Source organism: Triticum aestivum, chromosome 2B, assembly GCF_018294505.1.
Source record: "Triticum aestivum cultivar Chinese Spring chromosome 2B, IWGSC CS RefSeq v2.1, whole genome shotgun sequence".
Classification (NCBI taxonomy): Eukaryota; Viridiplantae; Streptophyta; class Magnoliopsida; order Poales; family Poaceae; genus Triticum; species Triticum aestivum.
In genome coordinates this window covers 695,248,359-695,320,447 of record NC_057798.1, presented here as the reverse complement: position 1 = coordinate 695,320,447, position 72,089 = coordinate 695,248,359, and the positions used below count along the sequence as shown (strand labels likewise).

The window sequence follows — 72,089 nt, the reverse complement described above, 5'->3', positions numbered from 1 at the left end:
TTATCAGACCAGTATAGGAAAATCTTCCTTACTAGTAGACAAATCCTTGATGCAGAAATCCAGTAGTACTAAATATTATACAAGGTTGAGCCGAGGCTGCTCAACAATTTATTACAAGCACGTCGATATTATACATAAAGGCGGATATGACACAAGAGGTATGGTGGCATAACTACTGACTCGTAATAAAAGTGGTGGTGGATATGTCACAGTGACGTGGGTGACATGACTCCTAAATCTTACAACTCATCAAGCGCCGGAGTGAGGCTCGATGATTTTATTTGGGTAGCAGAAGCGTATATGATACAAGTGCTCAATTCCAGGATCGCACGAGACTGACTGGGACTCCTCTAGGCGTCGGACTCGCTATCGTACTCTTCATCCATAAGATCGCCTTCGTCAATATCTTGCCAAATCAACAAGCCAGATGAGTACTTTGAATGTACTCGCAAGACAGATTGGACATAAGATATAACAAATGCAAACATGGTGCACATGAGCAGATTAGTAATGCACACTCAGATAATAAATTTGCACGGCCTGTTAAATAAAAAGGAAGTCAGGCGGTAGTCCTCCCGAAATCCCAATAAAATAACTGAAGACCGATCGAGTGTCTGAAGCGACGCCTCGAAAGGTAAAAGTAAATTTAACATGCCACAGTCGAGCGTCAGAGCGACACCACATAAAGGGCTTATATTGAAATATAAATGACAGTGCGTGCCACAGTCGTACGTCTAAGCGACATCTCGAAAAGGGCTTATAAAGAAAGTAAATACCATGGATGCCACAGTCAGACGTCTGAGCGACATCACATAAAGGGCTTATATCAAAAGTAAATAACGAGAATGCCACAATCGGACGTCTGAGCGACATCACATAAAGGGCTTATATTTCACCATTCGAATTCAAGTAGCTCATGAATTTAAATCATCCCAAGGAAATACTCATTACATAATAATAAACGGGTTAGTCCATCCACAGGAATAACATTCAGCCAGGTTTACCACTCATGTTTATTCATCGGAGATTGTCACTGAAACTGACACTAAGACTGACGATGAGACGGACATTGAGACTGACACTGACACTGACATTGATATGTTGATCACAGTCCTTGACCGTGGACACTGTTACTCAAATGGTTTTAACTCTGCAGAGTTTGTACTCTTTACCCACAGCCAACGGATTTCCGTAGTCACAAAGGACTAGTCTGTTTACGGTATTTTAGAAGAAACTCATCTAACCAGTACACACCCATTCCACATTCCGCTGCCACAGGAATCACCCTAGGCAACAGTCAAGAAAAACTTTAAGATGGGGAGGCCATAACCTCGAGTAGCATGGGATCAAATTTATATCACGCGCTCTAAGGGGTGCCCCACTCTCGGTCCCAACCGGAAACACCCATGCCCCCTGACCGGACGATGGGCTTTAATCCAGGGCCATGGAACCCTCATCACGGCCCCTCTATTTGGTGTGTACAAGGAAAGAGGTTTGCAACTGACTAGACCGCATTCTTTGCAGAAGACATGTGGTAGCACGAAAAAGGGGACGAACGGGAACATGACTTGATCCACGTTAATACTGGAGTTAAAAGGTTGACATAAGCATGGCATGCTTCAACAATACCAGCTTACAGCCTATCATTCCACCACATGATCAGGTTATCTCACCGTCATATGGACACATCAAATTTCGAAGCTCACTTGTAGCTTACCTTGCACGCAATATAAATTTCACTAATGCATATAAAGTCATGCCATGAGAACACTACTCAAGAAACATGCAAAACACTCATCATATCAAAGGTTCAAACATGCTTACCTGGTTCGGAGTAGTCGGAGTCTAGCTCGGTGAAGTTTGCGGCTCCGTCACCTCCTTCGGTATCTACGTTATAAAAAAATCGGATACTAACGTAAATACCATGCGTGCATAAAAGTTGTTCCAAATAATTTTCAAATAAATATGATAAAAACTAGATAGAAAAATAAAGATGATAGAAAAAAATCAACTCAAAATCATCTTTTGTTTAAAAGGTATAAGGGTTTTAGTCCAGGGACTAATCTGTAATGAAACAAAAACTTTCCAGGCGCTAGTTTAGAAAAAGACAGAAAACGTTTCAGTTAGAAAACGTATTTTGCCCGAAGGCGTTTTCAGAAAATGCTTTATAAAAAGAAAAAGCTGACGAGGGGGTCCCACCCGTCAGGTTTGAAAACCAAAACAGAGTCTCGCCGGCGCCCGAGGCTTGCTGTGGTCGCCGGCGTCGATCCACGGCGAGGCAGGGGGAGTGGAGGGTACCTATGGACTCACGGAGCTCTCCCGCGTCTCTGGGTGGTGGAGTTGGTCATCGGCGAGCACCACGTCGACGACGGCCTCTTCTCCAGCGGACGACGGTTCGGTCTAGTATGGATCTTACCGGGGAGGGCTGCAGACGCCAAATTGAAGCGCGGGTTTGAGGAGTAGGTGCACAAGGAGGCTACTGACACCGTTTGGGAGGCGGGGGTGCTCTCAACAGAGAGGATCTTGCCGGAGCCCGAGGCGGATCGGGGCGGCCGGAGTCGAGGAAGAAGGCCTCCTCGAGGTCCTCCTAGTGGCTGGGCGCAGTTCTGGAGAGGTGGAGGGGTAGTGCTGGGTCGAGAACGAGCTCGAGGCCTCTTTTTATAGCCGGTCGAGGTGGTTTCCGAGAATGGGGTATCTCCGGCGAGCGATTACGGCGAGGCAGAGGTTGGACGGGAGGTTTAGGTGACTTGGCAGCTGCGGATTGGTCTACTGGTTCCATCCCGAGGCTAATCTTGGTTCATCTTGGGCGATACTCCAGGCCTTCAACGGAACGGCCTCACGGGCACGTCGGCGGCAGAGAGCGCGCTCTGCGCCTCTCAGGCCACGGCAACAGTTCTGCAGCACGAACGGGGAATGGGACGGCCACGCGGCCGCTCTTGGTGGTGTGGGCGGTGCTGCACGGCGCCGTATGGCAGGGCTGGCCCCTGTTGGCCGCCACGGGTGGTTCTGCCACCACGGAAGACACCGGTGTTGGCGAGACACGTCGCGACCGATGCCCGCGCCCGTCCAAACAACCATGCGGCGCGATGGATAAGAAGGAGGATCGGGGAGCAAGAGGCCAGAGCGAGCACTAGCGAGATTGACGCCGCGGCTCTGAAGAAAACGACACTGACGATAGAACTTGAACACTGAAATCTAAACTTTGACAGAAACAGTGCACGCCAGCTGTTCGACGAAATGTTTTGGGCACGTGGAAAAATTTTCTTGAGCTGATCCTTGCTGAGGTGACCTCTTGATGCATCTAGAGGCTGTGTGGTTTGTCTCAGATTTTTAGGAGAATAAAAAGAATGAATTTCACCAAAATTGGCAAATTTGGTTCAAACTTGCAGCAAGCATATTTTGAAAATTTTGAACTGTGGACCAGTGGATCTTGATGGATTTTGGTTGAGGGTACTAAGGACTAGCTAGGGTAATTTGCTTGGGCTCGGAAGCTTAAAGGATCTGGTACTTCCTTTGTAAATACCAATAGTCCAAATTAAATGACAAAAAAAGATTTGAGGATAAAATAAATAGAAAGGAAATCTAAAAGAGGTTGAAACTTGCTGTAATTGGGTGCTTGACTTGACCCAAAGTAGGGAGAGGATTTGGAAGGAAGTTTTCAACATAGGTCATGGCAAGAGAAAAAAATTTTGAGTGGGAAGGAATAAACCCATAATTTATAGAGACTCTTTTTAATAAAAGAAATATTAAAACAACCCAAGATAATTTGTGTTGACCCAACACATGTTGAAGAACCCTCAAGACCAAAAATCAACATTGAGAAGAACTCCAAAAAAAATATTTGTCATAAAAATGGTTTGAGAAGGAGAGCCCCTCTTTTAGCAAAATTTCAAATAACCCCCTTTAAATAAAATAAAGAATTTAATAAAAAACCAAATCAAAATTTTTGGAGTGTTAAACACCTACCCCCTTAGGAAAAATCTCATCCCCGAGATTTCAGCTGATCCTCAAATAGGTGTGGGTGCTCTGTCCGAAGGAAATCCTCTATTTCCCATGTTGTTTCATCCTCGGTGTGATTGCTCCACTAAACCTTGAAAAACTTAATTGTTTTCTGACGGGTCTTCCGTTCAGACTCCTCCAATATTTTTATTGGACGCTCCCTCTATGTGAGGTCTGGTTGCACGTCAATGCTCTCATGAGACACATGCTTCTCCGGGTTGCTTACACATTTCCTCAATTGTGAGATGTGGAACACATCGTGGAAATCTCACACTTCTTTGGGTAGATCTAGCTGGTAGGCTACTGTGCCGCTTCGTGCAGTCACACAGAAGGGTCTAATAAACCATGGAGCTAGCTTTCCTTTAAATTTGAATCCTTGCAGGCCCCTCATAGGAGATACTCGTAGGTACACATATTCACCGGGTTCAAAGCTGACTTCGCGATGTTTTTGATCGTAATAACTCTTCTGTCGGCTCTAGGCTATCTTGAGTCGATCCCTGATTAGTCTAACTTTCTCCTCAACATCCTTGAGTATGTCGGGGCTGAAGATACGAATGTCTCCTGTTTCTGACCAATTTAATGGGGTACGACATCTTCGCCCGTACAAGGCTTCAAAAGGTGCCATTTGCAGACTGGCTTGGTAACTGTTGTTGTATGCGAACTCGGCATACGGCAAGATTTCTTCACAACTGGTTCCATAGGTGAGAACACATGCTCTCAGCATGTCCTCTAGAATTTGGTTCACACGTTCAGTCTGTCCTCCAGTCTGGGGGTGGTATGATGTACTGAATACTAGTTGAGTTCCCAGAGCTTGTTGTAAATGATCCCAAAATCTAGAGACGAATTGAGTGCCTCTTTCGGATATTATAGTCTTTGGAATCCCATGCAGACAAACTATACGGGAGAGATAAAGCTTGGCAAGCTTCTAAGTGGTGTGGGTTGTCTTTACTGGGATGAAATGTGCCACCTTAGTTAATCTGTCTGTGATGACCCATATGGCATCATTTCCGTGTTGTGACCGAGGTAGTCCGACAATAAAGTCCATTCCAATTTCGTCCCATTTCCACTCGGGTATCTTGTTTGGCTCTAATAGTCCTGCTGGTTTTTGGTTCTCGGCTTTAACGCGCTGACATAAATCACAACATGCAATGAATGTGGCTATATCCCGTTTCATATCATGCCACCAAAATTTTTCCTGAATGTCCTCGTACATTTTGGTCCCTCCAGGATGGATTGAATATGGAGCGGTGTGACCTTCGGCTAGAATTTGCTGTTTGAGGTCCTCTATATTTGGTACGCAAAGTCTGTCTCTGTACCATAATATTCCCGTATCGTCTATGATGAATTCTGAGGCCTTGCCCAGACTCACTTTTCTTATTATGCCTTCGATGCTGGGGTGTCCAGGTTGAGCCTTCTTAATCTGTTCCATTAGGGTGGGCCGTATTTCCAAATTTGACACGTTGCCTTCAGTGACCATCACTAAGTTGAGTTTGGCGAACTCCTGCTGAAATTCAGGTCTCAAGTTCTGTAGACTGTCGTTGCCCGAGCTGGGGTTTCGACTAAGAGCATCTGCCACTACATTCGCCTTTCCTGCATGGTAGTGAATGCCAACATCATAATCTTTCACCAATTCCAACCAGCGCTGTTGTCGTAAATTGAGTTCTGGTTTTGTGAAAATATATTTGAGGCTTTTATGGTTCATATATATTTCACAACAATTTCCAAGCAAAAATTGCCTCCACTCTTTGAGTGCATGAATGACTGCTGCCAACTCCAAGTCATGAGTAGGATAATTTTCTTCATGCTTTCGTAGTTGCCTGGAAGCGTATGCGACTACTTTGCCTTCTTGCATTAATACGCATCCGAGCCCCTTGTCGGTGTCAAAACCGGCCGATATCGGGTAGGGGGTCCCGAACTGTGCGTCTAGGCGGATGGTAACAGGAGACAAGGGACACGATGTTTTACCCAGGTTCGGGCCCTCTTGATGGAGGTAAACCCTACGTCCTGCTTGATTGATATTGATAATGTGGGTATTACAAGAGTAGATCTACCACGATATCAAGGAGGCTAAACCCTAGAAGCTAGCCTATGGTATGATTGTTGTAATGGTTGTTGTGTCCTACGGACTAAAGCCATCCGGTTTATATAGACAACGGAGAGGGCTAGGGTTACACAGAGTCAGTTACAATGGTAGGAGATCTACATATCTGTATCGCCAAGCTTGCCTTCCACGCCAAGGAAAGTCCCATCCGGACACGGGACGAAGTCTTCAATCTTGTATCTTCATAGTCTTGGAGTCCGGCTGACGATGATAGTCCGGCTGATGATGATAGTCCGGCTATCCGGACACCCCCTAATCCAGGACTCCCTCAGTAGCCCCTGAACCAGGCTTCAATGACGATGAGTCCGGCGCGCATATTGTTCAGCATTGCAAGGCGGGTTCCTCCTCCGAATAATTCATAGAAGATTGTGAACACCAGGATAGTGTCCGGCTCTGCAAAATAAATTCCACATCCCATCGTAGAGAGAATAATATACACAAGTTCAATCTGCTGACGTTTTTTGTGGCATGACGTCACACCACTACCAAGCCCTTACTTGAATCGTTTTTACTTTACCACCTCAGCGTGTTTAGCGAAGCGGTTTCCTTGGCACGTCTTGTCGAAGCAGAGATCGTGTTCCCCTTATTTCGGGATTCTCATCAATAGGAACGTGGGTAACCCAACCGCGCCCGTCGTCGCGCCCCCTCTATCGAGGGCGAGTTCCGAACGGTCACGGATATCGGCCGTGAAGTTTAGGCTTCCAAACCTGACCTGGCGGCCAAGGGCGTAGCTTTCGATCTGCTCCAGATGGCCAAGCGAATTGTCCCGCAATGCGAAGCCGCCGAATACGAAAATCTGTCCGGGGAGAAAAGTCTCGCCCAGGACTGTGTCGTTGTTGATTGGAGAGGCCATCAAGCCTATCGGTGACGACACAGAGGAACTCTCAATGAAAGCACCAATGTCGGTGTCAAAACCGGCGGATCTCGGGTAGGGGGTCCCGAACTGTGCGTCTAGGCGGATGGTAACAGGAGACAAGGGACACGATGTTTTACCCAGGTTCGGGCCCTCTTGATCGAGGTAAAGCCTACGTCCTGCTTGATTGATATTGATAATGTGGGTATTACAAGAGTAGATCTACCACGAGATCAAGGAGGCTAAACCCTAGAAGCTAGCCTATGGTATGATTGTTGTAATGGTTGTTGTGTCCTACGGACTAAAGCCATCTGGTTTATATAGACACCGGAGAGGGCTAGGGTTACATAGAGTCGGTTACAATGGTAGGAGATCTACATATCCGTATCGCCAAGCTTGCCTTCCATGCCAAGGAAAGTCCCATCCGGACACGGGACGAAGTCTTTAATCTTGTATCTTCATAGTCTTGGAGTCCGGCTGACGATGATAGTCCGGCTGATGATGATAGTCCAGCTATCCGGACACCCCCTAATCCAGGACTCCCTCACCCCTTCCAGGATGCGTCACAATACACTTCAAAACTTTTGTGTATGTCTGGCACAACCAATACCGATGTTGTTGTTAATTTCCTTTTGAGTTCTTGGAAACTTTTCTCGCAAGCTTCAGTCCATACAAATTTATTATCCTTCTTGGGTAACTGTGTCATTGGTTTTGCTATGGTGGAGCACCCCTCAATAAACCTTCGGTAATATCCAGTCATTCCCAGGAAACTTCGTACATCTGTTATATTTGCTGGTGGTTTCCAGCCAAGTACGGCCTTGACTTTTTCTGGGTCTACGGCAACACCTTCTTGGGTCAATACATGGCCTAGAAAACGAACCTGTCTTAACCAAAATTCACATTTGCTGAATTTGGCGTATAACTGATGTTTCCTTAATTCTCCCAGTACAATCCTAAGATGTTCAGCATGCTCTTCTGGTGTCTTGGAGTATACCAGGATATCATCAATGAACACCATAACAAATTTGTCCATAAATTTCATAAACACTTTGTTCATGAGGTGGACAAAATATGCGGGGGCATTCGTCAGTCCAAACGGCATTACTGTAAACTCATATAGTCCGTATCTGGAGGTGAATGCTGTCTTGGGGATATCTTCTGTCCGCACTTTTAATTGATGATACCCCGACCTTAAACCAATTTTTGAGAAAACCTTAGCTTGCGCGAGCTGGTCAAATAAATCATTTATCTGTGGCATCGGATATTTGTTTTTGATGGTAACCATGTTGAGTGCTCGATAGTCGATACATAATCTCAGTGTCCCATCCTTTTTCTTGGCAAATAATACTGGTGAACCCCAAGGTGAGGAGCTGGCTCGTATAAATCCTTTGTCCAGTAATTCTTTTATTTGCTTCTTTAATTCTACCAACTCGGAGGGTGCCATTCTATAGGGTTTCTTGTAAATGGGGGTGGTTCTAGGTGCTAGTTCAATGATGAACTCTATTTCCCGGTCTGGTGGCATGCCTGGTAGTTCTTCGGGAAATACGTCGGGGAACTCACACACCACTGGAACTTTTCTTAACTCTGAAACGTCCACCTTATTCAACCTTGGTTGCCGTGACATCGGTCTTTCTTGAGCTGCAACTTTTATCGTCTTCCCGTGGTGATGGGTAAGAATTACAGTTCGATTGAAGCAGTCGATAAATCCCTTGTTGGTGGTTAACCAGTCCATTCCTAGGATAACATCCAGTCCCTTATTTTCTAATACAATGAGGTTTGTGAGGGAGTCCTGGACTAGGGGGTGTCCGGATAGCCGGACTATCATCGTCAGCCGGACTCCAAGACTATGAAGATACAAGATTGAAGACTTCGTCCCGTGTCCGGATGGGACTTTCCTTGGCGTGGAAGGCAAGCTTGGCGATACGGATATGTAGATCTCCTACCATTGTAACCGACTCTGTGTAACCCTAGCCCTCTCCGGTGTCTATATAAACTGGATGGCTTTAGTCCGTAGGACACAACAACCATTACAACAATCATACCATAGGCTAGCTTCTAGGGTTTAGCCTCCTTGATCTCGTGGTAGATCTACTCTTGTAATACCCACATTATCAATATCAATCAAGCAGGACGTAGGGCTTTACCTCCATCAAGAGGGCCCGAACCTGGGTAAAACATCGTGTCCCTTGTCTCCTGTTACCATCCGCCTAGACACACAATTCGGGACCCCCTACCCGAGATCCGCCGGTTTTGACACCGACATTGGTGCTTTCATTGAGAGTTCCTCTGTGTCGTCACCGATAGGCTTGATGGCTTCCTCAATCAACAATGACGCAGTCCTGGGCGAGACTTTTCTACCCGGACAGATTTTCGTATTCGGCGGCTTCGCACTGCGGGCCAATTCGCTGGGCCATCTGGAGCAGATCGAAAGCTACTCCCCGGACAGGTTTGGAAGCCTAAACTTCACGGCCGATATCCGCGGAGACTTGATCTTCGATGGATCCGAGCCGCAGCCGAGCGTGCCGCACTGTCACGATGGGCACGACCTACCTCTGCCGCCGGACAGTACCTTGGAGGCCGCACACGAATCCGCTCCGACCCATAGTCCGAAGCCGATCACGCAGATCGAGGACGGGTGGCTGGACACTGCCTCGGGAGCTGCAACTTCCACGGCAATGGAGCCGAACACTGACCTCGTCCCTTATAAAGCTCGTGACTCCGAGGTGCCGGACTCCCTGCCGGACTCCGAACCTCCTGCGCCCCTGCCAATCGAATCTGATTGGGCGCCGATCATGGAGTTCACTGCAGCAGACATCTTTCAGCACTCACCCTTTGGCGACATCTTAAAATCGCTAAAGCATCTCTCGCTATCCGGAGAACCCTGGCCGGACTACGGCCAGGATGGCTGGGATGCGGACGACGAAGAAATTCCAAGCCCACCCACCACCCACTTTGTAGCCACTATTGACGATCTAACCGACGTACTAGACTACGACTCCGAAGACATCGATGGTATGGACGACGATGCCGGAGACGATCAAGAACCAGCGCCTACAGGGCACTGGAAGACCACCTCGTCATACGACATATACATGGTGGACACCCCAAAAGATGGGGACAGCGAAGAAGCAGCGGAGGCAGATTCCTTAAAGAAACAGCCCAAGCACTGACGTCAGCGGCGCCGCTCTAAATCCCGCCACAACAAGAATGGAGATTCCGGCACAGGAGATAACAACACCCCAGAAAGTGCCGAAGACAACCCCCTCCAGCAAGATTCAGCCCATGAGGATGCAGAAGCAAGCCCTCACGAGAGAGCGGCAGACGAAGAGGTCGAGGATGATAATTACATACCTCCCTCCGGAGACGAGGCAAGCCTTGACGACGACGAATTCGTCGTGCCTGAGGATCCCGTCGAACAAGAGCGTTTCAAACGCAGGCTAATGGCCACAGCAAATAGCCTAAAGAAAAAGCAGCAACAGCTTCAAGCTGATCAAGACCTGCTGGCCGACAGATGGACCGAGGTCCTCGTTGCCGAAGAGTATGAACTCGAACGCCCCTCCAAAAGCTACCCAATACGCAAGTTGCTCCCCCGACTAGAGGAGGAAGCATACAAACCTTCATCACCAGCGCACAATACGGCAGACCGACCACCTCGTGGCCGCGACAGAGAGGCATCTAAGCCCTCCACCAAAACCGTACCCCAGCACCGCTCAAAAAGTACAAAGCCATGGGGGAACGCGCCGGACTTGCGGGATATATTGGAGGACAAGGCAAGACAATCCAGATCTATCTATGGATCACGTGGGCACCCCAAGACCCACGATGAACACCGTCGCACCGGATACAACAACTCCGACCGGGCCGAACACAGCAGACAACGCTCTCTTGAGCTACGTCGCAATATTGCTCAATACAGAGGCGCCGCACACCCACTATGCTTCACTGACGAAGTAATGGATCATCAAATCCCTGAAGGGTTTAAACCCGTTAACATCGAATCCTACGATGGCACAACAGACCCCGCGGTTTGGATCGAGAATTATCTCCTTCATATCCATATGGCCTGCGGCAACGATCTTCACGCCATCAAATATCTCCCGCTCAAGCTTAAAGGACCAGCTCGGCATTGGCTCAACAGCCTGCCCGCAGAGTCAATTGGGTGTTTGGAGGACCTGGAAGCCGCATTCATCGACAACTTCCAGGGCACATATGTGCGACCACCAGACACAGATGACCTAAGCCACATAATCCAGAAGCCAGATGAATCGGCCAGACAATTCTGGACACGGTTCTTAACAAAGAAAAATCAAATCGTCGACTGTCCGGATGCAGAGGCCCTCGCTACCTTCAAACATAACATCCACGACGAGTGGCTGGCCCGACACCTAGGACAGGAAAATCCAAAATCCATGGCAGCCCTCACATCACTCATGACCCACTTTTGTGCGGGAGAGGATAGCTGGCTAGCTCGCAGCAACAACCTCAGTAAAAATGCTGGCAGTCCGGATACTAAGGACCGCAATGGCAGATCGCGTCAAAACAAAAACAAACGCCACATTAACGGCGACAGCAATGAGGATACAGCAGTCAACGCCGGATTCCGAGGCTCCAAACCCGGTCAACGGAAGAAGCCATTTAAAAGAACATCTCCGGGCCCGTCCAATTTGGACCGAATACTCGACCGCTCTTGCCAAATACATGGCACCCCCGAAAAGCCAGCTAACCACACCAACAGAGATTGTTGGGTATTCAAGCAGGCAGGCAAATTAATTACCGAAAACAATGACAAGGGGCTACACAGCGATGACGAGGAAGAGACCCGGCCGCCAAACAATAGAGGACAGAAGGGCTTCCCCCCACAAGTGCGGACGGTAAACATGATATACGCAACGCATATACCCAAGAGGGAGCGGAAGCATGCACTAAGGGACGTATATGCGATGGAGCCAGTCGCCGCAAAGTTCAACCCATGGTCCTCTTGCCCGATCACTTTCGATCGAAGAGACCATCCAACCACTATCCGCCATGGCGGATTCGCCGCATTGGTTTTAGACCCAATCGTCGATGGGTTTCACCTCACGAGAGTCCTTATGGACGACGGCAGTAGCCTGAACCTGCTTTATCAAGATACAGTGCGCAAGATGGGCATAGACCCTTCAAGGATTAAACCTACAAAGACGACCTTCAAAGGCGTCATACCAGGTGTTGAGGCCAATTGTACAGGCTCAGTCACACTGGAAGTAGTCTTCGGATCCCCAGATAATTTCTGAAGCGAGGAGTTAATCTTCGACATAGTCCCGTTCCGCAGTGGCTATCACGCTCTGCTCGGACGGACCGCGTTCGCAAAGCTCAACGCGGTGCCGCATTATGCATACCTCAAGCTCAAGATGCCAGGCCCTCGTGGAGTCATCACGGTCAATGGAAACACGGAACGCTCCCTCCGAACGGAGGAACATACAGCGGCTCTCGCGGCAGAAGTACAGAGCAGCCTTCTAAGGCAATTTTCAAGTCCGGCCGTTAAATGACCGGACACGGCCAAACGCGCCCGGAGCAACATCAACCAAGACCACCTGGCACGTTCCGAGCACGCGTAGCAATGCGGCCCCAACCCCAACCCTCGCACGATTGCAAGACAAACTCTCCGCGTACATCATTACACTCTGGAGATACCATGGGCATAGGGGGAGGGGCACGACCACAACAGACCCAGAGTGCGGTTCCACCACACCAGGGGCTCCCAAGTGTGTCGCTCTTTTTATTTTTTATTTTTCTTCTTTTTTACACAGGACTCTGTCCGGCGGTGAACCTGCCGAACTCATGATGCAACAGCCAGGGAGGGACAAAGGCTGCGACGAACACTCAGGTGGTCTCCATTACGAGCATTAAATTTGTTAAATACACCATTCCGCAGCCTACCCCTGGAGGGAGACACCTTTAATTAGTCCAATCCCTTGCTTACCGCACTATTTGTATCATTCCGCACTCATAGCAGAATTTCTTGAATAAATAATGCAGCACTTTTTGCCTATAATTGCATTACTTTATATATATGTTCATTTACGACATGTTGCATCCGTATATTTTGGTACGGCCGAATACACCAGGGGCTTATGTTCCCCGCATTATGGTGTGATAAGTCCGAACACTTTCACAAGTGCGGCACCCCGAACTTATAGCATTATATGAATCGGCTCCGAATCATGTCTTGGGTCAATAGTTGGGTTTGCCCGGCTCCCATGTTTTGGCACCTTACGTTCCGTTCCGTCGGCTAAGGTAGCACTGGGAGAACCACTGCGATTGCACCCCGGTTGAGCCGGGTTAACGCCTCAGTGGAGAAAGCTAAAACTGACTGTCATGATAAGGCGAGAGACTGGTCGTTGTTCGAGAGGTCTTTTCGAGTCCCTAAAGACTTATGCCGCTTCGAGCGAAGAACCGGATAATGTCCAGCCAAGGCGTGGATAGCGCCCCGAATTCGGTCTTCCGAATACTAGGGGCTTCGCCGAAATTTAAAATTATAGAATTCTATGGCTAAGTGAGAGTGTTCAAGCATTATAAGTCCGGTTGCCTTGTTCGTTGTGTTGAGCGCCTCCCTAGATGGACCCAAAAATGGGAACAAGAGTGCTCAAGTTTATCCCGAACACCCCAGCACTCGTGGCATGGGGGCTGAAGCCGACGACTTGCCATCTCTCAGATTTAATAAACGGCCGCACAGAAGGTAATATTTTAAATCAATAAGTGTTTCTTAGCGCATATGAACAAAGTTTTCAGCGCACAGGATAACACATTGCGAATTTACTCAATAATTACATCTCTGGGGCACTCATCCGCAATCTTGCGGGCACCCTTCAGGACAGTCTTATAGTACATCTCGGGCGTACGATACTCCTTGCCTGTTGGTGGCGCGTCAGTGATAACCCTCTCCGCATCCAGCTTGCCCCAATGCACCTTTGCGCGGGCAAGGGCCCGACGAGCACCTTCAATACAGGCGGAGCGCTTGATGACCTCCACCCAGGGGCACGCATCCACCAACCTCCGCACGAGGCCGAAGTAGCTCCCAGGCATGGCCTCTCCAGGCCACAGCCGGACTATGAGGCCCTTCATGGCCTGCTCGGCTACCTTGTGGAGCTCGACCAGCTGCTTCAGCTGGTCACTAGGGGGCACCGGATGGCCGGCCTCAGCGTACTCAGACCAGAAGACCTTCTCCGTTGAGCTCCCCTCCTCGGCTCTGTAGAATGCGGCGGCATCAGACACGCTGCAAGGCAGATCTGCAAACGCCCCTAGAGAGCTCCAAATTCGGGTAAGTAACACGTAATTTACATTCACATGCTTGCTTTGCATGAAAAATGCCTTACCCGCCGCTATCTTCTTCACCGACTCAATCTCCTGAAGGGCCTTATGGGCCTCGACCTTGGCGGCTTTGGCACTTTCGAGAGCCGAGGCAAGCTCGGACTCTCGAGTCTTTGAGTCGCGCTCCAAACTCTCATGCTTTTCCATGAGAGCCGGGAGCTCTTGCCGCACCTCCGCCACCCGTGCCTCCTGCTTTTCTCGTTCTGCCCGTTCCGCGGCCGCATTGTGTTCGGCCGCGGACACGGCCTCCTTCAGGGTTGCCACCTCGTTCGTGGCCCTGCAGTACCCACGTTATCCTTGTTATTTTTATCGCAACCTAAATCCTTTTTTGTAAGGTAATAATTCAAAGTGGTGTTACTCACCTTCTTTGTCCTCGAGCTGCTTCTTGGCACGGCCGAGCTCTTGCTCGGACCGTTCGAGCTCCTGCTTCAAAGCACCGACCTCCGCAGTCAGTGCGGCAGAGGTCAGCAGCGCAGCCTGCAAACCCATATTGACATAATTTTTTAGCAACCTGCGTATATCTTTTTTAGATCCTCAGTCCGGCTTTTCTTTCAGAACACCGAACCGAGCATCAGGGGCTACTGTCTATGCGGTATTATATTTCATATTTTTAACTTCTTACCTCAAAGCCCGATAGAAGGCTACTGCAGGCTTCGGTCAGCCCGCTCTTGACGAGCTGCACCTTCTGAATCACCGCACTCATAATAGTGCGGTGTCCTTCCTCGATGGAAGCGCCTTTGAGCACCTCCAACAAGTTGTCCGGCGCCTCCGGTTGGACGGAGGCCGCCGGCGTCACGGTCTTGCCCTTCTTGTGAAGGGGCCGCCGGCCGGACTCCGGAACCACTGCGGGTTCCGTCGTGGAGTCCGGCGCAAAGTCCGGGAGGCTGCCTTGTGGCGCCTTCGGAGCCTCCCCTGGTGGGTCCCTTCTTGGGATCCCACCTCGGCGTCCTCAGCATCGCGAGGGGTGGAGGCGGTCGGGATGGAGTCTACATCCGACGGAGCCAGCAACCCGCGCGATGAAGCGGGGAGATCATCATCGGCCGGACTACAGGCAGCATGCGGCATTAGAATGACACTATGTGACACAAAAGAGAAATTATAAATCATTCAGGAATCCGGATACTTACGATCTCGCCGGAGGCCTGGCCCTTGAGGGACATTCTTCGTCGCCAACGTTGACGTTGGCGGAGCTGTCCGGGGGAATAGTCCTTCCCCTCTTGGACCCTTCGGCCTCCCCTGTTGGGGAAGCCTTCCTCTTCCTCTCTCCTTCCTCTGGGAGAGAGTCCTCTTTCTCCTCCTCGTTTTCGGGGGAGGAGTCCGCCTCGGAGTCGTCGGACACCTGAAAACGGGAACTCTTTCGAGTACCCGTGGCCTCCTTCTTGGCCTTCTTCTCCGGCACCACGTGCGGTGCCGGAACCAGCAGCCCCACTAGACGGGCGTCTACTGGGTTTTCTGGCATAGGAGCCGGACAGATGATCTGCTCCGCCTTCCTCATCCAGTCCTGTCAAAGGAAAAGGGGAAATTGAAACCCGCATAGAGTCAAACTATGAATAGCAAGTGTCCCGTATAGGGGTAGAATCACTTACCTTGTCAGCTTGATGCTGCGAGCGAAATCCGCGATCTTCGGTGGCGGATGCGGGGGCTTCGGCGCCCTTGAAGAGCACTTTCCAGGCATCTTCGTACCTAGTGTCGAAGAGCCTGCTCAAGGTTTGGTGCTGTGCTGGATTGAACTCCCACAATTTAAATGCCCGTTCTTGGCACGGGAGAATCCGGCGGATGAGCATGACCTGGACCAGGTTGACAAGCTTGAGCTTCTTGTTCACCAGCCTCTGGATACAGGTTTGGAGTCCGGTCAGCTCCTCCGAATCACACCAGGTCAGGCCGCTCTCCTTCCAAGAGGAGAGCCGCATGGGGATCCCAGATCTAAATTCGGGGGCCGCTACCCATCTAGGGTCACGCGGCTCGGTGATGTAGAACCACCCCGATTGCCATCCCTTGATGGTTTCCACGAAGGCACCCTCGAGCCAGACGACGTTTGGTATCTTACCCAACATGGCGCCTCTGCACTCTGCTTGAGTGCCCTTCACCACCTTCGGCTTGACATTGAAGGTCTTGAGCCACAGGTCGAAGTGAGGCTGGATGCAGAGGAAGGCCTCGCACACGACGATAAACGCCGAGATGTTGAGGATGAAGTTTGGCGCCAGATCGTGGAAATCCAGGCCGTAATAGTACATGAGCCCCCGGACAAAGGGATGCAATGGGAAGCCCAGTCCACGGAGGAAATGGGGAAGAAATACGACCCTCTCATGGGGCCTGGGGGTGGGGATGAGCTGCCCCTCGTGGGGCAGCCGATGCGCGATGTCACCGGATAGATATCCGGCGCTGCGCAGTCTTTCAATGTGCCCCTCCGTAACAGAGGAGGTCATCCACTTGCCTCCCGCTCTAGACATGACTGGAGAAGGTTGAGACGAGATGTGCGGGCTTGGGCGCTGGAGCTCGAGTGCGCGGAGATGGATAAGCAAAGGAGGAAGAAGGCGTAGGTGAAAGGGTGGATCCTAATCCCCTTATATGGGCGGACGAAAACTATGCGTCCCCACTGGCCTGGTAAAACTCGCTTATCTCCCAAGTGCCACCATCAATGGCGCGGTTGGGTTACCCACATCCGTATTGATGAGAATCTCGGAATAAGGGGAACACGATCTCTGCTTCGACAAGACGTGCCAAGGAAACCGCTTCGCTAAACGCGCGGAGGTGGTAAAGTAAAAAAACGATTCAAGTAAGGGCTTGGTAGTGGTGTGACGTCATGCCATAGAAAACGTCAGCAGATTGAACTTGTGTATATTATTCTCTCTACGGTGGAATGTGGAATTTATTTTGCAGAGCCGGACACTATCCTGGTGTTCACAATCTTCTATGAATTATTCGGAGGAGGAACCCGCCTTGCAATGCCGAACAATATGCGCGCCGGACTCATCGTCATTGAAGCCTGGTTCAGGGGCTACTAAGGGAGTCCTGGACTAGGGGGTGTCCGGATAGCCGGACTATCATCGTCAGACGGACTCCAAGACTATGAAGATACAAGATTGAAGACTTCGTCCCGTGTCCGGATGGGACTTTCCTTGGCGTGGAAGGCAAGCTTGGCGATACGGATATGTAGATCTCCTACCATTGTAACCGACTCTGTGTAACCCTAGCCCTCTCTGGTGTCTATATAAACCGGATGGCTTTTAGTCCGTAGGACACAACAACCATTACAACAATCATACCATAGGCTAGCTTCTAGGGTTTAGCCTCCTTGATCTCGTGGTAGATCTACTCTTGTAATACCCACATTATCAATATCAATTAAGCAGGACGTAGGGTTTTACCTCCATCAAGAGGGCCCGAACCTGGGTAAAACATCGTGTCCCTTGTCTCCTATTACCATCCGCCTAGACGCACAGTTCGGGACCCCCTACCCGAGATCCGCCGGTTTTGACACCGTCAGTTTGCCTGAAACTTTAGTCCCTCAAACTCAATATCCACACCTTGGAAGTAACTCTGAGTGATTTGCTTAATACCGGGGGACTTGATGATCATGGTTTTTTCCAAGGGAAGCATCGAAAAATCATGTTCCAAAGCAAACTTCTTTGAAATAAACGAGTGAGAAGCTCCAGAATCAAACAAAACCGTGGCAGGTATTGTGTTGACAGGGAATGTACCGACTACGATATGTGGGGCATTCTGTGCTTCTTCCTTGGTCACATGGTTCAAGTGACCCTTCTTGTGATTGTTATTGGGGTTGAAGTTGTTACGCTTGGGGGCTGAATTCTTTCCACTGTTGTTCGGCTTGAGGGCCGAGTTTCTTGGCTTTAGGCACTGTTTGGCATAGTGTCCTTCCTCTCCACAAGCGTAGCAAGTAACACCTGGGCGATATGTAAAATCCTTGTCCCTTGCATGAAAATTTTTGTTTGGTCGTGGAACATTTGTCGTGGATTTGTTTGCTCCACCTTTCTGAAAATCAGTCTTGTTCCGGTTGTTGCGAGCATGAGTAGTCTTGTCTCTTTTGCGCTTGTGAAAATCCTCCAAGCTGTGGCGCTCATTTTCCAATGTAATGGCTTTGTCCACAAGTGTTTTGAAATCCGTAAAGGTGTGTACGACCAGCTGGCATTTAAGTGCTGGTGCCACACCGTCCAGAAATTTTTCCATCTTTTTATTTTCAGTCATACGCTCTTCGTTGGCATAACGGGATAATTGAGTAAACTGACTGTTGTACTCAGTCACTGTCATGCTTCTCTGCTTGAGGTCATCAAACTCCCTTTTCTTGATCTTCATAATGCTTCTGGGAATGTGCGCCCCACGAAAACCTTCTTTAAATTCTTCCCAGGTGATGTTATTTTCATTGGGGTGCATGTGTAGGAAATTTTCCCACCATGATGCAGCTGCTCTAGTGAGGTAGTGAAGTGCATAAAGTACCTTCTCACGGTCCGAACATTGTGCAATAATTAACTTCCTTTCAATATCTCGAAGCCAATCATCAGCCTCAAGAGGTCTATCAGTGTGAGAGAACGTTGGGGGACGTGTCTTTTGTAGTTCAGACAATTTGGAATGCTGTTGATATGGTCCACGGTGATTTTCCATATTGATCACATGGTTCATCATTTCTTGATGCTGCTACTGGCTTTGCTCATAAAGGCATCATACTTGAGAAAATGCTGCTTCACTGCCTTGCTGACTTGACTGCCCCTGTGTGAAATTGGTACTTGTCTGGGTACCATAATTTTCTTCCGGTGGACTTGGCATGGAACGAGTCCAGGGACGAGGCATTTTCCACTCTGGGGTATTTTTGCAGAACTTATGAGAAAAACCGAGTGGCAAAATTAAACAATATTGCAAAGGCGAAACTCCTAGATTTTCAAGAAAATACTTGATTGCGCATGGAGAAGGACCGCTAGTACATATCTTACACGCAAGCAGTAATTATACAATACATCACTCAGGATGTGCGTACACATTCCTGACATGTTATTTAGGCTAGTGCACTTCTCCGAGTTCCTACATGATGCGCACACAAACTACTTCTCACCAAACCTATATACATATAAACATATCATACAAGCTGGTACATCGCATGGCTGTTAGGCGCACTCAGTCAGAGATGGTAAGAACTTCCCTCGGCCTGGCAAGGGTAAGACCCAGTGATGCTGGAGACTCAACCTCCTCCTCACTAATAGGCTCCAGGCGTGAAGTACTGGGTTGAGGAGCTGGTGCGGGTGTGGTAGGTGGTGCAGCTCTGACTGGAGTAGGAGCAATGACTTGGTCAAACTCTTCAGGGGTAGGCAGGCTGCGAGCATTGGCAAAGATGGCAGGTGCATAGGATGCTGAGGACGAGACGTAAGTCAGTGGTGGTGATGTATGGAGGAGCTCCCTCCTGTTGGCGGAACAGCCCTGCACGAAGTCCATACGAGCAGCCACGAAGTCGTCCACGAGGTTATCAAAAGCTGCCTCAAGAGCTTTGAGATATTCAACCAACATCTCAATAGCCTCATCTCTCTCCCCCCTAGCACAAGCAAACGCATAGTGACATGTGTATGGCACGTGGCATGGGAGGTAGCGGTAGCGACGAGTCTTCATCGAAGGAAGAGCATCCTGGAGACGAGCTATCGCCTCACGGGCAGCCATCTGCATGGCATGCCTCTCCGTAGGCATGGCCCTTCCCACAAATCGGAAGCAGCATGACTCAGAACGTCCTCCCTTGAATTGCACCGCGGCCTGGTGCATAGACACGCTGTCGCTGATCTTGTGCTGGTAGAGTGTGACTTCCGGACGAGCCGATGGCCCGATTGCGACTTTGGTGATGGAGACGAGAAGCTTGATAAACCCCTCAGGTACATTGGCGAATACCTGTGACTCACAGTCGCTGCCAGCCATCTACAAAAGTAGACAAATTTTTCGAATAGTCAAATCATAAATTTATGATGACCAGCAGAAAATTGCTACATTTGCAAAAATGATAAATAAAAGCACTTATTATGCTAATAACCGATTAGCGATCACACCTAGTGGCTTCCTACAGTCAGCCTGGCTCTGGTACCAAGGTTGTCAGGACCGGTTTTCCAATAAAATATTTATTGAAAAATCGACCATTTTATCAGACCAGTATAGGAAAATCTTCCTTACTAGTAGACAAATCCTTGATGCAGAAATCCAGTAGTACTAAATATTATACAAGGTTGAGCTGAGGCTGCTCAATAATTTATTACAAGCACGCCGATATTATACATAAAGCCGGATATGACACAAGAGGTATGGTGGCATAACTACTGACTCGTAATAAAAGTGGTGGTGGATATGTCATAGTGACGTGGGTGACATGACTCCTAAATCTTACAGCTCATCGAGCGCCGAAGTGAGGCTCGATGATTTTATTTGGGTAGCGGAAGCGTATATGACTGACTGGGACTCCTCTAGGCGTCGGACTCGCTATCGTACTCTTCATCCATAAGATCGCCTTCGTCAATATCTGGCCAAAACAAAAAGCCAGGTGAGTACTTTGAATGTACTCGCAAGACAGTTTGGACATAAGATATAACAAATGCAAACATGATGCACATGAGAAGATTAGTAATGCACACTCAGATAATAAATTTGCACGGCCTGTTAAATAAAAAGGAAGTCAGGCGGTAGTCCTCCCGAAATCCCAATAAAATAACTGACGACCGATCGGGTGTCTGAAGCGACGCCTCGAAAGGTAAAAATAAATTTAACATGCCGCAGTCGGGCGTCAGAGTGACACCACATAAAGGGCTTATATTAAAATATAAATGACAGTGCGTGCCACAGTCGGACGTCTAAGCGACATCTCGAAAAGGGCTTATAAAGAAAGTAAATACCATGGATGCCATAGTCGGATTTCTGAGCGACATCACATAAAGGGCTTATATCAAAAGTAAATAACGAGAATGCCACAGTCGGACGTCTGAGCGACATCACATAAAGGGCTTATATCAAAAGTAAATAATGAGAATGCCACAGTCGGACGTCTGAGCGACATCACATAAAGGGCTTATATTTCACCATTCGAATTCAAGTAGCTCATGAATTTAAATCATCCCAAGGAAATACTCATTACATAATAATAAACGGGTTAGTCCATCCACAGGAATAACATTCAGCCAGGTTTACCACTCATGTTTATTCATCGAAGATTGTCACTGAAACTGACACTAAGACTGACGATGAGACGGACGTTGAGACTGACACTGACACTGACATTGATATGTTGATCACAGTCCTTGACCGTGGACACGGTTACTCAAATGGTTTTAACTCTGCAGAGTTTGTACTCTTTACCCACAGCCAACGGATTTCCGTAGTCACAAAGGACTAGTCTGTTTACGGTATTTTAGAAGAAACTCATCTAACCAGTACACACCCATTCCACATTCCGCTGCCACAAGAATCACCCTAGGCAACAGTCAAGAAAAACTTTAAGACGGGGAGGCCATAACCTCGAGTAGCATGGGATCAAATTTATATCGCGCGCTCTAAGGGGTGCCCCCCTCTCGGTCCCAACCGGAAACACCCATGCCCCCTGACCGGATGATGGGCTTTAATCCAGGGCCATGGAACCCTCATCACGGCCCCTCTATTTGGTGTGTACAAGGAAAGAGGTTTGCAACTGACTAGACCGCATTCTTTGCAGAAGACATGTGGTAGCACGAAAAAGGGGACGAACGGGAACATGACTTGATCCACGTTAATACTGGAGTTAAAAGGTTGACATAAGCATGGCATGCTTCAACAATACCAGCTTACAGCCTATCATTCCACCACATGATCAGGTTATCTCACCGTCATATGGACACATCAAATTTCGAAGCTCACTTGTAGCTTACCTTGCACGCAATATAAATTTCACTAATGCATATAAAGTCATGCCATGAGAACACTACTCAAGAAACATGCAAAACACTCATCATATCAAAGGTTCAAACATGCTTACCTGGTTCGGAGTAGTCGGAGTCTAGCTCGGTGAAGTTTGCGGCTCCGTCACCTCCTTCGGTATCTACGTTATAAAAAAATCGGATACTAACGTAAATACCATGCGTGCATAAAAGTTGTTCCAAATAATTTTCAAATAAATATGATAAAAACTAGATAGAAAAATAAAGATGATAGAAAAAAATCAACTCAAAATCATCTTTTGTTTAAAAGGTATAAGGGTTTTAGTCCAGGGACTAATCTGTAATGAAACAAAAACTTTCCAAGGGCTAGTTTAGAAAAAGACAGAAAACGTTTCAGTTAGAAAACGTATTTTGCCCGAAGGCGTTTTCAGAAAACGCTTTAAAAAAAGAAAAAGCTGACGAGGGGGTCCCACCCGTCAGGTTTGAAAACCAAAACAGAGTCCCGCCGGCGCCCGAGGCTTGTGGTGGTCGTTGGTGTCGGTCCACGGCGAGCCAGGGGGAGTGGAGGGTACCTACAGACTCACGGAGCTCTCCCGCGTCTGTGGGTGGTGGATTTGGTCGTCGGCGAGCACCATGTCGACGGCGGCCTCTTCTCCGGCGGACGGCGGTTCGGTCGAGGATGGATCTCACCGGGGAGGGCTGCAGACGCCAAATTGAAGCGCGGATTAGAGGAGTGGGTGCACTAGGAGGCTACTGACGCCGTTTGGGAGGCGGGGGTGCTCTCACTAGAGAGGATCTTGCCGGAGCCCGTGGTGGAGGGGTAGTGCTAGGTCGAGAAGGAGCTCGAGGCCTCTTTTTATAGCCGGTCGAGGTGGTTGCCAAGAACGGGGTATCTCCGGCGAGCGATTACGGCGAGGCAGAGGCTGGACGGGAGGTTTAGGTGACTTGGCAGCTGCAGATTGGTCTACTGGTTCCATCCCGAGGCTAATCTTGGTTCATCTTGGGCGATACTCCAGACCTTCAACGGAACGGCCTCACGGGCACGTCGGCGGCAGAGAGCGCGCTCTGTGCCTCTCAGGCCACGGCGACGGTTCTGCAGCACGAACGGGGAAGAGGACAGTTACGCGGTAGCTCTTGGTGGTGTGGACAGTGGTGGACGGCGCCGTATGGCAAGGTTTGCCCCTGTTGGCCGCCACGGGTGATTCGTCCACCGCAGAAGACGCCGGCGTTGGCGAGACACGTCGCCACCGACGCCCACGCCCGTCCAAATGACCGTGCGGCACGATGGATAAGAAGGAGGAGCAGGGAGCAAGAGGCCAGAGCGAGCACTAGCGAGATTGACGCTGCGGCTCTGAAGAAAACGACACTGACGACGGAACTTGAACACTGAACTCTGAACTTTGAAAGAAACAGTGCACGCCAGCTGTTCAACGAAATGTTTTGGTCACGTGGAAAATTTTTCTTGAGCTGATCCTTGGTGAGGTGACCTCTTGATGCATCTAGAGGCTTCCTGATTTATCTCAGATTTTTAGGAGAAGAAAAAGAATGAATTTCACCAAAATTGGCAAATCTGGTTCAAACTTGCAGCAAGCATATTTTGAAAATTTTGAACTGTGGACCAGTGGATCTTGATGGATCTTGGTTGAGGGTACTAAGGACTAGCTAGGGTAATTTGCTTGGGCTCAGAAGCTTAAAGGATCTGGTACTTCCTTTGTAAATACCAAGAGTCCAAATTAAATGACAGAAAAAGATTTGAGGATAAAATAAATAGAAAGGAAATCTAAAAGAGGTTGAGACTTGCTGGAATTGGGTGCTTGACTTGACCCAAAGTAGGGAGAGGATTTGGAAGGAAGTTTTCAACATAGGTCATGGCAAGAGAAAAAAAATGAGTGGGAAGGAATAAACCCATAATTTATAGAGACTCTTTTTAATAAAAGAAATATTAAAACAACCCAACATAATTTTTGTTGACCCAACACATGTTAAAGAACCCTGAAGACCAAAAATCAACATTGAGAAGAACTCCAAAAAAAGTATTTTTCATAAAAATGGTTTGAGAAGGAGAGCCCCTCTTTTAGCAAAATTTCAAATAATCCCCTTTAAATCAAATAAAGAATTTAATAAAAAAACCAAATCATAATTTTTGTAGTGTTACAATAGCTTCTATCGGGACACAGCTGAATCCCACAATAGACACCGCACTGCAAGACTTCCTGCGTGAGAATTGGGATATCTTCGCCTGGCATCCTTCAGACATGTCGGGCATCCCACGTAGGCTGGCCGAACACAGTCTCAATATACTGAAAGGATACAAGTCAGTCAAGCAGACTCTTAGACGCTTCTCAGAGCCTAAGCGGCAAGCCATGGGAGAAGAGCTAGCCAAGCTACTCGAGGCCGGATTCATCAGAGACACCAAACATCCAGATTGGCTAGCAAACTTGGTAATGGTACCAAAAAAGGACAAATCCTGGCTCTTGTGTGTCGATTTCAAGGACCTCAATAAAGCTTGCCCTAAGGATCCCTTCCCCCTCCCGTGCATTGATCAAATAATCGATGCCACCGCAGGACACGACTCATTGTGTTTCCTCGATGCATACTCCGGATACCATCAAATAAAGATGGCGGAGTCCGACCAGGCCGCAACGGCCTTCATCACTCCGTACGGCCCCTTCTGTTTCAACACCATGCCCTTCGGGCTCAAAAACGCCGGCGCAACCTATCAACGCATGATTCAGACATGCCTGGAAAAACAAATCGGCAAGACAGTAGAGGCCTACGTAGACGATGTGGTCATCAAAACAAGACACGTTGCAACTTTAATAGATGACTTGAGGCTTACATTTGATAATCTCCGAACATACGACATCAAGCTCAACCCGGAGAAGTGTGTCTTCGGAGTACCCTCCGGAAAATTGCTCGGCTTCATCGTTTCCAATAGAGGAATTGAAGCCAATCCGGCAAAAATCCGAGCTCTGTCACAGTTGGCTATCCCAACAGACCTCAAGCAGATCCAGAAACTAACTGGATGTGTGGCTGCCTTAAGCCGCTTTATCTCCCGCTTAGGAGAGAAGGCACTACCTCTGTATCGCCTTCTTCGACGCACCGAACACTTCGAGTGGACGGATGCGGCCACGGCCGGACTGGAAGAAATAAAGGCACTCTTGGCCACGAACCCAGTCCTGACCGCGCCAAACATTGGCGAACCCATGCTATTATACATAGCCGCAACAAACCAAGTCATGAGCGCAGTGCTCGTCGTTGAACGAGAGGCAGACGGACACAAGTTCCCGCTCCAAAAGCCGGTATATTACGTGTCCACTATCCTCACTCCATGCAAATCTCGGTACCCACACTATCAAAAGATAGCGTACGCGGTCTTCATGGCATCCCAGAAACTACGACACTATTTTCAAGAGTGTTCGATCACGGTGGCCTCCGAAGTACCACTCAATGACATAATAAATAATCGTGATGCAACAGGCCGAATTGCTAAATGGGCTATTGAGCTCCTTACGTTCGACATAATATACAAACCACGGCGGGCTATTAAGTTGCAAGTACTGGCTGACTTCTTCACCGAATGGACAGAAGCCGAACTCCCTAAGGAGTACGGCGCGTACTCAAATTGGATCATGCATTTCGACGGCTCTAAAATGCTGGCCGGATTGGGAGCGGGTGTCGTCCTGACATCCCCCACCGGAGACACGGTTCAGTACATCCTCCAAATATTATACACAAACTCCAACAATGCAGCCGAATACGAGGCTCTGTTGCATGGTCTTCGGATGGTAGTCTCCATGGGCATCCAACGCCTCGAAGTGGGCGGGGACTCGAACCTCGCAATATCTCAGGTAAATGGAGACTTTGATGCCAAGGACCCAAAAATGGAGGCCTATCGCAATGTCGTCCTCAAAATATCAGCTCGGTTCGAGGGGCTCGAATTCCACCATGTGGTCAGATAAAATAACCAAGCGGCCGATATCCTCGCCCACATCGGTGCCAAATGCGACCCCGTCCCACCTAAATCTTCTTGGAAAGGTTGTTCAAGCCGTCCGTGGCATGGGAAGGGAAGTCCGGCACTATTAGTCCGTCTCCGAACACAACCCCAGATTATGAACCTTCTGACATAATCGGAGGCTCTCCCACCGAAATAACACCTTCGGCCCACGAAATAATGGTTGTCATACCGAGCCCTTCTTGGCCTACCTAAATACGCAAGAGCTCCCCGAGGATCAAAATGAGGCACGTTGTATTGTGCGACGCTCTAAGGCCTACAAAGTCCATGAAGGAGAGCTCTACAAAAAGAGCACCACCAGAGTGCTCCAACGATGCATCTCCGAAGAGGAAGGGCGGCAGCTCTTAGCCGAAATCCATTCCGGACTAGGCGGGCACCACGCGGCAGCCCGAGCTCTCGTAATCAAGGCCTTTTGGATGAGATTTTACTAGCCGACAGCCTGGGTGGACGCGCACGACCTTGTCCAACATTGCGTTGGTTGTCAACTATTTGCCAATCAGAGCAATATGCCCCCTACCGCTCTCCAAACAATCCCTATAACTTGGCCCTTTGCGGTCTCGGGGCTGGATATGGTGGGACCCCTTAAAGGGGGAAGCCATAAGAAAAAAATACTTATTGGTCATGGTGGACAAGTTCACCAAATGGATAGAAGCCAAGCCAGTTAAAACTGCCGAATCCGGACCAGTGATAGACTTCATATCGGAGGTTGTACACCATTACGGTGTCCCCCACAGTATCATCACTGGCAATGGCTCGAATTTTACAGCCGAGGAGGTGAAAACCTGGTGCGGCAAAATGGGCATTAAGCTCGACTACGCCTTTGTCTATCACCCCCAAACAATCGGTCAAGTCGAACGTGCAAATGGTCTTATTATGAGCGGCATTAAACCTAGACTAGTGCGATCCTTGAAGGAATCAGACACGCATTGGGTCGAGGAACTCGACTCCATACTCTGGCGGTTGCGGACCACACCAAATCGTACCACCGGATACACACCATTTTTTATGGTGTACGGCACAAAAGTAGTGCTGCCCTGCGATATAATCCATGACTCACCTCGCGTGCGCATGTATGAAGAGAAGGAAGCCGAGCTAGATCGGCAGGACAACTTAGATGCTTTGGAGGAGGAGCGTGATGTCGCTAAAGCCCGTTCCGCATTCTATCAGCAACAGGCTTGAAGGTATCAAAGCAGAGAAGTACGGGCCAAAACTTATAACATTGGCGAACTCGTTCTACGCCTCCCCGAGAAGAAGAAGGACAAGCTCAAACCCAAGTGGGAGTGTCCCTTCATCATTGATAAAGTTCTCACCGGAAGAGCGTACCGTCTATGCAGTGCATCTGATAACAGACTCGAGCCGAACCCATGGAACGCGGCCAGACTCCGGAGATTCTACGCCTAGCGTCGAACCCAGTGTTCGTCTCCTTAACTCCGCCTCTTCAATTATGTTCTCTTTCTTCCTTTCTCGCCTCCATTTTCCTTTTAACATACATCCTTAAAACTGTAAGGATGCCCTGAGCACTCCGGCCGCATTATGCGTGCACACTATACCTGGGGGCTTCCTATTCGGAAGCTAAATACAACTACTTTAATGGCTCCTTGCCAGCCACATATGCATTTTTCTCTCCATATGTGCCTTTTCTTCACCATTATATGCATCGATATGACTTAAGTTTTGGCCATGCTGGGTTGCCTGGCTCTTGTATTTATGCCCTACGTTCCCGTTAATTCGGCTAGGGCATAAGGGGAGCACCTCTGTGATTGTTACTGCCGGTTGAGCTGGATGTGTACCTCAGACTGGGTGAAGCCGAAAGCTAGCGTTCTTAAGGGAATATTCGGCCGGTGAACAAAAGATGTTCTTGTTCATTACAATGAAAATACCCAGATGTTTTGTTTCCTGCGCTTCTGTTTGCAGTTCGTACATGCACATCGATGCATGCGCACCCAGAGAAAGGAACCCCTAACGGAACTATTCTCTCTGGAAGATGTTTCTTACTATCCATGTAATATAACATAACTAGTTGGGTACTTGTCTGTTCAAGCACTTATGACCCCTACGCCTGGTTTCCACGCATAACCCAGGTTTTCATAACTGTGTGGGTATTCGGATACACCCCGGGCTGTCGGATCCGGGGGCTGAAGCGAAAAGGTCTGCCATGACAAATGATTTTCAATCCGGCTAGGGAGTACATGAGCCCATTCAAATTACATAGTCATTTAGACTGGGTGTACTCTTCCTCTATACCATCCAACAGGTTGTCTAGCTTAAAAATCTTGTTGGGAATACTTTGTAGCTAATGCTACTTGGTCATATACCAGACTAACGGGTACCTCTTGTCCATCTGACCCACCCGGTCCAACTTCGGCCATATGTTCGGGTCAGACTTGGAGTATCGCGTCTTCACCATGGCCCAAGCTTCTCTCGCACCTTGCCGGCAAGCTGATATCTTCCATAATCGAAAGCACTGCCGTGCTCCTTTGAGCATCTCTGCAAGTTCGCTCATGCCTCCTGGCAGGGAAGCAGACGGCCACAAAGCCTGGGCAATACCCTGCATCACCTGCCGAGCTCGCTCGTGTAGTTGTGAAAGCTCTTGCAGCATATCGCCTGCAGAACCGGGCATCTCCTCTTCAGGGTGGCCCGTCAACATACCTGGAGACATAACTTTGTCAATAAGCCTCCTCGCCGAACTATACTACAGTTTGTTCAAGTACTTACTATAAATGCCACGTCGAAGCCTCCGGTTCTCCTTCACGGAGTCCGCGAGATGAGCCCGAACATCTTTCAATTTGACGCTCAGTCGGATATTAGCATCTTGCAGCTTATTCTTCTCCTGAATAGACTGCGTCAGCACACATTCGCCCGCCTTCAGCTCACTTCACAGATGCAGCTCATTATCTCCCACAGTTTTTGGATTTCCTCTGGGATTGTCTGCCGAATCTTTCGTCAGATTTATAAACCATGCCGAACAAACAAACTGGTAGAAGGAAATTATTACCAGAAGAAGCCTTTTTGGATTCCTCTTGTTCAGCTACATTGGCCTTCATTTGGGCCTTACATTCCTCCAGCTCTTGAGACAACTGGGCATTCTTCTCTACAAGAACCTATGCATTTAATGATCCTTAAATTAGTTGTGCCAACTGTTTCAAGTCTCAGGGGCTACTACTACACATACTTATTAAATTCTCTTACCCGTATATCCTTCACATACTGGTCCGTTGCTCTGGCAAGTCCATCTTGAGCAACACGGATATATGCGTGTCCGGAATTGAAGGCATTGAACGCCTCTTCAGAAAAAATACCACCGCGGAGTACGGCCCGTCGGCGCCGGTGATTCATGGCGCTCTCCACTTCAGAATTTTTGGTGGAAAGCATATCCGTATCCTCCGCAGGAGGACAGTTTGGCACTGTCCCCACATCAGCCTCCGCCCGCGAATCCGGTCCAGGAATCCGGATGCTGGAGGCGTGGCCGGTAGGGTCCCCGGACATAGTCCGGCGTTTCCTGTCAGGACATAATTAAAGTCGTCACGCCTCGACAAAAAGACCAAATAAACCACGGGGCAAGTTTAATGAATACCTCTGCGCCCGCGTCTCGCTCCTAACCGCCTTCCATTTAAGCCTACCTTGTCTAGGCGCCTCTTGCTGAGAGGCCCCCGTGGGATCCGCGTGCGTCCCGACTGTCGTTTCTATAAAAGTACGGCATGTGAGCATAAGGTACAACAAAACGAAAGAATTCTTTCTGAAGGTTGGAACCCCGACATTACTTACATGCGACACGGGAAGCAGTCCGAGATAATCCGCGATGATGGCCACTAAAGAGCCGCCACTGCTTGCCTGGTAGAAAATCCCGTCGACGAATTCCACGGATATGTCCGGATCTTCTTCAAGTCCGGGGTCGAGAGCCTGACCGGGATCCTCTGGCTGCGGAGAGGGGTTGTTGAACTCTTTCACGGCTTCCTTAGTTCCTATTTTGAAACGGCAAGGTAAATAATTGTGACAAAGAAGGTAAGAACGGATAGAGTCGAGTAAAAGATGACAACTTACCCAGCTTCGGGGGTTATACGTGGAAAATCCATCCCGCGGTTTAATGCGGAGGAACTCCTCTTCTTCTCCTTTGTACAATTCGGACAGTATCCTCGCCAAAGATGTGGCGGAGTCCGGACCTTTGCGACTGCAGCGGGAGGCATCGTCTTCTCCATTGAAGTGCCACATGGGTTTTCCCCTATATTGAAGTGGTTGCACTCCCCTTATTACGCATATTGACATAACTTCGATTATTGTCAATCCTGATTTGGCCAGGGTTTGTATCCGGCTCATCAGATAGAAGACTTCCCTGTTATCTTCCTCCTGGGGGCTCCGAGGGCGCCAGCTTTGGCGTTTCTTCGGCGGAGTATTGGTAAACTCAGGAAGGCCTGTCCGGACCGGGTCCGGAAGGGGAACGTCATCGACATAAAACCACTCTGAGGGCCAGTCTTCGGACACCTTCTTTGGAGTACCGGGCAGGTATCCGGTCTAGGCGATGCGCCATATTTCGGCTCCGCCCACTTGATATACGGATCCCTCCTGGTTGCGGGGGACGAGACAAAATAACCTCTTCCATAACTCAAAATGAGCTTCGTAGCCCAGGAACAGCTCACAGAGGGCAACATAACCTGCGATGTGCAGTATGGAGGCGGGGGTAAGATTATGCAAGTGGAGACCGTAGAACTCCAGGAGCCCGCGGAGGAATGGGTGGATTGGAAACCCGACGCCTCTTAGCAGATATGGGACGAGGCATACTCGCTCCCCCCAAGATGGGTTAGGGAATCTCTCCGCTTGCTCCCCGCCATTATAGGTGGCTAGTCCGGATCGGACGGGGACCATGTATGCGGGCGGAAGGAACCCTTTGGTCTGCAGCTCTATTAGGCAGCTGTGAGGGATGGAACACTTTTCCCAATCCCCTGGTTTCGAGCTAGGGGAGTGATGAGCAGGGCTGCGGCGACCGGTCATGATGTGATGGCCTCTTTTCGACGCGCTCTACGGAATGCTTGCTTGGGAGAAGGTGGTGTGATTTGGATCTGAGGATCCCCGTCTCCTCAAATAGACGGCTTACCTATGGGATTAGGGTGGCAAATGTAAAAAATGCCACGGCCCCTCGTCTTCGATCGACACGTGGAGGTGGCCATTAGTGAAGCATAGAAGCCGAGCAGTACAACCTTACTGGGAGGCCGGACACTATTTGCTGCGACAGGTGCACCGGATTTGGAGAAGAACCCGCCTTGCAATGCCGAAGACAATCTGCGCGCCGGACTCATCGTCATTGAAGCCTGGTTCAGAGGCTACTGAGGGATTCCTATATAGGGGGGTATCCGGACAGCCGGACTATATACTTTGGCCGGACTATTGGACTGTGAAGATACAAGATTAAAGACTTCGTCCCGTGTCCGGATGGGACTCTCCTTGACGTGGAAGGCAAGCTTGGCGATCCGGATTATAGATCTCCTTCTCTGTAATCGACTTTGTGTAACCCTAGCCCCCTCCGGTGTCTATATAAACCGAAGGGTTTAGTCCGTAGGACGATAACAATCATACCATAGGCTAGCTTCTAGGGTTTAGCCTCTCCGATCTCGTGGTAGATCAACTCTTGTAATACTCATATCATCAAGATCAATCAAGCAGGAAGTAGGGTATTACCTCCATCGAGAGGGCCTGAACCTGGGTAAACATCGTGTCCCTAGCCTCCTGTTACCATTAGGCTTAGACGCACAGTTCGGGAACCCCTACCCGAGATCCGCCGGTTTTGACACCGACAGAGGTGCCGTTGGGCGCGGTGGTGGCGTCGATGATAGCTAGACCGACCAAGGTTGATGCATCAGTACAGTTCTGAAGATGGAGCGGTGGTAGTTGGCGGCGGCGGCCTCTGAGAGCACGCCGGATCGGCGAGATCCATGCCCGACAGGCGTCCTGGATGGGTCTTTAGGTCTTAGATGTTAAGTTTGGCTACGATGTCTGTTTAGTATTAGGCCCAGGCTATCTGCGCCCCTTCATCAACTGGATAGGTGTATCGACAGTTTGTTGCTTAGACGGCGACTTTAGTCTTACTGTGGTATTACTTTGTAAGGTCTTGTGAGAATAATTAATAAAGTGGTTGTATGCATCACCCAGATGCATAGGCCGAGGGTCATCCTCCTTTTCTAAAAAAACAAAGCACCTAGACAGAGTCATGACAAACATGAGGGACCTCCGCCGCACAGCCACGACTCTAGCACGAACCGAATCAACGTACCCCCTCCCACCACCTTGAGCGTCTAGAGAGTCGACAAGTGGGTTCTAGGACATGACGGGGTCGGAGGAAGAAGCCATGGAGGAAGCGTTGACGATGTCGTACATTGCACCCCGGATGCATACACCCTGAGAAGCCCCAACCAAGCATCGCATTCAACATCAACCATTTTAACACCGGGGATTTCACAAGCAACCAAGACGACACCCTCACGATCTGTAGAACTAGAATTTCTCTCACCCGATGCCTAGTGGTAGCGCAATCGATCGTGCACACACAAGAAAGAACAAAAGAAAGAACCGCACGTGCCGCCCCAAGGAGCGAACCAAATTTTCATTTGTGTGCTAGTGTGTTCGCTGTGTTTTTCACAAATACGCAAAGAATTATGTATTTCTTTTTATTGATAGGTAGAGAAGAACAAACATACACCTAGAGGAATCACATGAAGGATAAGAAGAGGGAAAAAAATAAAACAAAAGAAAAAACCGCAACACTAACCTCGTCTAGCCCGAACTCCAGCCATGAAAAGCGACGAGACACAAAACACCTAGACAGTGTCTTGACAGACACGATAGACCTTCGTGGCGCCACGACTCTAGCACAAACCCAATCGGCGTACCCCCTCCCGTCGCCATAGAGCTACTCTAATGGGGCGATCCATTTTATCCGTCTGCGTTTGTTTGGGTCGGCGCAGACAAAAATAGAGGCCCAATGCGGCGACTCAAACGTAAATTGTGTCCGCCTCGCGTCCGCGCGGACCCGTTTCCAGCCCAAAATTGCGCCTGGAATGCGTCGGCGCGGACGCGAAGCAGATGCGCCATACGTCTCCTCGGTATCCGCCGCGTCCCCACATGTAGGCCACCCAACCGCCACCGGTCGTCTTACTTATGACGACCACCGACAGCGGGCCCACTTGTCAGCCTCAGGAAGTGTCCTTTTTTAAGCACGCGTGCGGCGGGGCGGGGGGGAGGCTCATCCACTTCTCCCGTCCACATCTGGCCCCCCACCGCTCCCTTGCTTCCTCGCTGGCGACAGAAAACCCTAGGCCACCATGGGCATCTTCGGCAACAATGGCAAGGCCAAGGGCAAGTGCACCCCCGGCGCCTCGTCCTCCCGTGCTCCCCCTCCCCCTCCACCACCGGCGCATTTCCGCCCGGAACGCCGGCGCCTGCACATCCCGGTGCACCAAGCGCGGTGGCACTGGGAGTACAGGCAGCCCCTCCCTACCCCGACGTGACGCTGTGCACCATTGGCACTTGGATCCCCAGCGAATCCCGGTGCCGGCGGTTCCGCGGAGCCAGCGGGCGCACGACGAGGAGGTGCGCCGGCGCCGCGCGCAGCTCACGCCGGAGCAATGTCGGCTGCCCGAGTACGCCGCCGACTCTCCCAACTGGGAGGCGTGGTTCGTCCTCGAACACGAGGAGCAACGGCGCTCGGGCGTCGACGCCGTCCCACCGCCGTTCCCACCGCCGCTCCCGCAGGTACAGCCGGAGGACGAGGAGGCGGAGGCGGAGTACCAGGCCGCCCTCGAGGTGGCCCTGCAGCAGGCGCTGGAGGCTAGCCGCCTCGAGGAGGACGCGCGCTGGGATGGGCTGGAGCAAGCCCTCGCCCTGTCGGCGGCGCGGGACTCCGTCCACTCCCCAATGTTCGTGCCGCCACCGCCACCGTCGCCGCCCATCCAGCCCAAGCCGGAGTCGGAGCCGACGTGGAAGCGCTCCCCGCCTCCACCCACTTGGCCGGAGGAGGCCTACTCGTGGACGGGCCAGTACCGCGAGTTGGTGAGCGCGCCCCCCGTCCACTTCATCGCGACGCCGGAGCAGGAGGCCGCCCACCTCGAGCGCTGGAAGGCGCATGGGCTCTGGCAGGAGCAGGACGACGGCGAGCACCAGATGCGCTACGAGGCCATGCTCCAGCACGATGCGGAGGCGCTTCGGCTCGAGGAGGAGGAGGAGGAGCGCGCGCGCGCGCCTAGCCGCAATGCCACCATCCCAGTAGACGCCGGAGGTGGCTGCCCTGGCAGCATACCAGGCGGCGTTCGGGTGGGCAGGCCCTGCTCCCGTCTTCATCGATCTCACCGGCGATGGCGACGGCGGCGTCGATGGCTAGGGCAAGGGCAAGGCCACGGCGTCTAGGGCAGCACGCGGGGCGGAGAAGGCGGGTGCAGACTCTTTTTATGTTTTAATTAATGTTTAATTATGTTTAAGTGGACTTTGGCCGGCGTTTGACTGGCCACTTATATGTAATTATGTTTATTTTAAGTTTATTTCGTGTGCCTTTTTTTTTACATGCCCGCACATTTGGGTCTGCCCCTCCGTTGGGCGGCCAAGCCAACCCATTTCATAATGCGGACGCGGATGTCCGCCTGGTCAACCCAAACGGACAAAAAGCACACAAAAGCGGTGTCTGTTTGGGTCGGCCCGTTGGAGTTGCTCTTAAACTCCTAGAGAGTCAACAAGTGGGTTCCAGGACATGATCGGGCCAGAGGAAGAAGCCGTGGAGGAAGCGTCGATCATGTCGTACATTGCTCTGCGGATGTATACAACCTGAGAAACACCAACCGAGCACCGCGTCCAACATCAACCATTTCAACACCGGAGACTTCACGAGCAACCAAGACAATGCCTTCAGGATGTGTAGCACTAGAATTTCTCTCACCCGATGCCTCGTGCTAGCGCAGTCGACCTTGCACACACAAGCGCAGTAAAATCATGGCCCCCTTGTATGGCTTAAGTGTGTCATTCGGCTGTGCACACGCCACACACAAGATGGCTACACGAAAGAAGAAGCATTTGCATTCGAGCAACCACCATGACAACGATGACGAGGGCTAAGGATCAGTTTCCGGATTGGCAGTCACAATCGATGATGATTTTGGCTGGTGATTAAATGGGAGATGAACAATTCAACTTATCAACTACCCAACAAGGGGCTACTCAGATCCAATTCTGAAGCTAACAAGCACAATTGGATTACGATTCAGCATTATTAATAAAGGTGCTCTGCAACACAATTAATCGCAGGCAGGTTGCATGTGCTCTGGTCCAGGCATCCAGTCTGACTAGTGCACACAGCAATACATGCAGATAAATGCACATGAGATAAACGGACCACGCGCTGGCATATCGATCGGGCAGCTGAGTTGATTGAGGCCAAGAACCAACTACAAGTGCACTGCTAATACTAATGAATTGCTTGCTAGAGGAAAATGCAGCCCTGATGTAGCGGTTGCTAGAACTGAGTGGACGAGGTTCTCCTGTGTGGGCTGCTCTGCTTGTTGCTTGCCTGCTGGGCGGTGAGTGCAGCAATCTCCGACTGAAGCTGAAGAGATGGAGAAAGAAGCTGGGGATTGAGTTAACTAATTACTCATGCACAAGCAAGCAACCAAGAAATAGAGATGGAACCGGAGGAAGAAGAAGAGAAGAAGGCGTACCAGTTTGCACTGTCTCTTGAGTTTGAGGTTGTCCTCGACGAGCCGGCGGACCTCCTTCTCGAGCTCCTGCGTGTAGGCCCTCTTCCTGGCCCTGGACCGCAGCGCCGACTCCCTGTTCTTCATCGCCCGAATGCTCTTGTGGCCGTCGTCGCTGCTGACGCCCAGCTGCTGATCCTCTCCGTCGGCACTACCGTTGCCGATGCTGAGGGAGAGGGAGGGCAGGCGGGCAGGCGGATGGGCAGTGCTGGAGATGGAGGGGAGGGAGCTGAAGCCGCTGAGGCTCAGCTGCGGGCTGCCGGGCTCCTCCCACGACATCCCTATCTACGCCCCGCCCGTGTGGTGTGCGCGCTGTGCTGTGGTGTAGACGTGCAGTGCAACTGGATGAAACAGTGGAGCTACAGGTCAAGAAAAGGATGATGAGGACGAAGGTGTAGCTATAGGCGGGTACTAGGTGGGCGGGCCATCGAATCAAACGGGGTGGGATTCGCGGACTTTAAGTCAGAGCACTTAGCATCACTGACGTGTGGGTCCGAGAACCAAATGGCCCGCATGTTAGTGACACAAAACCACCCGGCTGAAGTCTGCAAATCTGAAGCGGAATCAAACACACCACGTGAACTCTCTGCTCGCTGCTTTGCTGCAAAGCAGACACAGGAGTGAAGCAGAGAGAGAGACGGGCCCAGACGGAAGACGCCGACGGTCCAGCTTCACTGCTCATCCGATTGGATTTGGATGAGATGGCATCATCCGTCACGTCCCGCCAGAAAGCAGGAGTACTCGTCTTGCGTGCGTGCAGGACCTCTGAATCAGAACGCCTTTCGCGGCACACGCACAGCCACGGGCTTCAGTGCACGTACGGGCACTCCACTCGTCTCGTCGCACTCGCTCACTACAGTGAGTCCGAGGAAATTGCAAAATCCCCTATTTTTGGTGCTAGCGTAGCACAAAACACCTATTTTTCAGGTTTGTTGCACAAAACATAAAAACAACCCCAATTGGGTGACACAAACGGATGGTGATTTTGTCTGTTTTTTATCCGTTTGGATCGGCCAGCCGGCCGGCTCCGTTCTGTTTCAGATATGGGTCGGCAACGCGCCTAACGCGCCGACCCATATGTGCCGGCGTGGCCGGTTGGCTGCCCTATTTTGCATTGATGAATTTGCATAGTTTGAACTGAAAAAAAATAGCATAGTTTTACAAGCCGAATAAAAATAAAAATGTCTGACATATTTCTCACATAGTTTTGCAAACGAATAAAACAAGATACATCTTTTGGTTGCCAACATGAGCCCACCTATACACAACCAAATCATTTTGCAGTTGCACGTGAGTTTCCCAAACACGCATGTCGGGATGAAATTGGATGAACTGTTCAAACATTGTCGCTTCTCCATGCTCAGGCACAACATTCTCACCCTGAAACTCAAACCCTTGATCGTACAGATGTTTCGGGCGCTCGTCTTCTACGATCATATTATGCATGATCACACAAGCAGTCATTACCTCCCACAGTTTCTGCGTGCTCCAGGTATTAGCAGCATACCGGACGATACCCCATCGACATTGCAAAACACCAAAGGCCCACTCGACATCCTTCCTAGCACTCTCTTGCTTTTGAGCAAATCTTTTCCTCTTCTCTCCGACAGGGTTGGATATTTTCTTGACAATAGTGGTCCACTGAGGATAGATACCGTCACGCAGATAGTATCCTTTGTCGTAGTTGTGGCCATTGACAGTAAAGTTCACCGGTGGGATGTTGCCTTCGGCAAGCCTAGCAAACACCGGCGAGCGCTGAAGCACGTTGATATCATTGTGTGATCCGGCCATGCCAAAGAAAGAGTGCCAGATCCAGAGATCTTGAGACGCCACAGCCTCTAGTATGACAGCGCAAGCCCTAACATGGCCCTTATACTGCCCTTGCCAAGTAGAAGGGCGGTTCTTCCACTCCCAATGCATGCAGTCTATGCTACCAAGCATCCCTGGGAAGCCCCTGCTGGCATTCATCGCCAACAAACCGACTGTATCTTTAGCAGTCGGCTCTCTCAAGTACTCAGGGCTAAACACAACAATAACAGCCTTGCAGAATTTATACATGGACTCTAGGCAAGTAGACTCGCTCATACGGATGTACTCGTCAATGAGATCACCAGGCATTCTGTATGCAAGCATTCGGATGGTGGCAGTGTATTTCTGATAAGAGAAAAAACCAATCTTACCAACGGCATCCTCTTTGCACTCGAAATATTCATCATAGCCGACCACCCCCTCTTTAATACGGTTGAAAAGATGCCTACTCATACGAAAACGGCAGCGGAATTTTTGATGTTTGAACAACGGGTTTGTTGTATGAAAGTAGTCCTTCCAAAGAAGGAAATGCCCGCTCTCTCGGTTGCGATTCAACGCCGGAAGGTGGCCCGGAATGGAGCCATGGAACAATGGCCGCTGGCTGTTTGAGGTGGTGATGGACCAATATGGCAGCCAATATCTCCTCCTCGTCATCAGACAATGAATCGTCAGAGTCGCAAAGGAAATTGTGAAAAAAGAACTCGTCGGCAGAGTCCATTTGTATCTTGCTAAACTGGCAAACAACTTGCGGGCGTCGACGAAGGAGACGGCCGGCGAAGGGAGTTGCGGCGCGCACGGACCAGCTAGCTGCCTTGCCGGTGTCCGACGAGCGTGTTAGTGAGGATCTAGCCGGGCGGCGAGGCGGCTTCTTGGTCAGGGGCGGCTGTGTTATGGGGCGGGGGCGGGGGTGGGAAGCAATCGGCTCCCCGGTGGCAAGACGGCGGCGGTGGGCGACGTGGGAATGGGCGGCGTTGCTGGGCAGATGTGGAGGCGCCGACAGCTTGCAGAGTTGCCGGCAAAAATGGGCGGTGGCGTCGGCGACGAAGGAGGTGGGTGAGGGTTGTTGTTGGGTGGGGGGAGGCCAATGTGCCACCGAACGGCGGGCCCGGGGAGGAGAGGGCGAGCGTCCGCGCGTCCGTCGCTGTCCGCGCCGACGCAAATCCGGCTTAAAAATGGGTCGGGAATAGGTCGCCCGCGGACGAAAAGCGAACGCGTATTCGTTTGGGTCGGCGCGTTGGGCCGCCTTTTGTGTCCGCACCGACCCAAACGGACGGCTGCGGACGAAATGAGTCACCCCGTTGGAGTTGCTTTTATGGATGTATATAGACATATTTTAGAATGTACTTTCTTCAATAATAGGATTTAATTTTTTAATTAGATTCGTTCATTTTACTTCATATTTGAATCTCTAAAAGGTCTTATATTTAGAAACGGAGGAAGTACAACCCACTACTGTAGAGAAGCAGAGTAGCTTGTTCACCTGCCCCTCGTCGAAAAAGAAATGTCTTATATGACCCTCTTCACGCGGCCGGCGGTCTGGTTCAGTTTTTTTTCCTTTTTAATACTTTATTTCGATTTTCTCTGTTTCTTTATCACAAAAATTTAAAAATTCATCGTTTTTATTTTCTTCTTTCATGGTTTTCACTAGTTTTCATTTTATTTTTATTCTTTATTCTCCTTTTTGCTTTTCTTTCTTTCTTCATTTTTTTTTGTTTCTTTGTTGGTTTTCATCGACATTCTTTTTTCCTTGACTTTCTCTATTTTCATCCTTTTGCATTCGTCTTCTCAGATTTTCATTTTACTTTTTGGTTTTCTTAAATTTTACTTTTTGTTTTATTGGGGTTCTTTGTCGATTTTCATCAGTTTCTTTTTTGTTCAACACATTTCAACTTTTTTCAGTACATATTCAACATTTTTTGTATACATAAAAAATGTAATTCATATACAAGTTCAATATTTTTTAAATACATGATTAACATATATTGAAAACATATATTTTTTACGTCTACTTTTTTCATACACATAGTATATTTTTGGTGTGTATCTAATAAAACTTTAATACACATTCAATATTTTTAAATACAATATTAATATTTTTATAATACAAAATGATCATTTTTCAATACACGGTGAACAATTTTATGGCGACAAACATTTGTAAACATAATTTACATTTTTAATGCACCAGGAACATTTTTATAGACATGTTTAACATTTCATAACTACAGAATCAACTTTATTACAATATATGATCTTTTATGTCCACTTTTATTTAATGTGCGTTGTATATTTTTGTCTATCCTGGAACACTTTTGAATACAAATTTAACTTTTTAAAATACATTATCTATGTTTTTCCATACGCATTGTATTTTTTTTTTATATTTAAAGTATACATACACATTTAAAAAATTGAAATGCTTGATTAACATTTTGTTAGCACATGATCATACACATTGTATCTTTTTGGTATACACGAGAAACATTTTCGCTATACATATTTAACCTTTTTCAAATGCTTTGTTAACTTCTTCAAATGTTTTATGTACAGTCTTTTTTGTAATATATCTATTTAGAATATCTGGAATAAAAAAATGAAAACAAGAAACATGGGGAAAAAGGAGGATGTGGCCTGTGCCCTCCCGCACGCTGCACCGGCCCATAAGGGATGCATCTGACGCGGGCGCACCCTACGCCTCGCTATAAGCGAGACATACGTGCACATATCGTTTACGCCCATGTGTGTCAACTTCTTTTTGATAAACATATGTTATTGTATTTATATTCATAACCATTATAGGTACATTATTTTGGTTCTAAGATCCAAGAAAATACGAAGTAACTCCTATGACAAAGAATTACAAAGTAACTCCACAAAAGAATGAGAGTAAATTTATTCTCACAAAATACGATGATCATTAGATAATGACGAAGAACGTAGAACTCTTCAAGATGCAAGGTCCCTTCACCTCAAAACGCCAAGATGGCACCCGGAGCTGAGGGGACCCCAAATTCTCGGCGGCGGCGATGGCTCAGACTGCAACCCTTAAACAAACCCTCGTGCTTTGCCCATGTGTGTCAACTAGGGGAGGCTTCAATGTAGCAGGAAGAAATGAGCCCACCCATTCCGCCTGCAGTGTATTTTATATTTTTCTACTTTGATTTTTTAGTCGGGTTTTCACCCAAAAAAACGGTTGTTGTTTTGGATCTGGATATTTAAAAACCCTATTACAATAGGAAAAAATATTTGGAAAAAGTTTCAATACATATTTTATAAAAAAGTTCATTGTATAATAACAAAAGCTTAGTATTTGTTACAGGAAAGCTCAATGGATATTAAAAAAGTTTAATGTTCATTAAAAAAGTTCATCCTATATTGAAAAAATGTCATGTATATTAACGAATGTTCATTGTATATTAGAAAAAACTATTGAGTGTGCATTAAAAATATGTTAACAGTATTTTTTTTAAAAGTTGAATGTGTATTGAAAAATTTTATGTATATTGAAAAAATGTTCACCATATATTGCGCAAACAAAAAATATAAACTGGATAATGCAAAAAGGAAAAATGGAAGCAAAAACTAGCAAAAAGCAAAAGATAATGTGAGTAAAAAATAAACAGGTAAAGCAAACGGAAAACAAAAAAATCACAAAAGAAAAACAAAAAACGTAAACAATAAGCAATGAAAAAATGGTTCAGGAACCTTCTAAAAGGTTCCCAAAACCGGCCAGGGACCTTCAAAAAGATTCCTGAAACCAGGATCCCTAAACGAAGAAAACAACATCGAAGCCGCGGGCTGGCCCAAATGGACGCGGCAGATGGCTCGCTTTCGACGAAAGCTCATCTGTTTGCCGCTAAGTGGTGGCAAATGGGATTTGTCGAGGTCAACCACGGACGCCATAAACGCCAATGTGACAAGTCGCTATGGTGCGACGCGCAAGGGCTATATATCGCTCTTTGAGAGACAGAGACTCAAGAGAGCGGTAGGATGGGCCGACCCAGTAATGTTAAACCTTTCACTGATATTTGTTAGTTTTGGGAAGGTTTCATGTGATTTTATTTATATTCGTTTCTATTTTTCTTAATAGTCTTCATTGTTTGTTTGGTTTTATTTAGTTTTCTCTTCTTTCTTTTGTTCCTTTTTTTAAATACATGTCTACTCTTATTAATACAATATTGTACTATTTCTTATACACCCAGAACATTTTTTGGTACACACTGAACATTTTTCAAATACATGATGAACATTCATTTATTACATGTTAAAAACATTTTTTTTTCAAATGTTCATTGCACTTTTTTAAAATGCACGTTCAAGTTTTTTGAATGGTGTGAAACATTTGTTTGATTACATGAACATTGTTTTTACATTGTATAAGCATTTTCTTAAATATTACAACATGTTAAAGGCATGTGTTTCCAGCTTTGTCTACGCCGCCATCCCTCCCCCATGTCCATTCGTCGCCTAGGTACCCTTCACCCATGCAGCTGCCGTCCACGGTGGACACGACGCACGACAAGTGATTATCCATATGTCTTAGCCAATCTGTCGATTTTTTTCCTTGCTTTGAAGCAAAAATGATGGATTCAGATGACAAGTACTTCTACAACAACTTCGTGGACTCGTTCTCGTCAAATGAGGAGGATGAAATGATGATGATGCAGGAGGTCCTTGCAGACGTGGAGCGCAGAGGAGCATGTCTTGAATTTCAATGGATCGATCAAGGGACATCGAATGTTGAATCGAAAGAAGGCACGAGAGCAATTGACGCTGATGGACGACTACTTTGCCCCCGATGCCTTATTAACAGACATTTTTTTGCCAGTACTTCCGGATGCGGATTTTTTTTATCGCCTCTACAATGGTTTTCAGATGCTTTTCCTATGGCATGACCACAAATTTGTGAGAGGAGTACCTCCGGATGTCTGAAAGCACATATGGAGTTGCCATGGTTTTGTTTGCTACTCCAGTGATCAAGGTGTTTGGACAACTGTACTTGAGAGAAGCAACTGTCGCAGACACCAAAAGTCTCATGGCACTCTCGGAAGTAAGAGGGTTGCTAGGTACGCTCGGATCACTTGATTGCATGCGCTGAAGATGGAAGAACTACCCATATGCTCTACAAGTGCAAGGGTAATCTTAAGAAGCCCACCGTCATTTTTGAAGCAGTTTCATCACACGACCTATATATGGATTTCACACGCTTTCTTTGGCATGGCCGGGTCTCACAAGCTCCTCCGTGCAACTATACCATCAACGGTCATGTCTACAAAGAAGGACTACTATCTGGTTGATGGTATCAATCCTCCGTTGACGACCTTCGTCAAGACCATCTCTTAGCCAGTTGATCAGAAAAAATTCTCACTTTACCAAAAGATAAGGAGCTAAAAAGGATGTGGTTAGGCCATTTGAAGTGTTCCAAGCATGTTTTGCACTTGTTCGAGGACATGGAAAATATATGGGATCCAGAGACCCTGTGAAGGTGATGTCAGCTTTTGTGATCATGCACAACATAATTGTAGAGGATGGGGATGAAGGAGCCGTCAGAGGTCTATAATTTAAGAACATTAGTTATCCTTTGCAATTTCCAGCTTAGAGTTTGGTCATGTTTGATGAGTTTATCCAAATGCATCAACATATTCGACATCAAGGAACTCATGAGCAGTTCAATAATGATCTAATTGAACATATGTGGACGCGTAAAGGCGACAACTAGAAAATAAAATTCAAGTTTGACTGTTTTATTTGTAAACTTAATGTGTTGGATTTCTAATATTTAGTTTCGAACTAGTGTTGCGCTTGAATATTTAAATTATGCTCATCTATAGTTATTTTGAATCTTGCTAACTTATGCAAAGCTGAGAACAGGTGCAGACAAGGGCGGACGATTGATGGACAAGGTTGGATAGCCGGCTCCTGTGTCCACGTCCGCGGACGGATATTGAGTCCCATTTGGGAGACGCCATTAGAGATGCCCTTACCGCACCATATTAAGTGTTGTGGAGTCAAAGCATGCATATTGATGGATTATGTATCGAATGGCGAAACTCATGAGCAGTTCAAGAGTTCAACGACGACGACTGCGACTCCAGGGTGGCGGTCCTTAGAAGCATGTGCACGAAAACTTTCGAATTTCATCAACAAGATCAAGCCAACTCAGGTAGTGAAGCGGTGAGAAAGACGCGTCGGCGCCTTTTTCTGGCGACGGTAGTGGTCATTGGATGGTCTAGAGATCTCGAGGTAATTTTTGTTACGTTTGACGTGCTTTGTATTTATTGTAATAGTATATCTGTATTTTTCTTGAAGAAAAAGGTGATGCCGCCATGTCGACCCTGCAAGATCCAGAGAGGACGCCGATAATGAGTTCTCTACTTCGATGATGCCGGCCGTTGGAAATACCATCTTTACTCATGGGCGCTTGCACTCGCGCTGGGCGGCTCGTGACGCCCCCGACGTGGAGCACGGGGCTTTCGCCGCTGGGGACGACATGGAGCCAAGGATGGATCGACTGGATCCCATCACTTACCATTTCAAGGAGACCGGCCGGTTAATGGAGAATAAACTTTGTTACTACGTATTAATCATCTGCCGACTTGCGTGTGAGGTGTGGCAAGATCTTGTTTGGGTGCAGGATGGGTGGAGAAAAGTTAGTGGTTAATCATGGGAAAGCTAGGCACGCTGCCATGGATAGCGATCCGCGCGCATGGCCTCCGGCCGTCTCGTCTCTGGTCCAGCGCCAGCGCCACCAACCGCGCGCACTGCACCGAGCCACTGATGGAAGTAGAAGAAGACACCGGAGAGTAACATGCACGCGTCTTTCCCGCTGGTGCCGGGCCGTGGCTTCACGCATCGCTGGCTGCATGCATGCATGCATGCAAGCTTTTTTTTTATTGAGAAAGAGCATGCATGCAAGCTTTGTGCCTGCACTGCACGCATGCACGGTGGTTAGGTGTCGTGTCAGGCATCTCCATAGCCAGATCTGTCCATTCCTTCTGGCCGCTAGATACATACACTCGCAGCCGGCACGGCACGCAGCAGGGCAGCAGGCTCACATGTGTGAGTTCTCCCGTCCGTGAGGGACAGATGTGTAGGCGTCGGAAAGCGCGCGAATACAATGCGAATTTTAGCATGGAACTGAGCGAAGCGTCCTCCCTCCCGCCAGCCTTCTCTCGGGACTGAAAGCTGACGTGATTGTTCGTACGTGGCGCGGCCCGTGCACGCATGCGAGAAAACGACACGACGAAACCGCCTTCAAGTTGGGACGAGCCCCATGTGCGAAGTGTAGTTCGGTGTCTCGCGCGAAACATCTATACCCTTTGCTCTTTGTAGCCTAGCTGGTGGTAGTGGTGGTATACTACGTACGTATGACGGTATGAGCCAGGTGGACACCCACTGGGCTGGGACAAAAAGGGCAGGCTAGGTTATTCTTCATGCTCCCAAGATAGGATTTGTGCCTGTGGATGGAGCATATGCAGCCGGGCTCCCAGATCGCCCATATACGTCCGAACACCCTGTTACACATCGGTCAAAATAAAATCGCACTTCTAGTTCCGGCTCGTAGAATTTGGGCTGACCGACACTCCTCAAACCTAGCCCAAAACCGTCTTTTACGCAGCCGCGCCTACTTCGTCCATATCCACGTACTTCGCCTACCGCACCCCTCTTCGCTCGCTCAACCTGTTCCGAATGGCGTACCGGGCGCCGCTAGGTCCTCGTGCCCGGGCCAGCCCTGGCGCCAGAAGAGGACGCCCGAATCCAAGGCACGAGCAACATGTCGAGAGCGGCAGCGGGCAAGGAGAGGGCAGCGGGAGGGGAGGCGCTGGCTGCGAGCCTGGACTGTGTGTGTGCGCCAGTGGATCCAGAGGACGAGCTCTTCACGACGGTCCTCCGGCGCTCCGTCATGATGGCAAAGACCGACGCACGCCGGCTCCGCCGCAAGAACGCGAAAGCGCTTCAGGTCACCATCGAGCAGTCGGAGCGCGAGGCTACGACGGAAGTGGTTGCCAAGGAGAAGGCGCCCCGGATGGCCAAGGCGCAGGAACATGCTAGCTGCCCGTAGGATGACTGGCATCATCTTCTCTAACGATGAGTTTGACCTCTTCCACACCTCCGACGGATCCAACTTCGACGATGACGCCACTTCAACCACGAAGACCTACACGGAGGGGTATAGCCGCACCAGCAATCGCAAGGGGAGGGGGACGGTGAGGAAATGGTGATTTCCTCTGCCCTTATTCACCTGTTTTATCTATGTTATTTTAGTTTTTAATATGTATTTGCAATGTCCGGTGATGAACTTGACCATTTTGTGTCAGCTGACCATGTCCGCTAAGTTAGTATGCGAAATTATGTCAGCTAAGCGTGTTCATCTACGTACTTGCTAGTTCACGTTGCATGAGTTACATGAATTTGAGGGTTCAAATATAAGGAAGACAACTTGTTGGAAATATGCCCTAGAGGCAATAATAAAATGGTTATTATTATATTTCCTTGTTCATGATTATTGTCTATTGTTCATGCTATAATTGTGTTATCCGGAAATTGTAATACATGTGTGAATACATAGACCACAACATGTCCCTAGTGAGCCTCTAGTTGACTAGCTCGTTGATCAATGGATGGTTACAGTTTCCTGACCATGGACATTGGATGTCGTTGATAACGGGATCACATCATTGGGAGAATGATGTGATGGACAAGACCCAATCCTAAGCATAACACAAGATCGTGTAGTTCGTTTGCTAGAGCTTTTCTAATGTCAAGTATCATTTCCTTAGACCATGAGATCGTGTAACTCCCGGATATCGTAGGAGTTCTTTGGGTGTACCAAACGTCACAACGTAACTGGGTGGCTATAAAGGTATACTACAGGTATCTCCGAAAGTGTCTGTTGGGTTGGCACGGATCGAGACTGGGATTTGTCACTCCGTATGACGGAGAGGTATCTCTGGGCCCACTCAGTAATGCATCATCATAATGAGCTCAATGTGACCAAGTGGTTGGTCATGGGATCATGCATTACGGTACGAGTAAAGTGACTTGCCGGTAACGAGATTGAATGAGGTATTGGGATACCGATGATCGAACCTCGGGCAAGTAACGTACCGATTGACAAAGGGAATTGTATACGGGATTACTTGAATCCTCGACATCGTGGTTCATTCGATGAGATCATCATGGAACATGTGGGAACCAACGTGGGTATCCAGATCCGCTGTTGGTTATTGGCCGGAGAGCTGTCTCGGTCATGTCTGCGTGATTCCCGAACCCGTAGGGTCTACACACTTAAGGTTCGGTGACACTAGGGTTATTAGGAAGACTTGTAAGTGATTACCGAATGTTGTTCGGAGTCCCGGATGAGATCCCGGACGTCACGAGGAGTTCCGGAATGGTCCGGAGGTGAATATTTATATGTGGGAAATTGTCATACGGTCACCGGAAAAGTTCGGGGGCATATCGGTATTGTACCGGGGCCACCGGAGGGGTTCCAAGGGTCCACCAGGAGGGGCCACCTCTCTCGGAGGGCCTCATGGGCCGTAGTGGGCAGGGAACCAGCCCCTAGAGGGCTTGGTGCATCCCCCCCTTGGGCCCATGCGCCTAGGGTTTGGGAGGGAACCCTCGAGGGGCGCCCCCTTGCTTGGGAGGGGGGGGGCAAGCCCCCTAGAGGGGGCCGGCCCCCTTCCCCCTTCACCTATAAATAGAGGGGCGAGGGGAGGGCTGCACACCACATCCAAGGCGCAGCCCCTCCCCTCCCCAACACCTGTCCTCCTTCGATCAAGAGCTTGGCGAAGCCCTGCCGGAGTACTGCCGCTCCATCATCACCACGCCGTCGTGCTGCTGTTGGAGTTCTCTTCCTCAACCTCTCCTTCCCCCTTGCTGGATCAAGAAGGAGGAGACGTCACCGCTCCGTACGTGTATTGAACGCGGAGGTGCCGTCCGTTCGGCGCTAGGATCATCGGTGATTTGGATCACGACGAGTACGACTCCATCAACCCCGTTCTCTTGAACGCTTCCGCTCGCGATCTTCAAGGGTATGTAGATGCACTCCTCTCTCTCGTTGCTAGATGACTCCATAGATTGATCTTGGTGATACGTAGAAATTTTTTAAATTTCTGCTACGATCCCCAACAGTCGCATCATGAGCTAGGTCTATGCGTACTTTCTATGCACGAGTAGAACACAAGATTGTTGTGGGCGTCGATTTTATCAATTTACTTGCCACTACTAGTATTATCTTGTTTCGGCGGCATCGTGGGATGAAGCGGCCCGGACCGACCTTACACGTATGTTTACGTGAGACAGGTTCCACCGACTGACATGCACTAGTTGCATAAGGTGGCTAGCGGGTGTCTGTCTCTCCCACTTTATTCGGATCAGATTTGATGAAAAGGGTCCTTATGAAGGGTAAATAGAAATTGGCATATCACGTTGTGGTTTTGGCGTAGGTAAAAAACGTTCTTGCTAGAAACCTATAGCAGCCACGAAAAAATATTGAACAATAATTAGAGGACGTCTAACTTGTTTTTGCAGCATATGCCTTGTGATGTGATATGGCCAAAAGGATGTGATGAATGATATATATGTGATGTATGAGATTGATCATGTTCTTGTAATAGGAATCATGACTTGCATGTCGATGACTATGACAACCGGCAGGAGCCATAGGAGTTGTCTTTATTTTTTGTACTGTGTGTCATTGAATAACGCCATGTAATTACTTTACTTTATTGCTAAACCATTAGCCATAGTAGTAGAAGTAATCGTTGGCGTGACAACTTCATGAAGACACGATGATGGAGATCATGATGATGGAGATCATGGTGTCATGCCGGTGACGATGATGGTCATGGCGCCCCGAAGATGGAGATCAAAAGGAGCAAAATGATATTGGCCATATCATGTCACTATTTGATTGCATGTGATGTTTATCATGTTTTACATCTTATTTGCTTAGAACGACGGTAGCATAAATAAGATGATCCCTCATAATAATTTCAAGAAAGTGTTCCCCCTAACTCTGCACCGTTGCGAAAGTTTGTTGTCTCAAAGCACCACGTGATGATCGGGTGTGATAGATTCTAACGTTCACATACAACGGGTGTAAGCCAGATTTACACATGCAAAACACTTAGGTTGACTTGATGAGCCTAGCATGTACAGACATGGCCTCGGAACACAAGAGACCGAAAGGTCGAACATGAGTCGTATAGAAGATACGATCAACATGAAGATGTTCATCGATGATGACTAGTCCGTCTCACGTGATGATCGGACACGGCCTAGTTGACTCGGATCATGTATCACTTAGATAACTAGAGGGATGTCTATCTAAGTGGGAGTTCATTATAAAATTTGATTAGATGAACTTAATTATCATGAACTTAGTCTAAAATCTTTGCAATGTGTCTTGTAGATCAAATGGCCCACGCTAATGTTGCCCTCAACTTAAACGCGTTCGTAGAGAAAACCAAGCTGAAAGACGATGACAGCAACTATACGAACTGGGTCCGGAACTTGAGGATCATCCTCATAGCTGCCAAGAAAGCATATGTCCTAGATGCACCGCTAGGTGAAGCACCCGTTTTCCCAGCAACTCAAGACGTTATGAACGCCTGGCAGTCGCGTAGTGATGATTACTCCCTGGTTCAGTGCGGCATGCTTTACAGCTTAGAACCGGGGCTCCAAAACCGTTTTGAGCAGCACGGAGCATATGATATGTTCCAAGAGCTGAAAATGGTTTTCCAAGCTCATGCCCGGGTCGAGAGATATGAAGTCTCCGACAAGTTCTACAGTTGTAAGATGGAGGAGAATGGTTCTGTCAGCGAGCACATACTCAAAATGTCTGGGTTGCACAACCGCTTGTCTCAGCTGGGAGTTAATCTCCCGGATGACGCGGTCATTGACAGAATCCTCCAGTCGCTCCCACCTAGCTACAAGAGCTTTGTGATGAACTACAATATGCAGGGGATGGTGAAAACCATTCCTGAGGTATTTTCAATGCTGAAATCAGCGGAGGTGGAGATCAAAAAGGAACATCAAGTGTTGATGGTCAATAAAACCACTAGTTTCAAGAAAGGCAAGGGTAAGAAGAACTTCAAGAAGGACGACAAGGGAGTTGCCGCGCCCGGTAAGCCAGTTGCCGGGAAGAAGCCAAAGCATGGACCCAAACCTGAGACTGAGTGCTTTTATTGCAAGGGAAGCGGACACTGGAAGCGAACTGCCCCAAGTACTTAGCGGACAAGAAGGCCGGCAACACCAAAGGTATATGTGATATACATGTAATTGATGTGTACCTTACCAGTACTCGTAGTAGCTCCTGGGTATTTGATACCGGTGCGGTTGCTCATATTTGTAACTCGAAACAGGAGTTGCGGAATAAGCGGAGACTGGCGAAGGACGAGGTGACGATGCGCGTCGGGAATGGTTCCAAGGTCGATGTGATCGCCGTCGGCACGCTACCTCTACATTTACCTACGGGATTAGTTTTAAACCTCAATAATTGTTATTTAGTGCCAGCTTTGAGCATGAACATTGTATCTGGATCTCGTTTAATACGAGATGGCTACTCATTTAAATTCGAGAATAATGGTTGTTCTATTTATATGAGAGATATGTTGTATGGTCATGCCCCACTGGTCAATGGTTTATTCTTAATGAATCTCGAATGTGATGTTACACATATTCATAGTGTGGATACCAAAAGATGTAAGGTTGATAACGATAGTCCCACATACTTGTGGCACTGCCGCCTTGGTTACATTGGTGTCAAACGCATGAAGAAACTCCATGCAAGTGGACTTTTGGAGTCTCTTGATTACGAATCATTTGACACATGCGAACCATGCCTCATGGGCAAAATGACCAAGACTCCGTTCTCCGGAACAATGGAGCGAGCAACCAACTTATTGGAAATCATACATACTGATGTGTGCGGTCCAATGAGCGTTGAGGCTTGCGGAGGCTATCGTTATGTTCTCACTCTCACTGATGACTTAAGTAGATATGGGTATGTCTACTTGATGAAACACAAGTCTGAGAACTTTGAAAAGTTCAAGGAATTTCAGAATGAGGTAGAGAATCAACGTGACCGAAAGATAAAGTTCTTACGATCAGATCGTGGGGGAGAATATTTAAGTCATGAATTTGGTATGCACTTAAGGAAATGTGGAATCGTTTCACAACTCACGCCGCCTGGAACACCTCAGTGTAACGGTGTGTCCGAACATCGTAATCGCACTCTATTGGATATGGTGCGATCTATGATGTCTCTCACCGATTTACCGCTATCATTTTGGGGATACGCTCTAGAGACAGCTACATTCACTTTAAATAGGGCACCGTCTAAATCCGTTGAGACGGCACCATATGAATTATGGTTTGGGAAGAAACCTAAGCTGTCGTTTCTAAAAGTTTGGGGATGCGATGCTTATGTCAAGAAACTTCAACCTGAAAAGCTCGAACCCAAGTCGAAAAAATGCGTCTTCATAGGATACCCTAAGGAAACCATTGGGTATACCTTCTACCTTAGATCAGAAGGCGAGATCTTTGTTGCCAAGAACGGGTCCTTTCTGGAGAAAGATTTTCTCTCGAAAGAAATAAGTGGGAGGAAAGTAGAACTCGATGAAGTACTACCTCTTGAACCGGAAAGTAGTGCAGCTCAGGAAGATGTTCCTGTGGTGCCTGCACCGACTAGAGAGGAAGTTAATGATGATGATCAAGGTACTTCGGATCAAGTTGCTACTGAACTTCGTAGGTCCACAAGGACACGTTGCACACGAGAATGGTATGGCAACCCTGTCTTGGTAATCATGTTGTTAGACAACGGTGAACCTTCGAATTGTGAAGAAGCGATGGCGGGCCCAGATTCCAACAAATGGCTTGAAGCCAATCCGAGATAGGATCCATGTATGAAAACAAAGTGTGGACTTTGACAGACTTGCCCGATGATCGGCGAGCGATAGAAAATAAATGGATCTTTAAGAAGAAGACGGACGCGGATGGTAATGTTACCATCTATAAAGCTCGACTTGTCGCTAAGGGTTATCGACAAGTTCAAGGGGTTGACTACGATGAGACCTTCTCACCCGTAGCGAAGCTGAAGTCCGTTTGAATCATGTTAGCAATTGCCGCATTCTACGATTATGAGATATGGCAAATGGACGTCAAAACGGCATTCCTTAACGGCTTCCTTAAGGAAGAATTGTATATGATGCAGCCGGAAGGTTTTGTAGATCCTAAGAATGCTAACAAGGTATGCAAGCTCCAGCGCTCCATCTATGGGCTGGTGCAAGCATCTCGGAGTTGGAACATTCACTTTGATGAAATGATCAAAGCGTTTGGGTTTATGCAGACTTATGGAGAAGCCTGCATTTACAAGAAAGTGAGTGGGAGCTCTGTAGCATTTCTCATATTATATGTAGATGACATACTTTTGATGGGAAATGATATAGAACTTTTGGACATCATTAAGGCCTACTTGAATAAGTGAATAAGTGTTTTTCAATGAAGGACCTTGGAGAAGCTGCTTACATATTAGGCATCAAGATCTATAGAGATAGATCGAGACGCCTCATAGGTCTTTCACAAAGCACATACCTTGATAAGATATTGAAGAAGTTCAATATGGATCAGCCCAAGAAGGGGTTCTTGCCTGTGTTGCAAGGTGTGAAATTGAGCTCGGCTCAATGCCCGACCACGACAGAAGATAGAGAAAAGATGAGTGTCATCTCCTATGCCTCGGCCATAGGGTCTATTATGTATGCCATGCTGTGTACCAGACTTGATGTAAACCTTGTCGTAAGTTTGATAGGAAGATACCAAAGTAATCCCGGCATGGAACACTGGACAGCGGTCAAGAATATCCTGCAGTACCTGAAAAGGACTAAGGATATGTTTCTCGTTTATGGAGGTGATGAAGAGCTCGTCGTAAAGGGTTACGTCGACGCTAGCTTCGACACAGATCTGGATGACTCTAAGTCACAAACCGGATACGTATATATTTTAAATGGTGGAGCAGTAAGCTGGTGAAGTTGCAAGCAAAGCGTCGTGGTGGGATCTACATGTGAAGCGGAATACATGGCAGCCTCGGAGGCAGCACATGAAGCGATCTGGATGAAGGAGTTCATTACCAACCTAGGAGTTATTCCCAATGCGTCGGGGCCGATGACTCTCTTCTGTGACAACACTGGAGCCATTGCTCTTGCCAAGGAGCCCAGGTTTCACAAGAAGACCAGACACATCAAGCGTTGCTTCAACTCCATTCGTGAAAATGTTCAAGATGGAGACATAGATATTTGCAAAGTGCATACAGATCTGAATGTCGCAGATCCGTTGACTAAACCTCTTCCGCGAGCAAAACATGATCAACACCAGAACTCTATGGTTGTTCGATTCATCACAATGTAACTAGATTATTGACTGTAGTGCAAGTGGGAGACTGTTGGAAATATGCCCTAAAGGCAATAATAAAATGGTTATTATTATATTTCCTTGTTCATGATAATTGTCTATTGTTCATGCTATAATTGTGTTATCCAGAAATCGTAATACATGTGTGAATACATAGACCACAACATGTCCCTAGTGAGCCTCTAGTTGACTAGCTCATTGATCAATGGATGGTTACGGTTTCCTGACCATGGACATTGGATATCGTTGATAACGGGATCACATCATTGGGAGAATGATGTGATGGACAAGACCCAATCCTAAGCATAGCACAAGATCGTGTAGTTCGTTTGCTAGAGATTTTCTAATGTCAAGTATCATTTCCTTAGACCATGAGATCGTGTAACTCCCGGATATCGTAGGAGTGCTTTGGGTGTACCAAACGTCACAACGTAACTAGGTGGCTATAAAGGTATACTACAGGTATCTTCGAAAGTGTCTGTTGGGTTAGCACGGATCGAGACTAGGATTTGTCACTTCGTATGACGGAGAGGTATCTCTGGGCCCACTCGGTAATGCATCATCGTAATGAGCTCAATGTGACCAAGTGGTTGGTCACGGGATCATGCATTACGGTACGAGTAAAGTGACTTGCCGGTAACGAGATTGAATGAGGTATTGGGATACCGATGATCGAACCTCGGGCAAGTAACGTACCGATTGACAAAGGGAATTGTATACGGGATTACTTGAATCCTCGACATCGTGGTTCATTCGATGAGATCATCATGGAACATGTGGGAACCAACGTGGATATCCAGATCCGCTGTTGGTTATTGGCCGGAGAGCTGTCTCGGTCATGTCTGCGTGATTCCCGAACCCGTAGGGTCTACACACTTAAGGTTCGGTGACACTAGGGTTATTAGGAAGACTTGTAAGTGATTACCGAATGTTGTTCGGAGTCCCGGATGAGGTCCCGGACGCCACGAGGAGTTCCGGAATGGTCCGGAGGTGAAGATTTATATGTGGGAAGTTGTCATACGGTCACCGAAAAAGTTCGGGGGCATATCGGTATTGTACCGGGGCCACCGGACGGGTTCCGGCGGTCCACCAGGAGGGGCCACCTCTCTCGGAGGGTCTCATGTGCCGTAGTGGGTAGGGAACCAGCCCCTGGAGGGCTTGGCGCATCCCCCCTTGGCCCCATGCGCCTAGGGTTTGGGGGGGAACCCTAGAGGGGGCGCCCCCCTTGCTTGGGGGGCAAGCCCCCTCCCCTTGGCTGCCCCCCCTCTAGATCTCATCTAGAGGGGGCCGGCCCCCTTCCCCCTTCCCCTATAAATAGAGGGGCGAGGGGAGGGCTGCACACCACATCCAAGGCGCAGCCCCTCCCCTCGCCAACACCTCTCCTCCTCCGATCAAGAGCTTGGCGAAGCCTTGCCGGAGTACTGCCGCTCCATCACCACCACGACGTCGTGCTGCTGTTGGAATTCTCTTCCTCAACCTCTCCTTCCTCCTTGCTGGATCAAGAAGGAGGAGACGTCACCGCTCCGTACGTGTGTTGAATGCGGAGGTGCCGTCCGTTTGGCGCTAGGATCATCGGTGATTTGGATCACGACGAGTACGACTCCATCAACCCCGTTCTTTTGAACGCTTCCGCTCGCGATCTACAAGGTTATGTAGATGCACTCCTCTCTCTCATTGCTAGATGACTCCATAGATTGATCTTGGTGATACGTAAAAAAAATTAAATTTCTGCTACGATCCCCAACACAACTGTGGCAGCAGCCAAATGAAAGATGATCGGTCAGTGCCCACGGATGCGCCCGGACATGTGTACGGATGTTTGAGGGCTGGATGAGATATATCCGGTTGTAGATGCTCTTATTAGACGGATTTGTTTGTGTTCTGAACGTAATCGTTACATTGTATGTTTCAAACATCTTACGAAAAGCTAGCTAGACGTAAGTTGTTAAGAATTGGGAGAGTCAATTCAGGGGAGAAGGAAGATGCGCAACACCGGGCTGCCGCTGGCGCCGGCAAGGCCTCGACCAGTAACGAGTCATAGCCGGCAGAGACGAGTTAGATGGTTGACAGGTGTGGATGTAGTCGACGTCGAAACTGGAGGTCAACGTCGCTTAGAGGGAAGGCCTTGGACGATGACAAGTTCGACTGTGTGTGTGGTTGTGGTTGTGGTGGGAGGGTGGTGGTGGGCGGCGGGGGGCTAAGGGAATGGAGGGACGTTGCGTGCTGCAGGGATAGAGGAGGGAGAAGAGAAGGGACTAACTCGAGGTATAAGATGACGGAGCCTCATCCAACAACCACAAAATCGACTTTGCGCAATTCAATTTTCAGGCGACTTATTTGTAGCCAGCCCCCAATTGTAAGAATGGTAATTGACAACGATAGTGAGCACGGTCGTGGTGACAAATGTAAAAATCCTTCAGATTTCACCTTTGAATGAAAATGATCTGTAAATGTAGCTGTTTTTTTTTTTTTGCGTGGTTGTAAATGTAGCTGTTGCAACAGAGGGTTGTGCCTTTGACTACTGTTATGTACCCACGCATTGTGTCCATACTGCCGGCCTATCTGATATTCTGATGTACCCAAGCATTGTACCCAGCCTCTCTTGTATACATACGAGATACCACTTGGAGTACCACAGCCCAGATAGATAGCTTGGCTGGGCATACATCACATGCATGCGTTGCACTCACAGATTTGGTTCATCGATTGTTTGATTAGGCCACCACCATGCGGCGGCGATCGGATATATCCTCCTAGCTAGCTCACCCTCTCTGCCAGACACATGCAGCAGCAGCTGCTCAGACTAGCCAGCACACTTAATGGCGCCGCAGCTGCATCCTGATCGCTGCCGCACCTGGGCCTGGCCCTGGCCACGGGCGCCGCTCGGCTCAGTGCTTCTAGCGCTAGCTATAGTGAGCCTGGGCGGCGGCGGCGGCGATGCCCTGAGCCTGGACCACTACCGGCAGAGCTGCCCGAGGGCCGAGGCGGCCGTGGCCGCGGCTGTCAGGCAGGCCGTGGCCAAGGACCGCACCGTGCCGGCCGGCCTGCTCCGCCTGCATTTCCACGACTGCTTCGTCCGGGGGTGCGACGCCTCCGTCCTCATCGACTCCACGGCCACCAACACGGCGGAGAAGGACGGTCCGCCCAACGCCTCGCTGCACGCCTTCTTCGTCATCGACAACGCCAAGCAGGCCGTGGAGGCCATGTGCCCGGGCGTCGTCTCCTGCGCCGACATCCTCGCGCTCGCCGCCAGGGACGCCGTCGCGCTCTCCGGCGGCCCGTCCTGGTCGCCGCTGCTGGGGCGCGGGGACGGACGGGTGTCGCTGGCCAGCGACACCACCTCGGCGCTGCCGGGGCCCGGGGCCAGCTTCGACCAGCTCAGGCAGGCGTTCCACGCGCTGGGGATGTCGGTCAAGGACCTGGTGGTGCTCTCCGGCGGCCACACGCTGGGGTTCGCGCACTGCTCCTCCTTCCAGAGCCGCATCCACGGCTTCCGGCCCGGCGCCGACGTGGACCCGGCGCTGAACCCGTCCTTCGCGGCCGCGCTGCGCAGGGCGTGCCCGGCCAACAACACGGCCAGGGGCGCCGGGTCGGGGATGGACCCCACGTCCGCCACCTTCGACAACGCCTACTACCGGATGCTGCAGAGCGGGCGCGGGCTGCTGTCCTCCGACGAGGTGCTGCTGACGCACCCCAAGACGCGGCGGTTCGTGGCGCTGTACGCGGCGCGGCAGGACGCCTTCTTCAGGGCGTTCGTGAGCTCCATGCTGAGGATGAGCGCGCTCAACCAGCCCGGCGAGGTCCGAGCAAACTGCCGGCGACACAACTGAAGCAAGCAATGGATCCCCTCGTCGTCCCTCCTCTGTCTCTGCTACATAACTGTATCTCGTTCTGATTAATTCCGGTACGTAGTAACTGTATTGTAACTGTGGCCGGCAATCTACACACACTCTAGTTGAAAAAGGGCCTACAAAAGGGAATATCTTGTTTCCTTCAAATAATACTTCTACACATTTTTCACAAGCTTATATTTTTCTCAAGAAAGTTTAGAGTAAAAGAGAGGTGGATGGTTGGTCTATTGTAAACTACTCCCTCCGTAAAGCAGTGAATAGACTCTGATCATAAAGTGCAAGACCATATTACCCACATCCAGATTAGTAGTCACCATAACTATTTGGGCCATAAGATTCAGAATGAGTTTTTATCCTCTTGCAAATACCGTAAAGATGCCAAATATTTCTCTATAATTCTAGGTTGTACCCTTGGTGTTAGCCATGAGAAACAATTGACTTCAATTATGAGGTGAGTAAACATGCCGAACACGGTGAATTTTTTCCTAGAGTTTTGCAACATGGATGATATATTAGGGGTGTGACTTTTTGACAACTAATGCACTTAGTGTTTTTATTTGAATGTTAATGATGTTCTGCCTTAGAGGCCAATGTTATGGTAATCAAGGGAAGGCCATGGTTATGACAGTGGAGGGGAAACACGACCGCGTTCAAAAGCGACTGCCTGAAATAAATCCAAGAGTATTGTACATGCCAAGTGTGTGCCACAGTTTGAATCTTACATTCTATGATATGGCAAAATCTTGTGGCAAAACTTTGTTGTCTCAGTTTCAGTCACACATTTGCAACTGCATTCACAAGGCACATACTCCCTCCGTCCGAAAAAGCTTATCCCTTAAATGGATGTATCTAGCATCAAGTTAGTGCTAGATACATCCATTTGAGGGACAAGTTTGGGACAAGTTTTTTCGGACGGAGGAAGTACCTCAAACTACTATGACAATCGTTCATGACACTGCTCTACAGGCGACCGAGGTAAAAAACACAAGACACGATCTCGCAAAATAAACAACATGCAGAAGCAATAGCAAGTTGGTACTACTGTCGGCGTTCTGGGAACGGGGGTCCCCAGACTTGCCTGCCTGCGGCCTGCGGTGTGGCTCGAGTGGTGGCCCAGTACGGCCCATCTTCATCAGCGCAAGACTTAAGACCCTCGCGAGGGGCCAAGCCTCGCGGGGCGGACGACACACGACTTCCTCAGGAACGGCCTCGCCAGGCGGGCTCGCGAGGAGGCGGAGAGATCAAGGCAGGGTACCTCGCGAGGTGCTCGTGACGCAAGCCATGACGATCGAGACCAGGCGGGCGCCAAGTGGGCGCCGGCCTGCGCAATGTCCTTGTTTCCTTTTTGGTGCAAAGGGGGCAAGCACATGCTTGGAGTACCGAGGTATCAGGCAAAGGTTGCCATTTCGGTGCAACGAGACCAAGACCAGCAGAGTGGCAGGATGGAGGTCACCGTGAAGCCCAAGACGGCGTCATCACCAGTGCCTTTGGCAGCCGAAGACCAACTTTAGTCAGGATAACTTGTACTATATGTTCCCCTTCAAAATGACCGTTGTTGGCGCCCTTCCCGCTCAATATTTGGGAAGAGGACCAGGACCTCTATAAATAGGACTAGCCACCACAGGGGGAAATGAGAGACCCCATCGAGTGCTCATTAGACCGAGAGGCGATCGAACTCACCCAAGCAGTTCATCGCACCAGCTCAAGAACACCTCTCGTGAGGCTGTTCTTCCCTTGTACTGTTCATCATCAGCCCCTGAGGCAATCCACCACACCACACACTGGAGTAGGGTATTACACCACAACGGTGGCCCGAACCAGTATAAATCTCGTGTCCCTCGTGTTGTTCATTGTTCTAGCTTAGATTCTCGCGAGGCGATCGGACGTGAATCGGTAGGGGGAAGATCTTCGCGCGCACCCCAGAGTTCGAAGCTTAAGGGTCTGCTGGAACCCAACATCCGACATTTGGCACGCCAGGTAGGGGTGCGCCGGAGCTCTCCCTGCCGTCTACCCGTTCTCCATCAGCACCATGCTCCGCCCTCATGGCGGGCAACGCAACGCCTGCTACGGCTATCGACGCCTGCGCAGGGACCAGGGGCTCCGAGCCCTGGCCCCCGCCCTGCGATAGATGCGGTGGCCGAACAAGTTCAAGCCGGACATGCCGCCGCGCTACGACGGCGCGGCTGATCCGCTGGCCTTCCTGCTAGCGTATGAAGAAGTCGTCCTCAAGGCCGGAGGCGACGACAGGGTCATGGCTAACTTGCTGCCCATGGCCCTCACCGGCGTCCCACGCATGTGGCTGCTCCACCTGCCAGCGGCTTCTGTGGCCTCCTGGGAGGGGTTGCGCAACTTCTTCCTCACCCACCATGCTGCGCCAGCGCCCCCAGTCGTCGCAGCCCTCCTGGGCGGATCGCAGGCACCACCTTCGAGCTACCACGTCAAGTCGTTCGTCCGCCAGATCGACGCCGTCCTCAAGCGCCGTGAAGCTCCCCCGGGTTCGGTGGCACCCAAGGCTGATTTGACCTTCAGCTCGGACAATCACCCCTCCAACACTGCCTGTTCGGGCGCACTCCCGATGCTATGCACCCCCACCATCTGCCAGGTGGCCGTCACCAGGACCCTCATCGACGGTGGTGCCGTCCTCAACGTGCTCTTGGTGGAGGCCTTCAGCCTCCTCCACGTGCCGCTAGAGTGGCTCCAACCCAGCAGGCCCTTCTCGGGCGTCGGAGGCAGTTTCACCGGCTCCCTGGGGCAGATCCGCCTCCCGGTGACCTTCGGCACCCACGACAACTTCCGCACAGATCTGGTCGACTTCGACATCGCCCCCATCAGCCTCCCGTACAACACCATCCTCGGCTACCCAGCCTTGGCCCAGTTCATGGCAGCGACTCACCCGACTTACAACCTCATGAAGATGCCCGGGAGCAGCGGCGTCCTTACTATGTCCGGAGACACAAGGGATGCGCTGCAGGCACTCAAGCTCGCTTTCAAGACGGCCGCGGCGGCGCAGCCCGCTAGCGCAGATACCCTCGAGCCCAAGGGGGCTGCGCCGTCCAAGAAGAAGCAGCTATTCAGCCAAGACAAGGCAGAGACCAAGCAAGTACTCGTCGACGAGGATGGATCCTCTGGCGCCACCTTCACCATAGGTGCCAACCTCGGTCCTAAGCAGGAGGGGGCCTGGTGAAGTTTCTGCGCGCAAACAAGGAGGTGTTTGCGTGGGAACCTGATCAGCTAGCAGGGGTCCCAAGGGATGTGATTAAACACCATCTCGACGTATGCCCCAACGTGCGCCCCGTGAAGCAGAAGGCAAGGCAACAGTCCATCGAGAAGCAGGCCTTCATCGTCCAAGAAACCCGCAAGTTAGAGGCAGCAGGCGTCATTCGCGAAGTTCGCTATCCTGAATGGCTGGCCAACCCTGTTGTTGTGCCGAAAAAGGGAGGAAAGGAACGCATGTGTGTCGACTTCACCAACCTCAACAAGGCCTGCCCACAGGATCCATTCCCGCTCCCTCACATCGACCAGATCGTCGATTCTACCATCGAGTGTGACCTGTTGTGCTTCCTAGATGCCTTCTCGGGCTATCACCAGATCAAGATGATGGTAGAAGACGTGGAGAAAACGGCCTTCCTAACCCCGTGTGGAGTATACTGCTATACCTGCATGCCGTTCGGGTTGCGCAACGCGGGCACGACCTTTCAGCGACTGATGCACATCGCCTTGGGCCGGCAGCTCGGGAGGAATGCCGAGGCCTATGTCGATGACATCATGGTGAAGTCTCGGGAGGCGAAAACCCTGATACAGGACCTAGAAGAAACCTTTGCGAGCCTCCGTGAAGTGGATCTGCGGCTCAACCCGGAGAAGTGCGTATTCAGAGTCCCCTCGGGCAAGCTCTTGGGCTTCCTCGTGTCCCACCGGGGTATCGAGGCTAACCCAGAGAAGGTCAAGGCAACCGAAGACATGAGTCCACCGAAGACCCTTAGAGAAATGCATAAGCTCACCGGGCGAGTAACCGCGTTGGGACGCTTCATCTCCAAGCTGGGGGAGCGAGCACTGCCCTTCTTCAAGCTGATGAAGAAGAAGGGCCCGTTCGAATGGACAGAGGAGGCCGAAAAGGCATTCCAAGATCTTAAGAAGTACCTTACCAGCCCTCCGGTGATGGTGGCTCCGCGCCCTCAGGAGCCCTTGGTGCTCTACCTTGCAACCACGCCTTACTCCGCCAGCGCAGCCTTGGTGGCGGTCAGGGAGGAGCGCCGGGCCAAGGCTGTGCCGGCCGCGGCCCCGGCCGAAGCGGAGCAAAGCCAAGGAAGCCTGCGAAGACCGTGACCGTGGCATATGGGGATCGGCCTCAGCAGCAGGACGCACCCAGAGCGGAGGAGGCCCCGCCAGGCGACCAGGCGCTAGGGGCTTCGTCGCCTCGGGAGGCACCTCGACCTCCGGAAGACGCAGGCCACGCCAGCACCCTCAACCTCATCGAGCACCCCGTGTACTTCGTTAGCATGGTGCTGCGGGACGCAATGGCGCGATACCCCATGCCCCAGAAACTCCTCCTTGCATTGCTAGTGGCCTCACGCAAGCTGCGGCACTACTTTCAAGGCCATCCCATCAAGGTCGTCTCGGCATATCCCTTGGAAAGGGTACTCAGGAGCCCCAACTCAGCTGGAAGGGTCGCTAAATGGAACATCGAGTTGCAAGCGTTTTAGCTGGAATTCAGCACGACCAGAGTCATCAAGGGAGCCGCACTTGCAGATTTTGTGGCAGAATGGACGGAGGCACCAAGGCTCGAAGCGGGCGAGGATCGGTCGCTTTCCCCAGGAAGTGAAGCGCCAGACGGCTAGGTCATGTACTTCGACGGGGCGTTCTCGTGACATGGCGCGGGGGCTGGCGCAGTACTCATATATCCCACTCAGGACAAGTTCTACTATGCCGTGCAGCTCTGCTTCCAACACGGAGAGAAGGTCTCCAACAACATAGCAGAATACGAGGGCCTGATAGCAGGCTTGAAAGCTGCAGCCGCCTTGGGGGTAAAGCGCCTCATCATCAAGGGCGACTCACAACTCCTCATCAACTTCTCCAACAAGGTGTACGAGTCGAAGGACAAACACATGGAAGCGTATCTTGCGGAGGTCCGCAGAATGGAGAAACAATTTTGCGGGTTGGAGTTGCAGCATGTGCCTCGCGACACCAATCAAGAGGCTGATGACATCGCTAGGAGGGCGTCCAGGCGGTTGCCTCAGGAGCCTGGCGTCTTCGAGGAACGACTCTTCAAACCTTCAGCGGCACCATCACTATCAAGCACAACGCAGCCTCGGGAGGAGCTCCCTCAACCGCCTGCCTCGGGAGCCCCGGCCTGTGGCCCGACCTTAGGAGCGCGCCTGCTCCTGGCGCTGGAGCCTCAGGAGGGATGTTAGACCGCGGAGTTCAAGGATTACTTGATGCAAGGGATTCTGCTAGAAAAGGAGGAGGACGCGAAACGCGTGGTGTGGCAGGCCACGACCTACTGCATCCAAGACGGAGAGCTCTATCGAAAGCAGCCGAATGACGTTTCCCTGCGTTGCATCTCCAGGGAGCAAGGGAAAGAGTTACTGGCAGACATTCATGGTGGAGACTGCGGGCACCACTCGTCCTCACGGACACTCGTCGGCAAGGCGTTTCACAGCGGGTTCTATTGGCCAACAGCACTCAACGACGCGATCGAGCTGGTGAAGGCTTGTGAAGCCTGTCAATTCCACGTCAAGCAGATCCATCAGCCAACTCAGGGCCTTCAGACCATTCCCCTCTCATGGCCGTTCGCTGTTTGGGGACTGGACATCCTTGGCCCGTTTCGTCGGGCGCCAGGGGGCTACCGCTACCTCTACGTTGCTATTGACAAGTTCACAAAGTGGGCAGAGGTGGAAGTTGTCCGCACCATCCTGGCTGGCTTGGCGGTCAAGTTCATCAAGGGCCTCGTGAGTCGGTTTGGGGTGCCTAATCACATCATCACCGACAACGGTTCGCAGTTCACCAGCAATCTCTTCAAAACATATTGTGCTAACCTTGGAATGCAGATATGCTACGCCTCGGTGGCACACCCTCGGAGCAACGGCCAAGCAGAATGCGCCAACGTGGAGGTCCTGAAAGGCCTCAAAACCCGGACCTTCAAGAAGAAACTGGAGGCCTGCGGCAGGGGCTGGCACGACAAGCTTCAGTCCGTGCTATGGTCTATCCACACAACCGCTACCAAGTCGACAGGCAAAACCCCGTTCTTCCTCATCTATGGTGCTGAGGCGGTCCTTCCTCACGAGGTCAGGCATCGCTCCGCGTGGGTCCTGGCTTTTGACAAAGCATAGCAGGACGCCATGCGGGGGGTGGACCTCGTGCTAGGAGAGGAACGCCGTCGGCAGGCTACGCTTCGGGCTGCAAGATACCAACAGGTGCTGCGGCGGTACCACTGCCGCAGCATTCGCCCTAGGACCCTCGAGGTAGGTGACCTCATGCTCAGACGGGGTGCTCTCCAGGAAGGGGCTGCACAAGCTCTCGCCCATGTGGGAGGGCCCGTTCAAGGTTGTTCATGTCTCCAGGCCTGGCGCCACACGCTTGGAGACTCAGGAGGGGGTGTCCATCCCGAATGCGTGGAACATGCAGCACCTCCAGAAGTTCTACCCTTGAAGAAGGGCCCGGTGCCTGTGAAGAAGGCCAACGCCTGTGAAGCTCATCGCCCCGAGAAAGGCCCGGAGCCTGTGAAGAAGGCCAATGCCTGTGAAGCTCGCCGCCCGTGACACTCTCACGCAATAATGAGTTGGGTCTGTACACGCCCCGGAGTCTCCGGAGAGCCGCCCTCGGGCCTCGGGGGCTCCCACCCACGCCCAGTAGCAGCATTTAGCTCCGCGCTGGTGGGAAGACGTTGAAAACTAGATTAGGTGCTAGACGCGGCTTTTCCATTTGCTTTCTGCAGTTGGCTTGTTCGTCCTTATTTGAAGTTTTATTGGAAGTTGCTTTTAGCGTTGTTGCCATCCCTGACCTATGACTCTTTGTCTTTGTCGCCTACTTGACTCGTTTTCTCTCTCGCAAGTTGTAACGCCTCGGATTCGCTGCGCCAGGTGTCTTCCAGTTATTCGTCAGTGTTGCCATGTCATTTGTTTGCGTGTTGCATTTTGTCATGTCATCATGTGCATCTCTTTGTGCATACGTGTTTGTCTCATGCATCCGAGCATTTTCCCCGTTGTCCGTTTTGCAATCCGACACTCCTATGTCCCCCCGGCGCCCCCTTTTACCTCTTTTCGTGTGCGGGTATTAAACATTCTCAGAATGGACCGTGATTTGCCAAGCGGCCTTGGTACACCATCGGTAGACTGCCTGTCAAGTTTCGTTCCATTTGAAGGTCGTTTGATACTCCAACGGTTAACCGGGGAACCGTAAAGCCCTCTTTTGTGTGCAGCCCAACACCCCTCCAATGTGGCCCAATAACCTTTCCAAACCCCCTCCATGCTCTCCGCCATTCGATCACGATCGCGTGGCCAAAAACCACACCTCATTTGGAGCCTCCTAACTCCCTCTACCTATATAAACACATCCTCCCCCGAAATTCGCGGATGAAACCCTAGATCATTTTCCCTCTGCGCCGCCGGACGTTTCATCCGCCGCCGCCGCCGCCCCGCGGGCGCCCGAGCCCCGTGCTCGCCGGACCCCGCCGCCGCGCCATCGCGCGCCTCCAGCGCGGGCGCCCCCTCGCCGCCCCGAGCGCCGCACGCCGCCGCTGCCTTGGCCGGACGCCGCCGCTCGAGCTCCGCCCACCTCCCGCCTGGTCCGCCGCCCTCTGCCGCCGGTGCCTCGACGCCTGTGCCCGCGCCTCGCCGTCCCACTCCTCCCCGTCAACCCTGTCGCCGCCGGCCGCCGCCCGGCTCCGCCGTCGCGCCGCCAAGCTCCGCCGCCGTGTGGTGCCGTGCCCCGCGCCGTCTCCGGCCAGATCCGGACCGCGCCGTCCCGGATCCAGCGCCCCCCCTCGCCGACCCCCGCTCCGGTGACCTCCCCTTCCTCGTCTCCGGCCGTCTCCCCCATCTCCGGCGTGTTCTCCGGCGAGATCCACCTCGCCTCGATATCCGTGTAGATATGAGGTTGACCCCAATTTTTCTGCCAAGTCCTTTTATTTCTGCATTATGTTGCCCTGTTCGACATGTCATAACTCCATGCACACTGCTCCATTTTGTGCGTGTAATACATCAAATTGTTCGTTGTGAGATGCTCTTCATTTCATTCCATTGTGCCATGTTTGTTTGAGTTCATGTTGATGCCCTAATCATTGTTGCAAGAGTGCTATATGATGTTAATCTGCTGAAACTGTTATAACTTGGTGATCTGTCATTTTTGTTGCATTTTGTGTGTGCATCCTATGAGCATAAGCTCTACATGTGTTTTGAACAAAATCATGCCATCTTCAAAGTGGTGTCTTTCATGTATTTTTGTGACTCTTGTACTGAGTGCATCGAGCTCGTGAAGTAGGGTACTTGCTGTTACTGTTTTGCTAGGCTGAATCTGCTATATCATGATGCTATGTAAACCTGCTGCTACAAGTCATTCCATGCATAATCTGGAGATGTTCAATAAGGATGATTTTTTATAAATGTCATGCTCTATCCATGAATGCCCCTGGTTGCATTTATAGCCTGCCATAGCTTGTTATAATCTTGCTCTAAAGTTGCTAAATAATGTTGTTGTCAGCCTGTTAACATTAAGTCCAGTTTTGCCATGTGTTTTGCTAGTGATCCATGCACCCTATGAACTTTTTCTTGCCATTCTTAGCTTCATAAACATGCCTTATTACTGTTGGTTGCCTTGCCATGCCATGTATTGCTCTGTCGTGAGTGGTTCAAGCTCACCAACATGCCTATTTATTGTTGTTCCTGCTATGTATGGATCTGTCATATCACTTGCTCTGTGGTGAGGGTGCCATCATATTTTCTGTGCCCTTTTGGCTCATGGTCAGTAAGGGACTTTTGTTATATGCAATTAGTAGATTCATGCGATGCCTTTGTTTGCCATGATAAGTTTCTGTAACATATTTTTTAATAGCTCTAAACATTGCAACCTGATGTTATTTCTGCTAATGACTGAAACTGTTATTATTTGCAATCTTGCCATGTCCTTTTGAGCATGTTCTATTGATTTATGGAGATAGCTCAGTGTTCATGTTTTGTCATGCTTTACCTGTAATTCATGTCTATGCCTTTTGTTTTCACGTTGAGATACTGTAGCATATTGTTTTGATGCTTGCTAGATGCCTAGTTGTTGTTTTGGACAGCTTGTCCTTTAAACTTGTATAGAGTGTATGTGTTGAACCATTGCTCCGTTTTGAGTGTGCTCTATATGAAACTTGCTTAGAATTGCATGTAGTTTCATATTATAATGTTGAATCCTTGTTTTGAGGTGTTTGCTTGATGTTTGAGTGCATTTTGCATCAATGCCATGTTTAACTTGTTTTGCTCATATCTTCTAGGCCGTAGCTCTAAATCAAATGAACTTTATATGTAACTTGACTAGAATTTCGTGTAGATCCTCTTGGTGCTCTTTAACTTGCTGTTTAACAACTTCAACTTAATGTTTGTTCAGTTCTGGACCAACTTCGAAACTTGCATATGAGGACTTACCGGATTTGTTATATGTTGTTTCCGGCCTCATTTAAACCTGCCTTGATGTGTTGCTCTTGTTTGCATCATCTCTTGCCATGAGTAGATCCATTTAGTTTTGTCTTGCATCATACTTGGTTGAGCATCATGTCATGTATATGTGTGGTGTGTTTACCATGTTGTGTGCTTCTTCTCGATAGCTCCCGTTTCGTTGCGATCGTGAGGATTCGTTCGTCTACGCTTGGTTCGTCTTCATCCGTTCGTCTTCTTCATGGACTCGTTCTTCTTCCTAGCGGGATTTCAGGCAAGATGACCGTCACCTTGGATCTCATTACTATCATTGCTATGCTAGTTGCTTCGCTCTATCGCTATGCTGTGGTTCCTATCATTTGCTCTTCAAGCCTCCCAATTTGCCATGTCAGCCTCTAACCTTTTTCACCCTTCCTAGCAAAACGTTGTTTGGCTATGTTACCGCTTTGCTCAGCCCCTCTTATAGCGTTGTTAGTTGCAGGTGAAGTTGAAGATTGCGCCATGGTGGACAGGATTATGTTGGGATATCACAATATCTCTTATTTAATTAATGCATCTATATACTTGGTAAAGGGTGGAAGACTCGGCCTTATGCCTGGTGTTTTGTTCCACTCTTGCCGCCCTAGTTTCCGTCATACCGGTGTTATGTTCCCGGATTTTGCGTTCCTTACGCGGTTGGGTGATTTATGGGACCCCCTTGACAGTTCGCTTTGAATAAAACTCCTCCAGCAAGGCCCAACCTTGGTTTTACCATTTGCCTCACCTAGCCCTTTTTTCCCTTGGGTTTCCGGAGCCCGAGGGTCATCTTTATTTACCCCCTGGGCCAGTGCTCCTCCGAGTGTTGGTCCAACCTGAGCGATGTCCGGCGCCCCCTGGGCAACCAGGGTCTATGCCAACCCGACGTCTTGCTCATCTGGTGTGCCCTGAGAACAAGATATGTGCAGCTCCTATCGGGATTTGTCGGCACATCGGGCGGCTTTGCTGGTCTTGTTTTACCATTGTCGAAATGTCCTGTAAACCGGGATTCCGAGACTGATCGGGTCTTCCTGGGAGAAGGTATATGCTTCGTTGATCGCGAGAACTTATCATGGGCTAAGTTGGGACACCCCTGCAGGGTATAAACTTTCGAGAGCCGTGACCGCGGTTATGTGGCAGATGGGAATTTGTTAATGTCCGGTTGTAGATAACTTGACACCTGATTCGAATTAAAACGCATCAACCGCGTGTGTAGCCATGATGGTCTCTTTTCGGCGGAGTCTGGGAAGTGAACACGGTTTTAGGTTATGATTGACGTAAGTAGGTGTTCAGGATCACCTCTTGATCATTGCTAGCTTCATGACCGTTCCTTTGCTTCTCTTCTCGCTCTTATTTGCGTATGTTAGCCACCATATCATGCTTAGTCGCTGCTGCAACCTCACCACTTTACCCCTTCCTTTCCCATTAAGCTTTGCTAGTCTTGATACCCATGGTAATGGGATTGCTGAGTCCTCGTGGCTCACAGATTACTACAACAACAGTTGCAAGTACAGGTATTGCGATGATCATGACGCGAGAGCGATGTTACTTGTTTTGGAGTTCTTCTACTTCTTCTTCGATCAGGGGATAGGTTCCATGTCGGCAGCCTGGGCTAGCAGGGTGGATGTCGTTTGAGCTTCTATTTGTGTTTCATCCGTAGTCGGATGTCGATCTTATGGATGATGTATTGATGTATTCTTGCGGCAATTGTATGCCTTGATTGTATCCCCATCTATTATGTAATGTTGATGTAATGATATCCACCTTGCAAAGCGTTTCAATATGCGGTTCTATCCTTGGTGGGACCTTCGAGTCTCTTTAGGATAGTATCGCATATTGGGCGTGACACAAGTCTCGCGAGGGGGCTACGCGGGTACCCTCGCAAGTGTTTCCTGACCCAGTCTTGTGAGGCTTTCCTATCCAAGTCCACCACGGGAGCACTCCCCCCGGTCCATGCCCCACGGGCATCGCGACACGAACACATGACAAGAGTCGGTTGCCCTCACGACCGAGACCGGAAGTTACCTCTCCTGACTAATTCTTGCAGGCCACAAAGCGCGTGACGAGGCCTCAGCCTCGAGAAGCGAAGATTGCGGCAAGTCCCCCCCCCCCCGAGCTAAGTAATTCCTACACGCGAGCACGCGACACCAAAACACAACACAGGAATAACGAAAATAGCATAATAGTTAACGGTAACAGTCCAGCACGCCCCTGCGGGGCCCTACACTACTCTCTCTCTCTTTGCGCAGGGATGGGAGAAAAACAAAATAGACACGGCTTGCTCGGCACCGACTCATGGCGAGGGCACGTACTGCCTCCGGAGCTTAGTCAGACCCCTCCTCATGCTTCACCGAGGCGCGACGGCGGGCTGACCCGCTACCTCCCTCAAGGTGAGCGCGACGGTGCGGAGGCTGGTCGCGGCCACCGCTGGAGGAGCTGCCGTCCGAAGAGGAGCCGCCGAGGCTTGGCGAGCTGCGAACGCCGCCGGCCACACGCCCGCCTTCATCTTCATCCCGACCATCTCCGAGGCGGGGCACCCGGCCGCCGTCATCGTCTTCGGGGCAGGACCTAACGGGGCGGCCTTCTTCTCCGAACACCCTCACGTAGAGGGTGGCATCGCCATCAAACTTGAAATATAGGGTGCACCGCCGTCTTAGGCCACGCGCGCGGGCAAACGTTTGCCAGCCACGGGTCAGGGCCACATTCCCGGCGACGGAGATCTCCAGTGAGGCCCAGGAGGCCCTGCTGCAGCAACCGTCTGCTTGAAGCCAGAGGCCGCCAGGAGCGCCGACTAGGAGTTCACCTGCAAAGAAGCGGGGAAGCTGGAGCCAGCTGCCGGTTAGGTCCACTAACCACACGACGAACTCCGGCAACACCTCCACCGAGTGGAAGCGCGGCATGGGAGGCCGCGCAGCCACGGCGCGCCTTCCCTCACCCACCAGGCGCCCATCGCCACGCGAGAGATCGCAGCCGCGACCGCGGGGAGCCGCTGCAGGAGACGCAGGATGCTTGCGGGGACGACCCCGGCCGCGCTTGGGCGGGGGAGAGTCAGGCCCTTCCCGATGAGCCTTTCCCTTCTCCGCGGCCGAGAACCTCTTCGACGGCGCCATAGAAGACGGCGAGCAGCTGAAATGGGGAGAAAGAAGGAAGCGGGGCGGAAGATGTACAGTGGGGGCTAGCGCTCTCCCGCCTTTATAGCCGGAGGAGGCCAACCGTCGGCCTCCACGATCACAGGTAATCATGACCCATTTCTGTGTGCAGGGACTTGTCAAGTCAAGCAGTTGCCGAGGCGGCGTGGGGAAGCGGAGGCGCCCACGCCCAGTCAACCACCACACGGCGCCCAAGGCCGCAAGCTGATGGGGACCGCGGCGCTCCGCACTTGCCCCTTCTCTTCTCCGCTAAGCCAAGTCCGAGCGCGCCTTGGGCCCGGGGGCTACTGTTGGCGTTCTGGGAACGGGTGTCCCCAGACTTGCCTGCCTGCGGCCTGCGGCGTGGCTCGAGTGGTGGCCCAGTAGGCCCATCTTCATCAGTGCAAGACTTAAGAACCTCGCGAGGGGCCAAGCCTCGCGGGGCGGACGACACACGACTTCCTCAGGAACGGCCTCGCCAGGCGGGCTCGCGAGGAGGCGGAGAGATCAACGCAGATTACCTCGCGAGGTGCTCGTGACGCAAGCCATGATGATCGAGATCAGGCGGGCGCCAGGTGGGCGTCGGCCTGTGCAGTGTCCTTGTTTCTTCTTTGGTGCAAAGGGGGCAAGCACAGGTGTGGAGTACCGAGGCATCGGGCAAAGGTTGCCATTTCGGTGGAACGAGACCAAGACCAGCAGAGCGGCAGGATGGAGGTCACCGTGGAGCCCAAGATGGCGTCATCACCAGTGCCTTTGGCAGCCGAAGACCAACTTTAGTCAGGATAGCTTGTACTATATGTTCCCCTTCAAAATGGCCGTTGTTGGCGCCCTTCCCGCTCAATATTTGGGAAGAGGACCAGGGCCTCTATAAATAGGACTAGCCACCACAGGGGGAAAGGAGAGACCCCATCGAGTGCTCATTAGACCGAGAGGCGATCGAACTCACCCAAGCAGTTCATCGCACCATCTCAAGAACACCTCTCGCGAGGCTGTTCTTCCCTTGTACTGTTCATCATCAGCCCCTGAGGCAATCCACCACACCACACACTGGAGTAGGGTATTACACCACAACGGTGGCCCGAACCAGTATAAATCTCGTGTCCCTCGTGTTGTTCATCGTTCTAGCTTAGATTCTCGCGAGGCGATCGGACGTGAATCGGTAGGGGGAAGATCTTTGCGCGCACCCCAGAGTTTGAACCTCAAGGGTCTGCCGGAATCCAACATCCGACAACTACACCAACTCAAGCTTTCCCATGCTCACTATCACCACCGCCAAGATCACATCTGACACCATCACCACTGCCGCCGAACACCGACTGGGCCAAAATCTCACCACGAGTGAGTTCCCAATATTTGCTCGCTATGTCATACATTGAGCTCTGATCCATGGATATGATAGCCCGCTCTTCGGACATCTTGGCAGGCATGATCCTCTCTGGCAGCTGCGGTGGCCGTAGGTGGCGGAGGAGGAGGTGAGGGGGGTGTCCGGAGATGGAGAAGGTGTGGAAGCCACCAGACGTGGAGATAGCGTCGGAGTGGATGATTTCTTCCTATTCTCCGTCACAGCCTCGTCAATGGCCTTGCTCACCACTGTCAACTTCCTCGTCCGCCTATCACCGTTTGGAGTAAGCGGAGGGCGGCCGGTCGTCTTCACGGACGAGCAGCCTTGCCGCTAGCCTTTGTGGACGGTGCGACAGGCCGTACACCAGTCTTTGTCCCGGGATGCTTCCTTGACGCGGGCGGCGGCCCGTTTGTTGAGTCCGGCGGCGTAGCATCGGCAGGAGTGGTCAGCGGGGTTGCGAAGGCGGACAGGGTTTCCATCCCCATTGGAATCAGGACTTCCGGTGGCTGCAGCGACGACATTGGGCGGCGGAGGCGGTAAAAAGAGGCGCAGCGGGCGAGAGTTTAGAGGAGTTTCTTGTTGAGAATGATTGGCGACTGCTCAAAACTGAGAGAGGGTGAAAGATTTTTTAGCTCAAGTCTCAAATTTTTGAGAAGTTAACTATTTGAGGGTTCGTCTAGGTGTGACTTAACTCTTCAAAACGATTTTTCCGAGGAGTTAGTCTTTTTTTAGAGTTTGATTAGAGATGCCCTAAGGGCCTCTTTGTTTCGCAGGATTGCCAAAAAGCGGGAATGAAAAATGCACAAGATTGCATTGGCATGCCTTAAGGGCCTCTTTGATTCGTACATGGTTTTGTTTGCATTGAAGTGTGTTTGATTGCACCGTAGAAAAGCCACAAAATTATTCGTAAAAAGGTTTGAGTGGATGTAAATTTTCATATGAGATATTGCAACGAATTCCTTATGAAAAATTTCTAAG

At 50.1% G+C, this 72,089-nt stretch overlaps 2 protein-coding genes across 3 annotated transcripts; one reads left to right on the top strand and one right to left on the bottom strand.

Moving 5' to 3' along the window:
• Positions 1 to 35,406: 35,406 nt before the first annotated feature.
• On the bottom strand, positions 35,407 to 36,296 carry LOC100192173 (protein FD). 2 transcript variants are annotated; one of them, XM_044464638.1, is made up of 2 exons: positions 35,891 to 36,296; positions 35,407 to 35,799 (listed from the first exon to the last, which is right to left on the bottom strand). In XM_044464638.1, exons 1-2 carry the CDS (start codon positions 36,203 to 36,205, stop codon positions 35,689 to 35,691), a joined length of 426 nt encoding a protein of 141 aa, XP_044320573.1. In that variant the 5' UTR covers positions 36,206 to 36,296; the 3' UTR covers positions 35,407 to 35,688. The 2 variants fall into 2 exon arrangements, with proteins under 2 accessions (XP_044320573.1, XP_044320574.1); XM_044464639.1 differs by having other exon boundaries at positions 35,407 to 35,778; positions 35,891 to 36,281.
• Positions 36,297 to 55,779: 19,483 nt separating this feature from the next.
• LOC123042115 (peroxidase 64-like) lies at positions 55,780 to 57,268 on the top strand. Its single transcript, XM_044464637.1, has one exon. The coding sequence runs from the start codon at positions 55,966 to 55,968 to the stop codon at positions 56,974 to 56,976; it is 1,011 nt and encodes a 336-aa protein (XP_044320572.1). The 5' UTR covers positions 55,780 to 55,965; the 3' UTR covers positions 56,977 to 57,268.
• Positions 57,269 to 72,089: the final 14,821 nt, after the last annotated feature.

Coding starts and splice junctions, on each gene's coding strand:
- LOC100192173 (XM_044464638.1), bottom strand. CDS start 36,205: ATGTCGTGGGAGGAGCCCGGCAGCCCGCAGCTGAGCCTCAGCGGCTTC. Junction 35,800..35,890: donor TCAAGAGACAGTGCAAACTG/GTACGCCTTCTT, acceptor CTCAATCCCCAG/CTTCTTTCTCCATCTCTTCA.
- LOC123042115 (XM_044464637.1), top strand. CDS start 55,966: ATGGCGCCGCAGCTGCATCCTGATCGCTGCCGCACCTGGGCCTGGCCC.